Source organism: Brachionichthys hirsutus, unplaced genomic scaffold (genome assembly GCF_040956055.1).
Source record: "Brachionichthys hirsutus isolate HB-005 unplaced genomic scaffold, CSIRO-AGI_Bhir_v1 contig_747, whole genome shotgun sequence".
In the NCBI taxonomy this organism is placed as follows: Eukaryota; Metazoa; Chordata; class Actinopteri; order Lophiiformes; family Brachionichthyidae; genus Brachionichthys; species Brachionichthys hirsutus.
In genome coordinates, this window is record NW_027180339.1 from 251,598 (window position 1) to 322,692 (window position 71,095).

Sequence of the window (71,095 nt, forward strand, 5' to 3'; positions counted from 1 at the left end):
TGTGATTGGGAAACATGTTTTTCACGTTTCTTGATATTCGGTGCAGACCGGATGGGACTGTAACAGTTCGTGTTCGTGTTCGTAATTCCTACTCTGCAGAGAGTCAGTGAAGGCATCCAGGGAGGAGGGGCGGGGTGTGTGTGAGCGTGGAGGGGGTGAGAGAGACGGGAGAGGATATCTGTTCTGTTAGCGGCGGGGTTACCGATTAATAAAAGCTTGTTCTGAGACCCATCTCGTCCTTGTTTCAGCGTCTGACGGACGCTACAAATTTGCGTTTTCCCGTACAGATGTTCTTCTACGCCGTACACGTCTCAGAATGCATAAAAACCGTTCTTTGTACGGCAAAAACGTACTGGTTGACAGGTATGCAGCAGCAGCAACTGTCACGGTCTAGTTGAGGTGCGCACTGATAAATCGCCCCCCCCCTTTCCTTGGACGGTCAAGGCATTGTGTTTCAGGTCATACCAAGAATGACAAACAACGAGGGGGGGTGTTGTTTTTAATTTTTTCTGTATTTGTTTGTTTTTTATTTTCTAGGCAGAGCATGAGAAAAGGGCGCCCGTTGGGGCAATAAATTATAACTATTATTAGTTTATTTTCATTTTTTTTTTTTTATATATAATTTTATTTCGAGGCTTGGAGTGGCGCCCCCTCCAGCTGGTGGCGCCCTAGGCAACCGCCTAGTTCGCCTATGCCTATCCCCTCCGCATTGACTCTACCAGGAACATGAGCGCAGTGAAAGTGGAGCAGAAAGCGGAGCAGCATCCGGATCAAACATCAACAGCGGCTCACGTTTCTGTCGGTCCAGAAGTTTTCAGCGTCCAGAACTCAGAACCTGCTGAGACGCTCAAACAAAGACTCTGACGCAGCTTAAAATAAGATCCATTCTACTTTCGCTTTTGATTCACAACCTGTGACAGTTCTGCCGAGTAACAAGCGACGTCATCGCTCAGACTAAATTCTGATTGGCTCAGACGGACGGGGAAGTCCGCTCCTCTCGGGTTTTGTCCTCACTTCACCCTTGATGGTCGGACTGGAAGCTTTAAAGAATCTTGTGGCTGTTCTGTTGTTTGAGCTGCAGATGGGACAGTTCACGATGAAGACCTCGGTTCTGGTTCTGGTTCTGGTTCTGGGTACAGGTGTACCTGGGGCGGTGGGAGGTGAGTTTCTATCCTGCTGTCTGGGTTGACGGTTCTGTTGTTGGACTTCCTGAAATGTTAGGAGTCTAGAAATGTCCAAACGGTACCGACCCGTCATCTTAAAGTTCTTCCTGTAAAGTCCACTTACTTCAGGTCAAACTGGGACAGGAGGACAAAGGTAGTTCTTCCTTCTTTGTCCTCTTTAATTTGATGGGTTCAGAACCTCCGGCTCAGACGGACATCAGACCTGATGACGGAGGTGTGCTGGTGTCGGTCGGTGGTTCTGCTGAGGTCCAACAACAAACCGGTTTAGAGATGGTTTCCAAGCTGCGTCTTCACGATAGAGTTTGTCCACCAGAGAGTGGACAGCTTTATTCTCCAGCTGACAAATGTCCTGATCCGTTTGGATGGGTTCTGACCCATGTCAGCCTCAGAACCCAGCATGGACTGGACCGCACGGTTTCCACACCGAACTATGAGCAGGGGACGGATTTGTTCAGCATTCTGGACGTGACACAGAAACAGGACGTCCACGTCTTCAGACGACGGCGGAGGTTCTGAGGAGAACAACAATGGAAGTGTCAGAACTCAAAGAGAACAAATCAGAGAACCTTCCTGTTGATACCTGAACAGAACCAACTGTTAGAACCAGGACGAGAAGGAAGAGACGTCAGCTGATGATGGAGGGAATGTTGGAACGTCAGAGGATCAGAATCCGCTCTGAATCCAGACTGTAACGGATATTATAACTGCTGTTATAACTGCTGTTATAACTGGTATTGTAACTGCTGTAATAACTGCTGACTGGTGTTATAACTGGTGTTAGACTGGCGTTCTTTCTTATATAGAACCGTGTCCTTCAAATATTAAATGTATCAATATTAATGAGAAATATTCATCACAAAATCTGTTGTGAGTGAAACAGGCTTTGGGTTCTGCAGGTTCTGCCCATCAGGACCTGACGGTGTTTCGGGACCGGGTCACACCTTTATTTGTTGTGGTGCTGAAACCCAAATCTTTAGGGTCAAAAAACCTTTTTAATTCACAAACTCTCCGACATCTGGCCTTGAAAATGATGCCAGTTATCAGCTGATGGTGGAAAATGACCAGCGGGACTTTGTGAAACCATAGAAGAAGAAGTTCTGCTGGGTTTCAGCTGCAGGAGCCTCAGAGTTCAAACCTGTGATCAGAACCAGAAGTTGTCATCGGTCACAGGTTCAGGTGTGAGTGGAGAGCAGGAAGTGATGTCATCAGGTGGAAACAGGTTCAACCTTCAGATCGTGATTCTGTTTTTTCTTTCAGAGACTCACTCTTTGAAGTATTTCGAGACGGCGTCTTCTGGAGTCTCAAACTTCCCGGAGTTTGTGTGTGTTGGTTTGATCGATGACGTCCAGATGTATCACTATGACAGTAAGACCAAGAGAGCAGAACCCAAACAGGACTGGATGGACAAAGTCACAGCAGAGGATCCAGAGTACTGGACCGAAGAGACGAGGATCGGTGTGGGGAACCAAGAATGGTCCAAATTCTTCATGGAAGCTTTAAGGAAGCGCTTCAACCAATCAGAAGGTTTGTTTGTGTTTATTAAATGTTGTGTTCATGCTGTAGGAAGTAAACACACACACACACACACACACACACACACACACCTCTGCAGGAACCCTTTTGCATCACTGCTGGGTTTCTAAAGCTCCGGGACACAGACTGGTTCTGCTGGTTCTGCTGGGTCCAGTGAGGACCAGGTCGATGACTGGAGTCTGTCTCTCTCTCAGGTGTCCACATTTACCAGCTGATGTACGGCTGTGAGTGGGACGATGAGACTGGAGAGGTCACTGGTTTTGCGCAGTATGGTTATAATGGAGAAGACTTCATCGTCCTGGACCTGAAGACGGAGACATGGATCGCTCCCAGTCCTCAGGCTGTCATCACCAAACACAGATGGGATCATGATAGAGCTAAGATGGAATACGACAAGTATTACTTCACCCAGGAGTGTCCTGAGTGGGGGAGGAAGTATCTGGAGTATGGGAGGAGCTCTCTGCTGAGAACAGGTAGAAGCACATCACCTGGTGGAGTTTCAAACCAACAACCTTCATGTTCCTCTGCTGTTTCTGACCCACACAGAGACACACTCTGTCCTTTACCTCTCTGTCCTCCTTCTCTCTCCTTCAGTCTTCTTCTCCTTTGCTCCTCCCTTCTTTTGTCGCCTCCGGGACACAGTGTTGTTTCAGTGTCTCTGGCGACAACAGTGACTCCTGATGACGTGTCTGTCTCCTCCTCCAGAGCTCCCCTCTCTAACGTGTCTTTGTCTCCTCCTCCAGAGCTCCCCTCTCTAACGTGTCTTTGTCTCCTCCTCCAGAGCTCCCCTCTCTAACGTGTCTTTGTCTCCTCCTCCAGATCTCCCCTCTTTAACGTGTCTTTGTCTCCTCCTCCAGAGCTCCCCTCTATAACGTGTCTTTGTCTCCTCCTCCAGAGCTCCCCTCTATAACGTGTCTTTGTCTTCTCCTCCAGAGCTCCCCTCTCTAACGTGTCTTTGTCTCCCCCTCCAGAGCTCCCCTCAGTGTTTCTCCTCCAGAAGACTCCTTCCTCTCCCGTCAGCTGCTTCGCTACAGGTTTCTACCCAGACAGAGCCGCTCTCTTCTGGAGGAAGGATGGGGAGGAGCTTCATGAGGAGGTGGAGCACGGAGAGATCCTCCCCAACCATGACGGAACCTTCCAGATGAGTGTGGACCTGGACCTTTCATCGGCGGCGGCTGAAGACTGGAGGAGGTACGACTGTGTGTTCCAGCTCTTCGGTGTGAAGGACGACTTGGTCACCAGACTGGACAAGGGAAAGATCTGGACCAACTGGGGTGAGACTGGGATCAGGGGGTGAAGGTGGGGACACATTTCTGTCTCTCTGATGGTCCAGATCATGGGTTTGAAGAGTTGGACAGAAGTTTTGTTTCTTTTATTGTCGTTTGCTGTTTTCTGTGTAACTTTAGAGTTCAGATAATCAATAAACCACCTGGGACCCAGACAACGGTACCAGAACCCTAACCCGGTACCTGCACAGAAGACGGGAGCCTTTGAATCAGTGATAGTTCTGTGTGTGGTGGCGGTCCGATGTCCACTGGGCTTTCATTCATGCAGGACGATGTCAGTAAAGTCAGTTCATGTCCTCAGCGGAGGAGGTTCTGATTGGACCTGGATCTGTTAGCAGGACGATCCAGAACTGCGGAGGAGGTTCTGATCGGACCTGGATCTGCTTGTTAGCAGGATGATCCAGAACCACGGAGGAGGTTCTGTTGGACCTGGATCTGCTTGTTAGCAGGATGATCCAGAACCCAGTGAATGTTGACGTGAAGCTAGGAGGGTGGGACACGGGTCCAACATGAAGTCCTTCAGTACCGTGGGAAGACACGTTGATTCTAACGCTCCTTTATGGAATCAGCGTTCTTCACCACGTTCCTTCGTTTCTCCAGAAGCTGGGATGTAAAACGTTCCCCATATTCCTGATGTGGACCAGGATGTTATCAGAACCTTGTGTTTCTCCATGAGGACAGGTCCACAGAGCTGTGGGACTGTCCAGCCTCAGCAGAGGGACGCAGCGTTCCAGCGCTTCGGAGGTTTCAGTCTGGAGTTGGAGAAAAAGTCTTTTGGATCCATTTCATTTTTCAGAAGTTTCTAGTTTTAAAGTCAAACCTCTGTCAGAACATTAGAACACACTAGAACATTAGAACATTGGACAAGTCTCCCTGAGACTGGAACCAACATCAGGACAGAAAGCAGCACAGACCGTCCTCCTGTGGACAGGTGGACATGAAACCACCTAAAGAGGACGGCAGGACCACCAACCAGGTGGTGTCCGTCTGCAGGACGGTTCTGTTGGGACATGGACGTTGTTCTCTGACTTGTTGTTTTCTGCTCTCCAGAGGAACCCACTAACGTGAACGCCATCATCATCATCGTCATCACTGCAGCGGTTCTTCTCGTCCTCACGGCTGCCGTTGGATTCAAGCTGTACAGACAGAGGACAGGTGAGCGACCCAGACAGAACCAGTCTCTGTCTCCTGGCTTTGATTGGACACTTTGACCTGATGAAGCAAACAGGAGGTGGTTTCAGCTTCAGAGTCCACTCGCATCCGTTCACGTCACCTGCAACCGTGAGCGGTGGACTGATGCGTCTTTGTTATCCAGGTAAACCTCGTCCACCTTCTGAGGACAGCGCTGAGCTCACGAAGAGACTGCAGCCAGAGGTGGACATCCAGCCAGAGGTCGTTATCCAGCCGGCGGGCGTTGGGACAAGGACAGAATGAACGCAGTGAGTGTCTTCGTGTGTGAAACTATGTGTAGAAGAACCTTCTGACACGGGGAGATTATTCTCTGTCAGACTTGTGAGACAAGATAGTCTTTGTCCTTTGGTGTCTTTTCCACAACAAAAGGTGGAGCTGTTTCACCTGAAGGGATCTGAGGTTGTTGGACAAAGACAATGAGTCCACCTGGACATTTAAGGTGGACTGATCGGGTTCGGGTGTGGCTTCGTGGCGTTTCTGCTCAGTTCTGTTGGTTCTGTCTCCGCAGGGTTCTGGGACAAGGAGCGGTGTCCCCACATCATCCTGTTTGAACTGGAGTCCACCGGGTCTTCACCAGAACACGATCCGATCAAAGACATCAGCGACGAGGATCCAGTGATCGATACTTATTGATTAGAGTCTAAACGGTGTCATTTAAATATTTCGGGGATTGTTCTCGTCTCTCTTCTCTGGAGACGTCAAACAGGATCTTTAAGACTGTCTTCATCCGACGTCCTTAGAACGTCCTCCATCATTACACTTTAACTCTTCGGCTGCTGGGTTGTTTGTGCTTTCCCTTTGTCCTATTGGTCCTCCTGGTGTCATGTGATCTGAGACGAGAGACATCTGACGGCCTCTAGAGTCGTCTCTGCTGTCCGTCCTCAGAAATCCTTCCTTTGCTTCCAGTCCTCCTGGAACCTGCGGCGGGACTTGGACACTAACGAGTCCGGAGGTGTCGGAGTAAACGGGCGTGTCTTTGTTCCTCCTGGACTCCGCCCCTCCCCCAGTGCTTCCTGTCTGTTCACGGATCACAATCACTTCCTGTGTTGTTAACGAGACGAAGGCTGAAGTCGTCCTGCTGGTTCCTTTCTTTAGACAGAAAGTTCTGCTTTACAATAAAATCCCACATTTCCCACCTGTTTCTTGTTTGATTAATCCGTCTCCAATCCCATGAATATTCCCAGTCTCATTGCTCCGCCTCCAATCCCATGAATATTCCCAGTCTCATTGCTCCGCCTCCAATCCCATGAATATTCCCAGTCTGATTGCTCCATCTCCAATTCCATGAATATTCCAAGTCTGATTGCTCCGTCTCCAATCCCATGAATATTCCCAGTCCGATTGGTCCGTCTCCAATCCCATGAATATTCCTAGTCTCATTGCTCCGTCTCCAATTCCATGAATATTCCCAGTCTGATTGATCCGTCTCAAATCCCGTGAATATTCCCAGTCTGATTGATCCGTCTCCAATCCCGTGAATATTCCCAGTCTGATTGCTCCGTCTCCAATCCCTTGAATATTCCCAGTCCCATTGCTCCATCTCCAATCCAATGAATATTCCCAGTCTCATTGCTCCGTCTCCAAACCATGAATATTCCCAGTCTCATTGCTCCGTCTCCAATCCCGTGAATATTTCTAGTCTCATTGATCCGTCTCAAATCCCGTGAATATTCCCAGTCCGATTGCTCCGTCTCCAATCCCATGAATATTCCCAGTCCGATTGATCCGTCTCAAATCCCGTGAATATTCCCAGTCTGATTGCTCCGTCTCCAACCCCGTGAATATTCCCAGTCTGATTGATCCGTCTCAAATCCCGTGAATATTCCCAGTCTGATTGATCCGTCTCAAATGCCGTGAATATTCCCAGTCTGATTGCTCCGTCTCCAAACCCATGAATATTCCCAGTCCCATTGCTCCGTCTCCAATCCCGTGAATATTTCTAGTCGCAATGCTCCGTCTCCAATCCCGTTAATATTCCCAGTCTCATTGATCCATCTCCAATCCCGTGAATATTCCCAGTCTGATTGATCCGTCTCAAATCCCGTGAATATTCCCAGTCTGATTGATCCGTCTCCAATCCCGTGAATATTCCCAGTCTGATTGCTCTGTCTCCAATCCCGTGAATATTCCTAGTCTCATTGCTCCGTCTCCAATCCCGTGAATATTCCCAGTCCGATTGATCCGTCTCCAATCCCGTGAATATTCCCAGTCCGATTGCTCCTCCAATCCCGTGAATATTCCCAGTCTGATTGATCCGTCTGCAATCCCGTGAATATTCGCAGTCTCATTGCTCCGTCTCCAATCCCGTGAATATTCCCAGTCCGATTGCTCCTTCTCCAATCCCATGAATATTCCCAGTCCGATTGCTCCTTCTCCAATCCCGTGAATATTCCCAGTCCGATTGCTCCATCTCCAATCCCGTGAATATTCCCAGTCTGATTGCTCCGTCTCCAATCCAATGAATATTCCCAGTCTCATTGATCCGTCAACACCCTGTCCTGTCAATAAACTCAACTCACTTCCTTATGGTTTCCCAACTTCCTGGTGTTGTGGGTGTGACAGTTCTGCTAGCAACCTGCTAGCCGCTGGAGACGTGACTATTTGCACCTGGGTAAAAGCTTAAAGGGAACCTCGACTGTAACTACAAATCGGTCTAAAAGTACATTTACAAAAATATATAAAAATTTCTCCTAAGTTATCAAATCCGTTTTGTTTACAACATAAATTCATACGTGGTGGCCGCCATGTTTTCGCATGCACATTGATGACGTCAATGGGTTAGGGGTATGGTAACGACATTGCTCAGACCCCCCTATGTTCAGACAAGATCCAGCATTGAAGTAGTTTATGAAAATGTGAAAGGTTTATAGGAATCCTTTCCACTTTGTAATTACCTCCTAACAGTGGTCGTAACACAGTCGTAGTAACCTGAGCGGTTCTGTCGCCGACGTCACGGAATGGCGACGTAGTTTTGAAGCCGCTGACGTTGAAAATGTTATATTATCTCATAAAGAAGATGCCTTATGTCATGGTAAATTTACATAAAGTTTGTGTCGTGTCTTGAGCCCTTTCAACTTGATGAGAAAGGCATACTGAATGCATGAAAGAACAAACCATGGTTCATCCGGATCAAAGGGGGAATCCATTAATCTGCTCATTGGTGATCCACTCGAAATTCATTCCACCCGAAAAAAGCTGTCGTTTTATTTTGAAGGAAAAAGCCTGAAACAGGAAGTCTTGTCTCTGGACGTTCATATTTCTTGATCCTCGATGAGCTCTGTATTTTTCCTTTGCTCCCTTTCCTGGAGTTAATCTGTTTTGAACACTGTTTGTTTGGGTTCCCATAGCAACAGATTAAACAAGTAAACTCATCCATAAAATAATGTGATGCATAAAATGGTTAAACAAATGACCTGTAAATCTTTTTTTAATTCTGAGCCATCCTGAGGGGGAGGAGCCTCTCAGTTGCCAGAGGGTTACCATGGAGACATACTTTGGTCAATGTTTGTTCCTGTAACTTTGTATAATTTCTTTCCTGTGTTGTGTTGTGTAGCACTTCCTCTTCTGTCGTATGTCCTTAGACCTTCAGCTTTGTAGCAGCAAGCCAGTCCAGTGTGTCATTGTCCAAGTCAATTAAGCCCTGATCACCATTTGGCCTGCGGTATATGGGGCAGCTGGTCAGCACGTGGTCCACAGTCTGTGATGGATCCCCACATTCACAGTGGGCACTGTCTGCAAGACCCCACTTCTGCATTGTTGCACCAAAGCGTCCAACTCCTGTCCGCAGCCGGTTGAGGGTATTCCCATCCTTGAGGAGTAGGTCCTGGCCAGGAACATCTGTTGGATGCTCAATGCAGCGGTGGAGCCTGGATGGTACTGCCGCCTTCCACTGGTCCCTCCATCTGGCCTTCACCCAGGATTCCTTAGACATGTCAGCTGGTGTTGTGCGAAGCAGTTCCTGGGCCTGTGCGGCAAAAGGGCGACTGGACTTGAGGCGGGTATGATGTGGCGTCTCCATGACAACCTTGTGGAGGAGGTGGGATTCGCTCAGATGTGCCGTCCAAGCGAGAGCTAGTATGGCTGCGTCTCGCCTGATCTCTGCTGGGGTGATTCCAGCAAGGATCGGTTGGTTGGTTGGAGTGGCACGTAGGCATCCGGAGACAGTCCGTAGTGTGCTATTAAGAGCAGCGTCCAGCTTTTGGAAATGGGTGCTACGGCTCGAGACTGGGGCAGAGTATTCAGTAGCAGGAAGGACCAGGGCCTCGGTGGAGGCTCCCCACGTGGTTCCGGCTAAACGCAGCATCAGTGCTGCACGGGCAGTGGTCTTTCCTTTCACACTGTCCAGATGTTGTTTAAACCAGTGGTCCCCAACCACCGGGCCGCGGCCGTGAGGCATTTGTTACCGGGCCGCACAGAAAGAATAAATAATGTATGCAATTTAAGTTGTATCGATTATTAGCGTCTAAAAGTTGTTTTATTTTGAAAAACAACCGGATTTTCGCCAACGTAAAATTCACCTGTGAATTGTCATGCTTTACGTGATACGTTACTAAAAACAGACGTAAACTAGCGAAAATAAAATTACAAAACAAACGTTTTTGCAGAGCTTCTTTGCTAATGGAAAGTCCAACCGAGGAGGAAGAAAATAAAACTTATTTTCACAGACAAACCAGGAGTCAGACTTAAAACACGGTTTATCTACAACAGCTGATTAGCTTTGTTCACGAGCAATGAAGGGTTCAAAACTGCTTCAGCACATAAAGACAAGAACCCAGAAGTAAAAGACCTGAAGCCTGGATTAAAACACAAGAATGTGGTATTTATTAAACAAAAAATGTGAACATGAAGGACAGAAGTAATTATTGGGACCATAATTTATGGTGAGTAGATATTGGTGTAATACTTGTTTATAATAGTTATTGCAAGTGCATAATATAACGTTTATTGTTAAGAATATATTCATTTTTCTTTTTATTTAATTACACCCCCGGTCCGCGAAATAATTGACCGGCAAGAAACCGGTCCGTGTCAGGAAAAAGGTTGGGGACCGCTGGTCTAAAGGACAATGTTCTGTCGAGCTTCACGCCAAGGTGTGTCGGGGAGGACTGGGACTGTAGCTGTGCATCGTCAACGATGATGTTGATTTCACGTGTTGCTTCCCTGTTGTAGAGGTGGAACATTGTTGCAACAGTCTTCTCGACTCTGAGCTTGAGTCGCCAGTCCTTCAGATAAGAGGATAGGATGGCCATATCCTCTGTAAGGCCTTCCTCTACTGCTTCCCAAGAGGGTTTGATAAGCAGGATTGCCATGTCGTCTGCATAGCCAGACGACATACTTATATACAAGGACGGCATACTTCCTTGATGTTGTTAGGGGTAGGTCGTGGATGTAGATAACAATAATGCTTGATTTTATATAGCACTTTTCTCGGCACCCAAAGACGCTTCACATTGTGTATTATTCATTCACACCACACTTGGTGGTGGTGGAGCTACTAGCCACAGCTGCCCTGGGGCAGGCTGACAGGAGCGAGGCTGCCAATTTGGGCCATCGGCCCTCCTGACCACCACCAACATTCACTCGCTCACTACATTCACACAGGCAATGTGGGTGAAGTGTCTTGCCCAAGGACACAACGACAGTGGACATGTGAAGGTCGGGGATTCGAATCGAACCGCCAACCTCTCGATCATAGGACGACCCGCTCAACCACCTGCGCCACCATCGCCCTAGATGTTAAATAACATCGGTGCCAGCACAGAGCCCTGTGGGACACCGTTCCTGAGCTTTCTCACCCTACTGCTTTGGCCGTTGCTGGTCTGGAGCTTAAAGCTGCAGTTGCTCAGCATCTCCATAATGAAGCTCACCAGGTGCTTGTCCGGGATGGTCTTCAGAAGCTTCATATGTAGCCAGCGCAGCCAGACAGTGTCAGGCAGCTGTGAGGTCCAAGACGACGGCGCCAGCCTTTTGTTCTTTGGGGAGCTGGGGGTCGATCACTGGGGTGAGGCAAGCCAGGATGAGGCGTTCCAGCAGTTTGAAGGGTACACACAGAAGGGAGATTGGCCCGTATCCCTTTGAGTCATCGCTTAGCTTGTTGGGATTCGGCAGAGTCCGGCGCTGTGTTTCCTTACCAGCTTTGTAATTACTGAAAACCTTCAGTAAACTTGATTCGTTTTATATTCCTGACTCATCATTGAATAAACACCTCCAACACGAGATATAATAAAAGAACCGAGGAAAAGCAGAAACCCAACAGCTTAAAGAGCATGCAACCTTGCAACTACTCTTTAGCGACATGCGGAGGCATAGGCGAGCTAGGCGATTGCCTAGGGCGCCACCTGCTGGAGGGGGCGCCACTCCAAGCCTCAAAAATATATATATATATATATAAATAAATTAAAAAAAAGAAAAATAATAAACTAATAAACGTATTGTGAGTTGTCACATGTCCCATGTTCGTGAACACACCATGGTTCTCCGACGCCTTGAATGCGTCATCTCCGTGTGCAGCAAGCTGGAACAGTTTCCCTCTCCAGACGACGGTAGAACGCCATTATACCGTGTGTAGCTCTTTGCATGACAACACAGACACAGGTTGGTTCTCTGAAACGGGCGTTTATTGCTCTTCTCTCTTTCTCTCCTTCTGTCATACACCGTACGCCGTGAAAACTACATTAAATGTACACAACAAAGAAATATTAATACATTGCACGACAGTGACGTGCGGTGGGGTTCGTGTCTGGTGAGGCACAGTCAGATTTACAAATAAATGAACCTACAGCTTGTTCATCATTTGATTGGCAACATTTAACGTGTTGATCAGTTAAAGTTTAACTGATGTTTAACTGTTAAACACATGTTCTGAGACGGGTGTGGGTGAGGGGGCGTGTCGCCGTCCAGCTGGGGCTGCAGAGAGAGAGAGAGAAAGAGAAAGAGAAAGAGAAAAAGCTGGGCTTCATTTGACAGCTTATGTTCTCCAGAACGTTACAGAACACTCGTTCACATCCAATGGACTCTGTCAGGCCCAGTCCGCCGCGGTTCTGCTCGAATCGGTCCCGCAATTTGACCATGAATACGCGCGGTCGCTGCTCGTGTTTGGAGGCTTCTCGGTAAATTCTTCATGTCGCAATATCCCATCCGAGTCCAGACATCTTCAGAAGTTGAGAAAAGAAGGCAAGAAAAGCAGAAAACACGGGTTCTTGCTTGACGTCCAGACATCCAGACAGCCAGCGCTTCCGTGTTTACAAGCCTGTCTTGAACGAGCGGATCAGCTGATGAGTGTGCTGAATCACTCACGGGTCTCCTATCGGCTGAAGGCCGTATTACATGTGGCCTCATTCTGCAGTATTTTAATGCCGCTGAGCACAAGAATACGTGACGCACTAATTGTATTATTTAAAATAAAAAAATCATAAAATATACAATATAATATCACTGATGTTATATTATATGATTTTTATATTATTTTTAATAATACAAATACATGATTTTTATATGATTTTATATGACAGGTGAGGCTGTGCCTCACCTGCCTCCACTGACTGCACGTCACTGTTGCACGATACATAACAAACAATATTGAGTGCCACACGCTAGCTGGCGCTAGCTAACAATACTACAAATACCTCGTTGGCCGCTTGTCCTGAAAAGAGTAAAAATACAATTCTCTGGGTGTTCTGCGGTCGATGCTTAGACCCCAGACGGTGAAACCAAAAATACAAACAAAAGGATGTCTTCAATAAAGCACCATCTTCATACGAACGTCAAAACAACCACAGCGCCAGCAGTCTTAGTGTTGCGCTTCACCTAACTCCGTCGTAGCAACACATGTGACGGCAAACATTAGTTCCGGTCGTACACAAGAAACAGACGTGCGGGAAAATAACCACAACCAACATCTTAATGAACATTTTAGGTCAACAAATTAATTAGTGCATTTTAATAGCAGTAACACCGTGGCTTATCTGTCTTTACAGATATTCTCTACTTCTTTCTGTTCAGTGATGTGCGTACATGCCAGAAGAACACAGCATAATAAATCGAGCTTTATTTGTGCCGTGCAGTGCACACACAGTAAATCTGGTGGTAGCTGATGCGGCAAAAAGCTCTGCAGATGCCAGTGGTTACTCTGGCTACCTGAAGAAGCTTTTCACACTATTTTCTGCCTCCACTCAGAGATGGTCCATCTTAAAAACACATGTCCACACAACACTGAAATCCTGGTCAGATACTCGGTGGGAAAGTCGGATAAACAGTGTACAGGCTGTGAGATACCAGGCTGCAAAAGTCAGAGATGCACTTTTGGAAGTGAGAGACCACACCACAGATCCGGTGATAAAAATTGAGGCACAGTCTTTAGCTGAAGAGGTTGCATCATACCGTTTCTCTGTCTGTACTGTGATATGGGATGACATCCTGACAGAAATTCAGCATGTCAACAAGTTATTGCAGTCTGAGACAATGCAGACGGATGTTGCAGTTGATCTCCTGAAGAAAACTGAAGCCTCTCTTACCAGCTACAGAGACACTGGATTTGCTTCTGCACAAGCACCTGCCAAAGAAATGTGTGAGGAGATGAACGTTGAAGCTGTTCTTAAGCAGAAGAGACTAAGAGACAGTTCTCCTACGAGGCTCCTGGTGAGGAACTGACTGAAGATTTCCTTTTTCAATATGGTGGTAGATGTCTGCATTGTGTCACTAAGGGAACGATCACAGACAATGGGTGAAGTCGAGAAAAAGTTCAGTGTGCTTGTCAACTTCCCTCAGCTGCCCAAGGAAGAGCTGGAAAAGCCGTGTGAGAGACTGAGCAGTGCCCTGAGCTGGAATGGGCAGTCCGACCTCGATGGACAGGAACTGGCACTGGAGTTGCAATCATTCCCAGATTTGCCAAAACCCAAAATGACCACCTTGGAACTTTTCAGTTTCATACAGGAGAAGAAACTGAAGGAGATTTATCCCAACATGTGGGTGGCCGTAAGAATTGCTCTCACTACTCCAGTGACAGTTGCTGCTGCAGAGAGGAGCTTCTCCAAACTAAAGCTTATAAAAACTTACCTGAGATCTACGATGTCACAAGAGCGTCTCAATGGACTTGCTTTAATAAGCATAAATCATGAGCTTTCAAGACAGGTATCATTTGATGATACCACCGATGCCTTTGCTGCAAGGAAGTCCAGACGTGTAAAATTTAAAATGTAAGCTATCATGGCAAAATTATTTGCTATGTATCTGTTTTGCATTGTTTTGTGTGGAAGCAGTCAGGACTTTTAATTTCCTCTTAATCTGAACAGTAACCCTGTTTTATTTCTGTTTATTTATTTTATTTTATTTTATTATTATTTAATTATTATTTGTATTGTATAGCGTGTGCTAGTTGTTTTGAAGAATAATTAAACTTTTAAGGTCCGTCATATGGCTGTTGTTATTAATGTTTTATATATATTATGTTTGCCGTTATGGGGGTTGGGGCACAAAATCATAATCTCGCCTAGGGCACCAAAATGGCCATGTTTAAGTTCTAGACTCATTATGGACTTGAATTCAACACATTCACGAGAAATGACCTCCAGAATGTGGGTTCTGCAGAACAGCCTCACAGTAATGACCTCCAGAATGTGGGTTCTGCAGAACAGCCTCACACTTCTCTGCCAGTGCAGCAATGTCTGCTGCTCCATACTCAGAAGTGACGTCAGAGCTCAGTGCCTGGACGTCAAAAACAGACGACGACTCCTTCATCCTCTGGAAAACGTGCGTCGCTCGAAAAAGATAAATATTATGTTCTTTTTCTCAAGGAACCCTCAGTCTGAATGCAAGAAGATGGACCATAAGATGGCTGACCTTCCCACTGGTCCTCTGGATTTGTACAGAAAAAAGGCCTCTTTCAATTGGAAGGATATGCTGGTTTTCATAGAGGGAGAGGAATTGCATTCATTCAAGGTATTAAATATTCCTTTTTAAATATGAATAAATCTGTATCCTGGTTACTTATTTGTAGACAACTGCATGCCGCTTGTACCCGCAACCTTGTGTACACGGGTTGATTTGTTGTCTGAGAGAAGTGCAAGGATGGCTGCATCGTCTGAGTATTTGAGATATGATGTGGTGGATGAGATGCTGAGGCAGTCATTGAGGATGTACAGGAAGGGGCTCAGTACACATCCCTGTGGCACCCCAGTATTAATGGTACAGATGTGGTTGTACCCACCCTTACTGCTTGCAGTCTGTCGGTGAGGAAGTTGTGGATCAGGTGGATCAGATGGGGAGGCGTGTTGAGTTGGTGTAGTTTCCGGATCAGCAGGTGTTTCTGTCGGGTGTTGAAGGCGGAACTAAAGTCCACAAAGAGTATCCTGGCAAAGTTACCTGGGGAGTCCAGGTGCTGTAGGAGAAGGTGTAGCAGGCAATTGGGGGGGGGGGGGTCCAGGTGTGGGGTGACAAATGGAAGGATGATATTCACCAGCAATAAAGGAACCTCTTTGAATCCCTCTAGTTTTTCCCTCTACATATCCAGTGTATTGCTTCTTTCATCCTACAGCAACATGTGTTCAAGACACTCGAAAATGATGCACTGTTTGCACGTCATCCTGGTGAAGACATCCCTCTTGAGAAGATGAGAGAACTAACCTTCCTCAGGTACCGTTTTATCAACATAGAAGAAAGTTTCATTCATTGTTAATTCATCCTCACAGCAATTAATTTACCTTCTTATGAAAATCCACAGGGTGAAACAACTCCTCCGCTATTGCTTCTTGACAAATGAAGAGTTGATTTCCAACCCCTGGAAATCTGTGGTGCTCAATGCTTGTCTGGGCATGTATGACTGGAGCGTTTCCGCAAAGTACTTTCTCAACAAAGGGGTGAGTGGTTGAAAGTACGAGATCCCCACCTGTTTGTGTGTGTGTGTGTTTCTGTCATACTAAACTGTGTCAGATCTTAAATCTAAATTCAACGCGGACAAAACACAACTTGGGTTGACACAAAATATAAGTTTTAAACAATAATTTTAGTTAATGAGATAGAAGGTTTTACAGTACAATAATCCCCCCATATGAAAAGGGATGATCTGTCCATCACTATGACAAACAAAAATGTGCTCAGAGATAATCCCTGGTGCAATCCCTCCTCTAAAGTAACACAAACAAAATCAAAATGTCGTATTTTGTGTTTACTCAAGTTTTTCTAATAAACTTTAAAAGATTCCGCACAGTTTAGGTTGAGATACTCACAAAAGGAGAGGCAATAAATTTTGAGACCACTGTTTGATATGAATCTGCTTTCCTTTCTAATTGAACTGAAGCGGATTTTTCAGACATTATTCACTATTAGCGTGTTAGCATTGCTGTAGCCATCTTTACATTCACTGGTGCGTTCCTGTAAAGGATGCTGACATCATCTTCCCTTTCAGATGTTTGGTGCGACTGTGGCAAACACAGGATCAGAGAGACACAGAAAACATGTTTTGAACTGTGAAGACATGACGGTAAATCATCATAGCTCTAACCTGACTGTAACTTTACAGTGTATCAGTGGTTTTATTTGTGTCCGAGACATTTGATTTTGAACCAATACCGAGTACCGATCCGATACTTCTATCGTACATAAAAAAAATGTTTAAAGAGGAGTGAAGAAACGGATCCAGGATGTCCCTTATTTTTTACTCTATTCGTCTTATTTCAACATTTAACTCTTAAACAGAGCACTTCTGTGGCGTAGCTCGAACATTCAAGTAATAAATAAAATATTTTTTTTCACTTTGGACTTGGACTAGTTACAACAGGAAATGTCAAATACTGTGACTTTTCCTGTTTTGTTGGAAAGACATCTTCCAGCCTTTCTGCCTCGCTCAGGGTTTATTCCGATGAGGCACCTGAGAAACGCGTGTTTTTCCAGATATTGTGATATCGATTCCACGAGCATGTCATTGAAAACAAAACAGGTTTAGAACGCTAGCACTGACTGACGTTATGTATGTTGTCACAGTCGAGCACAAATGCAGACAAGTTCGGAAAAAATAAAATAAAATGAACAGCACTTCAATCGCAAGGTTTTTGTCATCGACTTCAAATACTTCCACACCGCAGACATATTCGTGCGACGAGCTTCAAGCTGCTTCTGTGTTTTTCCCCGGTTGACAGCATTCAACCAATAGTGTCACAGGAAGTGATGTCATGCCCAGAGGGCTCACTCTGTTCCAACGCGTAACTTCAGATCTGAAATAACTATCCATATATATCCGAGTCCCGATCCGGAGGTAACGCCTGATTCCGATCGACTCTGCAAGAACGCGATTGGGCCCAATTGTGGGAGGAAGTGAGGGGGCGCACATAGAGATCAATTACAGACATTTGCAATCGACATATTTGCAGTCATCTGCACAGGACTACATTTAGGGGCAGTACAGTCATCTCCATGAACTCACAATGTCAAACTGTTTATCTGTTTATAGACCTTTGGTTGCTTTGCATTGACTGAGCTGAGCCACGGCAGCAACACTAGAGCCATGAGGACCACAGCAACGTATGACCCCACCACCCAGGTCAGCACACAAAAATGAGTTTGTATGAAATGCACAATGACAATGAGTCTTGGGTTCTGTTCAAAGTTTCTGCCTGTTAATGGAAAGTTTTTCCTTCCATCAGCCGCCAAAGTGCTTGTTCTTGTGGAGGGGTTCTGTCTTTCCCTGCTACACCTGTGTTAGATAACGTTCTGTTATGACCTGATTCTATATAAATAAACATGAATTTAGTTAAAGGTTGTGTCTTTTTTCCTCTCCAAGTTTTATTTTTAATTTTATATATTTGTATTATTATTCCTGCTCATAAAATGCACCTAATTTAAATGACTATGCAAATATTTCTCAATCATTCAAGCTCACTTTGCGAGCAGTGTTTTGGTTTTCAAACTTTCATTTGATCGATCAAAAAACTGAGCGAATCACCAACTTCTCCTTCCTAGGAGTTTGTGATCGACTCCCCGGACTTTGAGGCTGCTAAGTTCTGGGTGGGGAACCTGGGTAAGACTGCAACACATGCTGTGGTGTTCGCTCAGCTCTACACGCCGGACCAGGTGTGTCATGGCCTGCACTCCTTCATCGTCCCGGTAAGTCTCCTCACCGAAGTTAAACTGTCCGTGAAAGAAATGCGTTCATTTCTTACGTCAAATTTAATGATTCAAAAGTTAAATGGAAAATGACGTCTATGAATGATACATTTCTTTTCCTCTAACTTTAAGACAAAGTTAACGCTCTATCTTTAAATATTAAATCACTACTTTGAAGGATACATTATGCATGAGGTAAGAGTTAATATAATTATCCGTGAGTAAAATTGAAGGCCCCCCAAAACAAAAAACACTCTAAAACCGTTTCTTTTTCAATCATCTCCATTTCGCCTGAAACAGTCGAGAAGGAGGGGTGCAGTTTGCCATTGTCCCAATGGATGTCGCTCATCGTTTGATAAGCGTTCTCCAAACGTACCGTTAAATCTCTAATCTCATCATGTAACACGCCGACCGGGTATTAAAGGCAAGCAACGAATGAAAAGATCAGAAGACAGTTTGCACATTGATTAAATGTTGCAACCATTACGTTGCAGGTGAGAGATCCCAAGAACTTACTGGCTCTACCTGGAGTGCTTGTTGGAGACATGGGCAAGAAGCTGGGCCAGAATGGACTGGATAATGGGTATTTTACATCAAAGGAACATTTTAACATTTTCTTTGCCCCTTTAAGTAATGTTAACTCACTCGGTACCAGCCGATGCCGTACCTTCAGTACCGGTGGTTTTCGCTCATTTTGCCGTATATTTCAAGACGCACAGAATATTATATACTATAACTATGCAGAGACCGAATGAAAGATCAAAGTCTCATCTTTCATCAGGAAAAAAAGGCATGTTCCTGCTGTTTTACGTTCTAGAGTTAATGGAAGAGAGGCAGATTTCAGCACAATCAGCAGTTTCCAACAGAAAACTAGCTTTTTGTTTAGAGAAACATTTCTAGCGGATCGATGACTTTATCTCTAATATTTATTGCTGTAGTGAGAGTTGTTTACTTCTAGATAACAATAAAAACAACATTGAAAAAGAGCTTTTGATGCTGTGGTAACACATTTATTTAACAATAAATCAGCTGTACAAGGGCTGCTCCTCGGTGATCCAGACGGGAACCGCTCGTCTGACAAATCCCAGTCAGGCTCACTATATCCGTCCAAACCCGAACCTGAATCTAACCCAAAACCATCAGATTTTGGTGACACACGCCAGGATTGACACCGACACCCGGGTTGAACGGCAGCTGTCGCTCTGCTTCGGTAGCACTAAACTCTTCAGCTCTGTGATTTTACATACCGGTAATCGTTTTGAATAACAGACACAGTTGCTTTCTTCTTCGTACCGTGACTCAAACTCTACCGTTTTAGCTGCTTATAGTTATCAGACCGCTCCTGCGCCGCCATTATCACATTATTATGTGATTATTATCAAATAAATCACTCAAACAAGGTACTGGACATCACTTTTATTGTTTACTGAGAACTCACACCTCTCACATCGTTCAACATTTCTTTTTGATAGATGAGGAGGTTTGTGATTATTTTGAAGTTGTATTTACTTCACTGACATTTTGTGAGTTGGTTCATACAGGGCCTTTCTGGACAGTTTTATTATATTTATACAAAAGAGACTTTAATAAACAACAACACTACTTCCTGTTCAGCAGTATTTACACCAGTGCCACATTTTAAATGTACTCGCACTCCCTTCGGAGCCTCCCACTGTCACCCGACGGAGGAAGCTCGTTTCAGCCGCTTGAACCTTGTTCTTTCGGTCACTACCCAAAGCCCGTGACCACAGGTGAGGGTCAGAAGGGGAGCGATTTCTTCCAGACGTGTTTCAGGAGGGGATTACAGACCGACCCAAACTACAAAGGATTGACTGGATGGTTTATTTTGCTGTTTTGGGGTTGATAAAGACCCAAAATCACCAGAATAGTGTAGAAACATTGTAAAAGTGAGTTTTTCATAATGTCCCCTTTAAGAGTCAGTGATGTGTCAGACTGACTTAGCAAAGCACATGGTCAGAAGGTAAAGCCTTTATCCCTATTTCCATTGCATAGTTCCAGCTCGTCTCTCGACTCTTTGCTTGTTTTGGGGAACTGCTCCATTGCTTTTCCAATAAGCCGGGCAGGTAATGAAAGGTAACGTGAAACTTTACAGACTGCTGACTGGACATTGCCCGGCATACACAGAACATCCGGCGCAGTAGAAATCCACAGCTGCTGCACTCAAGCAGCAAAACAACCACAACTTTTCTTTATTGCAACTTCTATATTGACGAGGCGTTGCCGTCCTGTCTTCTTAAACAGCTGATGGATCACAAGAGATAGAGTCATGTTAAAGACTAGGCCACACTGCTTTATAGGAAAAGTCACATCGGGAACATATTCAACGATCACTTGAAATGGGCATGCTCCTTTATTATAACGTGCACAAAACTGGGCACGCATGATTATAGCTATTTAAAAAAATAAAATATCACACTTTGTGTTGTAACAAACTCCTTCCATGGGTGTTACTAGATTGACTTCATTTTTGGTGAGCCCATTCCCGATAAACTATAAAGATGAAAAGGAAATTCACATTCGGTCAGTTTATATTCGCCAACAAAACAACTGAATGTTTTTACGAGCAGTAAAATATAAAGTAATGAAGGTCACTTTTCTGACCTGGCTCTCATGATTGTTTTGTTTTCAGGTTTGCTTTGTTTCATAATGTGAGAATTCCTCTGGAAAATCTGCTGAACAGGACTGGAGATGTTACTCCTGATGGCTGCTATGCTACCCCATTCAAGGTTAGTGGTAGCTGCTCGATACTCTTTTATGTACTGATCTATGTACCAGAGAGCACACGCTTTCTCTCCTGTGTGCTCTAGGATCCCAACAAGCGTTTCGGGGTTTCTCTAGGAGCCCTGTCGGGCGGCAGGCTGTCAATCACCAGGGTAGCTGTGGTCAACCTGAGCCTGGCCCTGACTATTGCCATCCGCTTCTCGGCCACAAGAAGACAGTTTGGACCCAAATACATGGAAGAGATTCCTGTTTTGGAGTACCAGTTACAGGTACAGCGCGTGCACCTTATCAAATCTGCGCATGTCTAAAGCATAGCTCTTAATTTTCAGTCTGGCTAATGAATGGTTACACAAATTCATCAAGTGTTTTATATGTTGTTTCAAGCAATGGCGTCTGATCCCGTACCTGGCAGCAGCATATGCCCTGGGAAACTTCTCCAAATCCATCTTCTTCAACTTTATCGAATTCCAGATGGGACTTCTGATGAAGGACAAGAGTGACAGACAAGTCTGTAAAATATGAGGTGCACGTGTGTCTGTGTCGAGCATGAATTATAACTGTTGTATATCTGTTTTGTGTTTCCTAGGCTGAGTTGGGCAGAGAGATCCATGCCATTAGCTGCTCCAGTAAAGCACTGGGCTCCTGGACCGCACAGAGGGGGATTCAGGAGTGTAGGGAGGCCTGTGGCGGACATGGATATTTGGCTAGTCAGTCACAAACATATGAATAAACACCACACACACACACACACACACACACACACAGATTCCTGACTGTAAACTAACTAGCCTAAATTGTTGTATTTTCTAGCATGCTTGTCATGAGACTTATAATGCAGGGTTGGTCTCACATTAATCCTCTTATTACACGACATTTCTCTCAAGTGTAGCTTCTCATCTAATCATGTGCTGTAGTCACAGATAGGCCTTTGTGTCTGTTACTCAGACACAGATCCAGAAGACATTTCATGATTTTTGGTGAGTGAAATTAATGCATAAAGCCTCCAATGGGAAAATCCAATCCGGATGAAGTTCGGTGGAAAGATAGACGCCCCCAGCCTACATAACTCTATAAACATTCCTCAATAATCAGCCAAGATATTAAGGAATAGATTTTTAACCTCCATTGACTGCAATGTTAACTATAATTTCAGAGTGATCAAGAATCCAGGATCTCTTCTGGATCATCACCAAAATAAACATTTCCTGAAAATTTCATCAAGATCCGTCAATGGCCTTTTGAGTTATCTTGCTAACAAACAATGTGATTACATAACCGTTGCCTCAGCGGAGGTAATTATACAGCGCATTCACAATGGGCATATGCCACATACATGTATGTATACTGTACATGTGATACGTAATAGTGGTATTATTGTACATAATGTGCACACATAAATCACGGTACCAACATGTTTTCTCTCCAGTGAACCGACTCGGTGAGCTGCGGAACGACAACGATCCAAACTGCACTTATGAGGGAGACAACAATGTCCTGCTGCAGCAGACCAGCAACTATCTGGTTAGCTGGCTCCATGCTAAGCAGCAAGGTCAGCTCTCCATGCACAAAGACAATTTAATGTCCTAACTGCTGAGGGGAACATCATCTTGTTCTATGAGAAGGAATGTTTTCATCGCTATGTGCTTTTTAGGTGCCATTCGGATTCAGTCTCCTCTTCACACCGTAGACTTCCTAAATGATTTCCACAACATCTTGGAAAGCAGGTTTCGAGCAACAACAATGGACGAGTGTATGGACCCAGCAGGTATTCTAGACTTTTGGCTTGATACGATAGGGATATCTGAAAAATCCAACATTGGTCCTGCTTTCATCTCCATTCAGTTTGTTGAATATTCTTGTGTGTGAAGCGGTCGTGTTTAGAATTTGTGGTTCGTTTGGAGCAACGTCCGTATATGAAGCATTGCAGTGACAGACTGCGTTGGCTGTGCTGATGCTGAGCTTCAGGTGTTCATTTGACACCGTGTGTAGCACAACAGTGTCCTGTTTAGTGACACAAATGTGGTGCAGTAAATGTACACTTTGGGTTACACTGTGACACAAAGGAGAACTAGAAAACGACAATCAGAGATTGCAGACCCCGCCTCCAATAGACTATTGGATCTTGTGAGACAGTAAACAGGGCTTCTTGATCAGAGGGGCCAAACCTGCTCTAGCTTGCTGCTCCGGAACGTACTACAAGACTCCTTCTGGACTCTTTTTCCCATCATGCCATTTGTTTCCCTCCCTCTTAAAGTGACAGTTTACAGCACAGGCACAATTCCAGATGTAAAAATAATTCTAGAATCTGGATCCAGATCCGGATCAACGCCATTCTCGGGGAGGACCGAGCCACGGACAGAACCTTGCTTGTGTAAAAATCTTGAGTCGATTGGGTTACTAGTTTTTCGGACAGACAGACAAACAGACAGACAGACAAACAGACAAACGCACCCAATTGCAATACCCTCGCCTCCCCCTCGGCGAGGGTAATAAGGTCTGGAAGCTCAGCGACAGTGACCGATGACGACTGATTACATTCCTGTCAGACACTTTGTGGTCCAACCTTGCGTTACAGTGCGTTTGTACAAGTCATTATTTAAATGTCATCCTAAATCAGTGCCAGTGGCGGCCTACAAGTGGCTGGTATGTTTCCTGCTGGTGGAGTGCCAGAAGAGGCTGGAACAGCGGAAGGCCTCTGGGGAGGATGAGTTTGAGGCTCGTAACAACAGCCAGGTAAGAAGAAGAAGAAGAAGTGACAATAAGACACTGCTTTGTGCTTTACCTTTACGGAGGCTTATTGCATTTACTGAATCTTTTCCTGAAATAATGAGATAAATGTATGAGAAATATATATTTTTAATGTTATTAGAGGTATTTTTCCTGTTTTTAGAGGTCATGTTTTTCCATGGTTTTTAGATGTAAAAGTGAGGACATATCACCAGTGTTTACATAAAGAATACAAGTCTATGAAGCATCACGTCCCCTGTGAAATAGTCATTGAGCATCACCAGTTTCTTTTTAACTTCACCTTTCTCTAAGGCTTTGTTCCTATTCTTAGGAGGGTTATTAAAACACTTTGTTTCTGAAGCTCATGGGAGTCTCATTACTATAATCTACTGGCATCTTTTAGGTTTATACAATCTCTTCACATCAGGTGTAAGACCTTTTCAAATACCACAAAACATTTAGTTTAAGGGGAGAAGACCGTTCGGCCGGGTAACCAGCAAGTTGGTCCGCAAGTCCATCCCACTGTGAGATAACTTCACCGACATAATGGCATTTAAAAATCTAAGACCAACTGTCCCAAATCATTCTTTGTTTTTTTCTGAATTAATGTAGACATTGTTTTATTAAACATTACTTGTCACCCATGATCTGCTCTAATCGGATCTGAACAGTGGTAGTGTTGTCTCACTGCTCTTGTGTGTGTCGTATATGTGTGCTTGTTCAGGTATATTTCTGCCGTTCCCTGGCCATGGCCTACATTGAATCCAACTGCCTCCAGAGGTTTCAAGAGCTAGTTTGTGATCAGGACACGCCAGCTGGTCTCAGACCTGTACTCAGCAAGCTGTGTACTTTGTATGGAATGTGGAGCCTCAGCAGCCACATGGCCAGCCTGTACCAGGGTATGTACAACAATATATACGATACCCCGACCTGTATGACTGCGTCACATTCCATAAACATCAGCCAATAGTAAACCGAACTATTGGGGAGCAAATTTTGAAGCTCCATTTACTGCAATAGTTTAAAATGATCCATAATCAACTAGAAAACGACAATCAGAGACTGCAGACCCCGCCTCCAATAGACTATTGGATCTTGTGAGACAGTAAACAGGGCTTCCGGATCAGAGGGGCCAAACCTGCTCTAGCTTGCTGCTCCGGAACGTACTACAAGACTCCTTCTGGACTCTTTTTCCCATCATGCCATTCGTGTCCCTCCCTCTTAAAGTGGCAGTTTACAGCACAGGCACAATTCCAGATGTAAAAATCATTCTAGAATCTGGATCCAGATCCGGATCAACGCCATTCTCGTGGAGGACCGAGCCATGGACAGAACCTTGCTTGTGTAAAAATTTCAAGTCGATTGGGTTACTAGTTTTTGAGTTATGTGCTCGGACACACAAACATACAAACAAACAAACGGACCCAATTGCAATACCCTCGCCTCCTCTTCGGCGAGGGTAAAGATCTCTTTTGGATCAGCAACAAAATTTGGTAACATTTCAAGCATTTCCTGAAAATGTCATCAAGATCTCTCCGTGACTGTTTGAGCTATCTTCCTAACAGAAGGACAAACAAACCAACACTGGTGATTACATAACCCCGGTCTCGGGAGGGGTATTAAATGAATAAATGAATTGAGCTGCGGCGGCGTTTCTGATCAGAACCTCTATCCTGGATGACAAGGAGCAGCTCTGAGGCTGGAGAGTGCATTTATAGAACGGTGACGGCTTGAGAGGAAATGCAAGATGAGATGTAATATTATTTAACACGCTTTGTTACTGTTCAGGTAATTACTTCAGCGGTGCAAAGCCTGCCGAGTTGATCCAGACGACCATCCTCACACTCTGCTCCCAGGTAGGGACAATGTCCATGTCCCTCTGCGTGCCCCTGTTCATACTATTGTGTAATAGAAGGCCTTGGAAACATTGGATTAAGATTCAGTACTCTTCATATAGAAAAGAGAGGAATGAAGGTGAGCAGGAGTAAGACAGAGTACATGTGTGTACATGAGAAGGTCCCAGGGGGGACAGTGAAGCTACAAGGAATAGACGTAAAGAAGGGAGAGGACTTCAGGTACCTCGGGTCAACAGAGCAGAGTGATGGAGAGAATGTGGAAAGGAGGTGAAGAATCGTGTGCAGGCAGGCTGGAACGGGGGAGGAAAGTATCAGGTGTGCTCTGTGATAGGACGAAGGGACAGGTCTACAAGACGGTGGTGAGGACAGCCATGATGGACGGCTCAGAGACAGTGGTGAGGACAGCCATGATGGACGGCTTAGAGACAGTGGTGAGGACAGACATGATGGACTGCTTAGAGACAGTGGTGAGGACAGACATGATGGACGGCTTAGAGACGGTGGTGAGGACAGCCATGATGGACAGCTTAGAGACGGTGGTGAGGACAGCCATGATGGACGGCTTAGAGACAGTGGTGAGAACAGCCATGATGGACGGCTTAGAGACAGTGGCTCTGAGGAAAAGACAGGAGGCGGAGCTAGAAGAGGAGGAGATGAAGATGCTGAGGTTCTCCTTGGGAGTGACCAGGTTGGACAGAATTAGAAATGAGACAATAAGAGGGACAGTGAAGGTGAGACGTTTTGGAGACAAGGTCAGAGAGACCAGACTTTGATGGTTTGGACATGTCCAGAGGAGAGACAGGGACTATATCGGTAGAAGGATGCAGAGGATGGAACTGCCAGGGAACAGGACTAGAGGACGACCCAGGAGAAGAGACATGGACGTAGTGAGGGAGGACATGAGAGTGGCTGGTGTTGGGGAGGACGATGCAAAGGACAGGGTGAGGTGGAGGACGTTTATTTGCTCTGGAGACCCCTGACAGGAAAAGTTTAACATTCAGAAGTCGACCCTTCATATATTAGAGCCAGACTTTCCTGGTCATGCTGCTGTGTGACTAACAGTAGGCCGATCCATTTCTACAAAACTGTGGCCGGATTCTCAGGACTTTGATCCAAGCCAGAGTCCAGACACACTTATGTCTCAACACTGAAGGCATAAAGACGTCCAAAAGTGGTCCACATGTCCTTCAAACTGAAAATGTAGTCGGCTGCTCAGACGCTGTAATCTTGATGCGTCTTCTCTCTCTTAAGATGGGTGATGAGTTTGTGTCTCGTAGGTGCTGCTGCCTCAGAGCTTATTCTAATTCTAAATCTTCTTATTCCCTTTCTCTCTCTTGCAGTTGAAGGATGATGCAGTCGCCTTAGTGGATGTTCTCGCACCTCCCGATTTCATTCTCAATTCGCCGATTGGCAATGCTGATGGACAGGTAAAAAAAGAATATGAAGGCGTTGCGCCTGCTAACCGCAACTACGTTGTTTTAAGACGTTGAAACAGGATTGAGGAAACCCCTCGAAGTATTCTTTCCAGCGTCCGACAATATCCCGAGTCGAGGTCAGTTGCTCCGCTTTCCGCTTCCGAGGCAGCGGACGATTTGCCAGAATTTCTTCAAGGCCGACCAATAGTCTTCCTCCATGGCCTCATCATGGAGGAAGACTATTCTCTTCTTTAAATCTTTTTTATTGGGTTTGAAGTACATATATATGTGCACATACAGTACATGTACATTTTCAGCTCCCCCTGCATCACTTTCAGCTCTTCCCTATTGCCATCCCTGAATGCCCTCTCCGTTGTTACCCAGGGTTTGTTGTTTGGGTGACGCTTCACAGTCCTTGTTGGGACATTGGAGTCCACACAGACGTTGTTACACTCTGTGAGTCCGTCGATGTCGTCTCCATGTGACTCACTAGGTGCGTTTACACGGACAACATTTCTTTATTCCGATCAGAGTTCAGAGTAAACTTGTGATCCGATGCGCCGTGTTCATGGACCCTAAAAATCCGATCCGATTAGGATTTGCGTGTTCATGCATCACACTTTTGATCGGAACAGAATATTCTGACATGCGCAGTTTGACCAAAAGCACCGGAAATGGTAGAAGAAGAAGCGTAGCGTAGCAACTTCCGCTGTGAACAAATCATCGCTCCGCGCTTTCCTGCCTGAAACGTCAGCGTTATTTCGCTCGTTTTCCCCGTTTGCGCTTTTAGTTTCCTCCTTTAATGTCTCCGGCAACATGTTTGTCTCAGATATTGACCAGTTCTGTCTTCCGCCCGCCGTGCTTTTCGCTCGCTCTGCTTCAACTAGCTTCCGGGAATAGCAGCAGCGCGTGTAGCTGACGTCACAGACATGCGCAGTAAGGACGGCTTGTACCGAAACATCGGAATAAGTGTTTTCATGCGCCCTGACCGGGTCACAAATCGGTATAAAGCACCCCTCTCGATCGGGATAGAATTGTGACCGGATCAGGCTGGATTGGGTTAGACTATTCCGGTTAAGGTGTGTCCATGAAGCATTTTTATTCCGATCAGGATTTTAACCGGGTTAAATGTGTCCATGTAAACGCACCTACAGAGTACATCCCATTCCATGGACTCAAAACAGGGTTCCAGGTGGACCAGGCTGATCTTCCCAGGGGGGGGGGGGGGGGGGGGGGGGTGAAGAGCTGTATGCATCCTTAATGTCAGCATACAGCTTGTCCAAAGTCTTCCCCTCCCAGGTTGGACGGTCCACATACTGGGTGAAGGCTGTCGGGGTTTTGTCCATGTTGACATGTTTGACATCCCCAGAGATGGTGATGAGGGTGTTGGGTTGAGACGCCTGGAGCTCTGCCACTGCTCCGTGGGTGACGTCACACGCTGCTGTTGGCTTGGCAGCGTGGGTTGGCCATCAAGTGTAATGGTTTATTTGATATATGAGCTTATTGTCAATGTTCTTTGACTAATCCTGGTTTTGTTCTTCCTCTTCTGCAGCTTTACAGGAATCTGTGGTCTGTGATTATGCAGGGCAGCCAGGTGCTTGAGCGGCCATCCTGGTGGAAGGAGTTCTGCTCAGACAAGCCCGTGGTTGGATCCCTACGTCCAAAACTCTAGGACCGTGACATAAGCTGGACATGTGCCTGTCGTATCCAGAATACCGATGTAAACTGTGTGTTTTCCGACTCACAAACTGTATAACTTCAAATGGAATATCCATATGTACAATGGCTTCGCAAAGGTATTCATAACTTTTCCACATTTTGTCACAACCACAAACATAACTATATTTTATTAGACTGTTATGTAAATGAGCAACACAAAGTGACGAACAATTCTGAACTAGAAAGAAGACTGTCCTATATTTGGCTCAGTCCCTCTTCCCTTCAACCTGGACCTGATCTGTCCTGTCCCTGCTGAAGTGAAAGACTCCGAGAGCATGACGCTGCCACCTTGATGTTTGACAGTAGGCGAGGTGTGTTCAGAATGTTGCCGTTCATCCACACATATCGTTTTGCATTTAGGCCAAGAAGTTATAACTTCACCTCCTTGACACACCCCTAAAACTTTATTCTTGAACGGTCGTGTGTTCCTTGGCCGAAAGTACAGTGGTAATCCAGCCTGGAAGTTACGAAAGTATGGACTACCTTTTCTGCATCTTTTTGGGTGCAATTGTTTGCATGGAGAGAAAGGGGGACTGAATACTTTTGCCCACTACACTTTTCAGTTTTTATTAGTAAAAATAAATGTGTTTCAATTTAAAATCATGTACACTTTTCTTTATACTTCACAATTGTGCGCGGCTTTGTGTTGGTCTTTCACAGAAAATTCCAATAACATATATATATATTTGGTTGTGGTTGTAACGTGACAAAATGTGAAAAGGTTCAGCGGGTATAAATACTTCTGCAAGCCACTGCACATGTTGTTCTTGCTGTATCTCTGCATTTCAGCACAAGATGTTGAGAAGTGTCCAAAATGGTATCAAGTCAGATTTTGTTTGTATCGCTGAAATTCACAAATGACAATGTGCCTCTGAGAGCTTTACAATCTGTACAAGGATTCAAATGTGAATTTATCTTTCCAGAAAAATCCTGAAAATGACTGAATTCACATGACTTGATAGCAATAGCAAAAGTTCAACTCAATACTGTAGTGCAGGAGTCGGTAACCTAAGATGGCTGGTTACGTGAGGGCCTTTACGTTGGCACGCAGAGAATATTAAGATGACAAAATACTGTATTTAATACCTCACAAGAAATGCAGCACACTATATTTTCTGAAATACTAATTGTGGCAACCCCTCACAGGACAAGCCGAAAGTACAGTAGTAGTAGTACAATAATGTTTTAAGCAATTTTAGGCCTATATCAAAGCTTTCTTTCTTATCTAAAATTTTAGAAAGTGGTTTTAACGCAGCTTTTAGATTTTATGTGTCATAATAATATATTTGAGGAGTTTCAGTCTGGTTTTAGAGCACGGCACAGTACAGAAAGGGCACTTCTCAAAGTATCAAACGACCTTCTTTTAGCTGTTGACGGGGGGGACAGTTCCGTCTTAATTCTTTTAGATTTAAGCACGGCTTTTGATACAGTGGACCATGTGATTTTAATTAATCGTTTAAATACATGAGTTGGGATCACGGACAAGGCACTAAGCTGGTTTGAATCGTATCTTTTTAAAAGAACTTTTGCAGTCACCATAGATAACTTTGTTTCCTCTAAAGCACTCATTAGCTGTGGTGTACCGCAAGGTTCGATTTTAGGCCCAATTTTATTTTCAATTTACATGCTTCCGCTGGGCCAGATCATCCGGCGGCATAACGTCTCCTTTCATTGTTATGCAGACGACACACAGATATACCTTCCCCTGAGACCTGGTGACCCAGCAAGCCTAGCTGCTGTTTTTAACCTTCAATTAAATAACTCCAAATCAGAAATCATTCTATTTAACCCCCCTGACCCCTTCTGTCCTTCAGTACTTGGTCCACTATCACACAACCTCAAACCCACTGCAAAAAACCTGGGAGTTATATTTGATCACAATCTGGACTTCACCTCACACATCAATTCTACTGATCGATCGTGCTTCTTTCACCAACTATTGATTACAAAAGTAAAGCACATGCTACAACGGTCAGACCTGGAGAAAGTAATCCACACACTCATCTTCTCAAGACTTGGTACAGCGGAGGCCACGTGGAGGCTGTCTTCTCCATGTGAAGCACTTTGTGGCTTGTTTATTTTTTTAGACTTTGACATTTTTTATTACATATACACAACAACAGTAACAACAACAACAACAACAACAACAACAAAAAACCATAGAACAGGTGAGGGCAAGGTCGCTACAATAATATGATACACAATATATAAAAATGATAGGAAACATATCAGGTACAATTCAAAACAGTCATTCAACGCGGGTCTTAAAGATATAGCAGTCCCATTTTTCCCAGAGTTTATCCCCCGTCTCCTTCTGTAGGCGGAGAGCGAAGGTCATTTTCTCCATATTACAAACAGAGTTAATAATATTTTGAAATAATTTGATAGTAGGAGGGTTTTTCTGGAGCCAGCATTTAGTTATTGCTTTCTTACTTGCGGCCATAAAAATCTTCAGAAGATACTCATCTGTCTTTCTGAGCCCGTCTGGTAATTTCCCGAGGTATAGAAAAATAAAGGAGGATTTAAATAATATTCCAAAAGTTTCAAAGATTAAATGTTCCACACTTCTCCAGAAGGGCTGGAGGAGTGGGCAGGACCAAAATACATGTACAAAATCGGCAGTGTCTGCTCCACACTCCCTCCAACAGGAATACTGCAACCCGCTCGATTTTGTTTTCTGGTGAGGGGTAATAAAAAAACGAATAATATTCTTCCAACAAAAATCTCTCCAAAAAAAGGAATTTGTGGATGAAGTTTGAGTATGCCATATTTGAAGCCACATTTCATCAGATATAATAATGTTGGCTTCTTTTTCCCATCGCTGTTTTATATATGTCGTTGTATTATTATTCATGAGATTAAATCCTTTATACAACTGACCAACAATGCCTCTAGTACCCTTTGAACTATAAGCATCGATGAATAATTGTGTTACCTTTGATGGTTCTATATTGACAGAAGCTCGTATTTCATTATGGAAAAAGTGGCGGATCTGTAAATATCTGTAAAAATCCTCTTTCTCCATCTCATAAGTCCGGCATAGATCATTAAAACTCATTAGCCTTCCTTCCTTTACGATCGAACAGAAGGCAGTGATGCCTTGCTCGGTCCATTGTTTGAACCTGTGGTCCATTGCTGCTGGGAGGAAGTGTGGATGAAACGCCGGCCAGCTCAGAAGTCCAATCTCTCTGTGGAGCTTAAATCTTTTCACCACCCCTGACCATATTATCAAAGAGAAATTAACACATCGATTCCCAAATTGTTGTACTTCAATGGATTTGCTTGGGCAGCCCAATACAGACTGAACTGGTAGGTTTGTTAAAGACAGTTCCATGTCCTTCCATCTGGCCTCGTAGGCTGGGTTGCACCAACACACCAGGGGCCTCAGTTGAGCTGACAGATAGTAATCCTTTAGACAAGGTAGACTCATGCCCCCCCCCCCCTCTCCACCGGCTGCTGCAGTGTCGAATATCTCACTCTTGGCTTTTTGTCATTCCAAACAAATCTTGAAATGTGTCTGTCCCACTCCCTAAATTGCTTAACTGGGATCTCAATTGGCAGAGCTGTGAATAAATATAACAGTCTAGGGAGAACATTCATTTTAACAGTCCGAATTCTGGAGCCCAGGTCCAGAGGGAGCAAGCCCCACCTGCCCAGATCATCATAAACTTCCATGTTAAAATGTTTATAATTAACATCAAACATCTGTGAGAGATCCTTTGTTAGGAACACCCCTAGGTATTTAATTTGCTGTTGTGACCAATTTAATTTATATCTGCCTCTTAGTTGTCTTGAAGGGACAAAATAAAAAGGTAACAGTTGTGTTTCTGGACATTAAGTCTGTAGCCCGAGTATTTCCCGTACATCTCCAGAGTGTTCATTAATAATGGAATGCTGGATTCAGGGTTTTGAAGTGTTACCATAACGTCATCTGCGTACAGAAACATTTTGTTTCTGACATTCCCTGTGGTTATGCCCTGCAGAGCAGGGTCCTCTCTTATTGCCTGTGCCAGTGGCTCGATAAAAAAATTAAAGCGCAGCCCTGTCTACATCCTCGCTGTAGTTTTATACGGTTTGAGAGACAGCCATTAATCTTTATCCTTGCTGTTGGTGAGGAGTAGAGTGTTCCTATAAACAAATCACAAAATAAAAATCTTTTCATAACTTGAAATAAGAAGTCCCATCCCACTGAATTGAAAGCCTTCTCCGCATCAAGGCTGAGAAGGACTGCGCTTGACTTTCGCCGTATATTGTCGTGTTTGCCTGTTACTCATGAAGCCTGTCTGGTCCTCATCGATTAACGACCATTATTGTGTTCAGTCTGTTGGCTAAAATAGCTGCGTATAATTTATAGTCTACATTCAGCACACTAATTGGTCTATATGCTTTACAGTCCATTTTATCCTTCCCCTCCTTTGGTATTACTGATATAAATGCTTCACTCCATGATGGTGGGCGGAGTCAACAGTTCAGGGTGTGGTTGAAGGAGGCTTTCAGCAGAGGAAGTAACATTTCTCTCATGCCTTTGTACCATTCTGGAGGGAACCCATCACAGCCTGGTGATTTATTGGCACTGAGACCCAAAATTCCACCATCAATCTCCTCTATTGTTATTTCACGAACCAATGTATTGTTTTGATCATTTCCTATAGAGGGTAAATCTAATAAAGCTAAAAATTGCTGAATTGAAGAGTCATCTGGCTTATCTGGTTGTGTGTATAGAGATTGATAATATTTTTCAAATGCCTTATGGATTCCCTCCAGTTTATCATATGACTTGTTTGTTATAGGATCCTTGATTTTGTGGATTGAATTTTCATCTCGTTGCTTCCTAAGTTTCCATGCAAGTAATCTAGATGCTTTAGATCCCACCTCATAATGTCGCTGTTTCATAAATCTTAGCTTTTTTTTCAATTTCCTCACTAAGGATCTTATCAATGTCCTGTTTAATTGGCCTCATTTGCTCCAGTGTCGAAGGATCCTGATTGATACTATGCAGTTGTTCCAGATTTTTTAGTTGCGCCTGCAAGTCTGCTAATTTCTTGTCTCTTAGCCTCTTCAGCCTCACACATTTGGCTATGATTTTCCCCCTAAGATATGCTTTAGCAGCATCCCACAGGATTGCAGGATTAACTGTTCCATTATCGTTGAATTCCAAATAGGTCTTTAGTTCCTCTGCTGTTAGCAAGACGGCATGAGCGGTGGGTGGCGAGTAGACAAACAAAAGAGCAGAGAAAGTCCTCAGATGGTCCACGTCACTCTTTATTTCCTCCAAGGCGTGACCTCACCACATCCCCAGCGCCCAAACAGGTGCATTCGTCGCAGACGCTGGGTCCTCGCTCCTCTGGCCGACCCCACATGCCGGGTGTCTGCCAGTATTTAAGCACCTGTTCTAAATTGGGCAATCCCATTACCACCCAGCCACCCCCATCTAGTTTCCCCCTTGGTTTGACCCGGACCTCAAAGTCCTATGGCTGCAGGGACAGGTACCATCCCGTGATGCGGTTGTTAGCGTCCTTCATCCTATGCAGCCACTGCAGAGCGCGGTGATCCGTCTCCAACTCGAAGTGACGTCCAAGCAGGTAGTACCTGAGAGCATTAATGGCCCATTTTACGGCCAAACATTCCTTTTCAACCGTTGAGTACCTCGTTTCACGGTCCAGCAGCCTCCGACTGAGGAAGACAACCGGTCTCCGCTCCCCCTCCTTCACCTGGATCAGGACGGCCCCCAGCCCACTCCGAGAGGCGTCCGTCTGAAGGATAAAGGGCTGGCTGAAGTCTGGACTGCGCAGGACCGGCCCCGTACAGATAGCCCCCTTCAGGTCGTGGAAGGCCCGCTCGCACTCCTCAGTCCAACGCACCCTACTGGGAGCTGCCTTCCTGGTCAAATCCGTCAACACCACCGCCCTTTCGGAAAAGTTAGGCACAAACTTCCGGTACCACCCAATCAGGCCAATAAACCCTCTCACCCCCTTTTTCGTGGTGGGGACCGGGAATGAACGAATGGCCTCCATCTTGTCCACCTGTGGCTTGATCCTCCCAAAGCCGATGGTAAAGCCAAGGTACCGTACTTCCCGATGGGCCACCGCACACTTCCGGGGGTTGATGGTGAGACCAGCCATCCTGATCCTCTGCAAAACCTCCTGGAGGTGGTGCAGGTGTTGTTCCCAGGAGTTACTGTACACCACCACATCGTCCAGATAGGCCGCCGAGAAATCAGACACGTCTCGCAGAAGGTGGTCCATGAGGCGCTGGAAGGTTGCCGGTGCCCCCTGCAGACCAAATGGCATGACTTTGAATTGGTACATACCAAATGGTGTCTTGAATGCTGACAGCTCCCTTGCTTCCGGGGCCAGCGCCAGTTGCCAATAACCCTTGCTGAGGTCCAAGGTGGTGATGTAAACCGCTCCTCCCACTCTCTCCAGCAAATCGTCGATACGTGGCATTGGATATGGATCAAAGTTGGAAACCGCATTCAGGTACCTGAAATCAATGCAAAACCGCAACGAGCCATCCTTCTTAGGGACCAGTACGATAGGACTACACCACTCGCTACTGGACTCCTCAATGACTCCCAGTTCCAGCATCAGCCGGATTTCTGTCCGTAATACCGGCACCAACCGCTCTGGTATCCGGTAACTCTGCCGACGAACGGGGGCATCCCTCTTCAGCCGTATCGTATGCTGGACCAACGAAGTGAAACCCGGGGTTTCCTTGAAAAGAGCGGGGTCCAGCAATGGCTTAATCGATTCCTGCTGAGAGGGGGAGAGGTGGGAGAGGTCAACCACAGCCACCTCCTCGGCACTGGTCGGGAAATACTTCTCAGTAACCTCTTCATCCCGCACCGCTCTGACTAATAACTGCGGTGCCGGCTCGGCCTGGACATGAAACTCCTTCAGCAGGTTCACATGAAAAACCTGATGTTTCTTTCTTCTCTCTGGCATACGGAGTTCATACGTTACTTTCCCAACCTGTCTAGTAACGTCATACGGTCCGTGCCACTTAGCAAGCAGTTTGTTCTCACTTGTCGGCAACAGTAACAGTACCTTCTGGCCCGGACTGAAGATCCTATTTTTAGCCTTCTGGTCGTACCAGGTTTTTTGACGCTGCTGCACCTCTTTCAGGTTCTCCTCAGCCAGGGCCACCATAGCCTCCAACCGCTCCCTCATCTTAATGACGTAGGCTATGATGTTGTCACCCTCAGTCTCTGTTCGCTCCCAGTAGTCCCTCAGGAGATCCAGGGGTCCCCGCACCTGGCGGCCGTACAGCAGTTCAAAAGGCGAGAATCCGGTAGATGATTGTGGGACCTCCCGGTAGGCAAACAGCAGATACGGCAGCCACTGGTCCCAGTCAGCGCCTGTGCTGGAGACAAACTTGCGCAGCATATGCTTCAGGGTCTGGTTATAGCGCTCTACCAACCCGTCCGTTAGGGGATGATACGGTGTGGTCCTAATCCCCTTAATCCCCAACAACTGATAGACCTGCTTCAACAAGTTGGACATGAAGTTTGTACCACAGTCTGTCAGAACTTCCTTCACGACTCCAACTCTGGAAAATAGCTGCACCAGACAATTCGCTATCTGTTTGGCTTTAATTGACCGCAGGGGGAAGGCTTCCGGATATCTGGTAGCGTAGTCACAAACCACTAAAATGAATCGCTTCCCGCTTGAGCTCCGTTCAAGCGGACCGACAATGTCCATGCCAACCCTCTCAAATGGGGTACCGATTATTGGCAGCGGCAGCAGCTGGGCGGGGGCGACACCTTTCCCTGCGGTTAGTTGACATTTCTCACAAGATTTGCAAAAGGCGGAGATCTGGGCATACATACCCGGCCACACAAACCGACGTCCAATCCGAAGGAGCGTTTTCTGGAAAGCCATGTGCCCCGCCCAGGGAATGGAATGACCCAGTTCCATTACCTGCTGCCGGAATTGGTGGGGTAACGCCAGGGCTTCGCGCTGATCCTTAACTTGATATAACATCCCCTTATTAATCACATATCTAGCTTCCTCCAGACAGTTGGTTTCCCCCTGATCCCCCACTTTATCAAACCAACAGTTGAGAGAGGGGTGCTGTCTTTGCAGCGGACCGAGGTCCGACGGGATATCGCATTCAAGGGGCCTGAGGGGTTCGTCCATCTCCTTGTGCTCCCTCACAGAATGTGCGAACTTCTCCTGCCTTTTCTGGGTTTTGGGCTTCCTAGATTTCCCTGGTTTGGACTCCAGCTCCTCCTCCCAAAAGGGAAGCTCTTCAAACGCCACCTTAGCCGCTTGAGCCCAGGTGAGAACATTAAATGTGGTGCCTCGCCCCCCTGCGGCTGTGTCCGAGACCGAGACACCCTCACCGTTCTGTCGCCCGGTGTTACTCTGGAATATGAGGTCAATTAAGGTTGGAACATCGTTTCCCAGTATAACATCATATGGTAATTTGTCGGCTAGGGCTACCTGCAACAAGTATGTTTGTCCCCCTACGGTCAGATACACCTCAGCTGTTGGGTTCCATTTCGGCTTTGAACGCATTATTATTCAATAGTCCAGTATTCAGTCTCCACAGGGTGTTTTTTTTTGGCCTTCTATCTAGGTTAAACTTCAGAGTTAGGCCAGCCACTTTGTGGCTTGTTGTCTGTGAAGGTGATCCATGAATAATATATAATATATAAATAACATTTACTTCCTTACTGAAGCTAAATGATGAGCTCAGGTAACGACCAGCAGGTCGAGCCTCGACGTCACCAACAGCAGAACCTGTCAGGTAAAGATGGACCCTGTTCGGATCATGGGTTCTGTTGTCTCAGCTGAAGAACTCAAGGGGGGACTTTTATTATTCCGTTTGACTCTACCAGGAACATGAGCGCAGTGAAAGTGGAGCAGAAAGCGGAGCAGCATCCGGATCAAACATCAACAGCGGCTCACGTTTCTGTCGGTCCAGAAGTTTTCAGCGTCCAGAACTCAGAACCTGCTGAGACGCTCAAACAAAGACTCTGACGCAGCTTAAAATAAGATCCATTCTACTTTCGCTTTTGATTCACAACCTGTGACAGTTCTGCCGAGTAACAAGCGACGTCATCGCTCAGACTAAATTCTGATTGGCTCAGACTAAATTCTGATTGGCTCAGACGGACGGGGAAGTCCGCTCCTCTCGTGTTTTGTCCTCACTTCACCCTTGATGGTCGGACTGGAAGCTTTAAAGAATCTTGTGGCTGTTCTGTTGTTTGAGCTGCAGATGGGACAGTTCACGATGAAGACCTCGGTTCTGGTTCTGGTTCTGGTTCTGGTTCTGGGTACAGGTGTACCTGGGGCGGTGGGAGGTGAGTTTCTATCCTGCTGTCTGGGTTGACGGTTCTGTTGTTGGACTTCCTGAAATGTTAGGAGTCTAGAAATGTCCAAACGGTACCGACCCGTCATCTTAAAGTTCTTCCTGTAAAGTCCATTTACTTCAGGTCAAACTGGGACAGGAGGACAAAGGTAGTTCTTCCTTCTTTGTCCTCTTTAATTTGATGGGTTCAGAACCTCCGGCTCAGACGGACATCAGACCTGATGACGGAGGTGTGCTGGTGTCGGTCGGTGGTTCTGCTGAGGTCCAACAACAAACCGGTTTAGAGATGGTTTCCAAGCTGCGTCTTCATGATAGAGTTTGTCCACCAGAGAGTGGACAGCTTTATTCTCCAGCTGACAAATGTCCTGATCCGTTTGGATGGGTTCTGACCCGTGTCAGCCTCAGAACCCAGCATGGACTGGACCGCACGGTTTCCACACCGAACTATGAGCAGGGGACGGATTTGTTCAGCATTCTGGACGTGACACAGAAACAGGACGTCCACGTCTTCAGACGACGGCGGAGGTTCTGAGGAGAACAACAATGGAAGTGTCAGAACTCAAAGAGAACAAATCAGAGAACCTTCCTGTTGATACCTGAACAGAACCAACTGTTAGAACCAGGACGAGAAGGAAGAGACGTCAGCTGATGATGGAGGGAATGTTGGAACGTCAGAGGATCAGAATCCGCTCTGAATCCAGACTGTAACGGATATTATAACTGCTGTTATAACTGGTGTTATAACTGGTATTGTAACTGCTGTAATAACTGCTGACTGGTGTTATAACTGGTGTTAGACTGGCGTTCTTTCTTATATAGAACCGTGTCCTTCAAATATTAAAGCTATCAATATTAATGAGAAATATTCATCACAAAATCTGTTGTGAGTGAAACAGGCTTTGGGTTCTGCAGGTTCTGCCCATCAGGACCTGACGGTGTTTCGGGACCGGGTCACACCTTTATTTGTTGTGGTGCTGAAACCCAAATCTTTAGGGTCAAACCGTTTTAATTCACAAACTCTCCGACATCTGGCCTTGAAAATGATGCCAGTTATCAGCTGATGGTGGAAAATGACCAGCGGGACTTTGTGAAACCATAGAAGAAGAAGTTCTGCTGGGTTTCAGCTGCAGGAGCCTCAGAGTTCAAACCTGTGATCAGAACCAGAAGTTGTCATCGGTCACAGGTTCAGGTGTGAGTGGAGAGCAGGAAGTGATGTCATCAGGTGGAAACAGGTTCAACCTTCAGATCGTGATTCTGTTTTTTCTTTCAGAGACTCACTCTTTGAAGTATTTCGAGACGGCGTCTTCTGGAGTCTCAAACTTCCCGGAGTATGTGTCCGTTGGTTTGATGGATGACGTCCAGATGTATCACTATGACAGTAAGACCAAGAGAGCAGAACCCAAACAGGACTGGATGGACAAAGTCACAGCAGAGGATCCAGAGTACTGGACCCGACAGACGAGGAACGAAGTGGGGAAACAAGAACAGAACAAATTCAACATGGAAACTTTAAGGAAGCGCTTCAACCAATCAGAAGGTTTGTTTGTGTTTATTAAATGTTGTGTTCATGCTGTAGGAAGTAAACACACACACACACACACACACACACACATACACACACACACACACACATACACACCTCTGCAGGAACCCTTTTGCATCACTGCTGGGTTTCTAAAGCTCCGGGACACAGACTGGTTCTGCTGGTTCTGCTGGTTCTGCTGGGTCCAGTGAGGACCAGGTCGATGACTGGAGTCTGTCTCTCTCTCAGGTGTCCACATTTTCCAGCGGATGTACGGCTGTGAGTGGGACGATGAGACTGGAGAGGTCACTGGTTTTCATCAGCATGGTTATAATGGAGAAGACTTCATCGTCCTGGACCTGAAGACGGAGACATGGATCGCTCCCAGTCCTCAGGCTGTCATCACCAAACAGAGATTGGATCATAATAGAGCTTGGATGGAATACAACAAGTATTACTTCACCCAGGTGTGTCCTGAGTGGGGGAGGAAGTATCTGGAGTATGGGAGGAGCTCTCTGCTGAGAACAGGTAGAAGCACATCACCTGGTGGAGTTTCAAACCAACAACCTTCATGTTCCTCTGCTGTTTCTGACCCTCACACAGAGACACACTCTGTCCTTTACCTCTCTGTCCTCCTTCTCTTTCCTTCAGTCTTCTTCTCCTCTGCTCCTCCCTTCTTTTGTCGCCTCCTCTCCTCTGAGGTTTATTTGCGTTGTTTCAGTGTCTCTGGCGACAACAGTGACTCCTGATGACGTGTCTGTCTCCTCCTCCAGATCTCCCCTCTCTAACGTGTCTTTGTCTCCTCCTCCAGCGCTCCCCTCTCTAACGTGTCTTTGTCTCCTCCTTCAGAGCTCGCCTCTCAAACGTGTCTTTGTCCCCTCCTCCAGAGCTCCCCTCTCTAACGTGTCTTTGTCTTCTCCAGAGCTCCTCTCTCTAACGTGTCTTTGTCTCCTCCTCCAGCGCTCCCCTCTCTAACGTGTCTTTGTCTCCTCCTCCAGAGCTCCCCTCTATAACGTGTCTTTGTCTCCTCCTCCAGAGCTCCCCTCTCTAATGTGTCTTTGTCTTCTCCAGAGCTCCTCTCTCTAACGTGTCTTTGTCTCCTCCTCCAGAGCTCCCCTCTCTAACGTGTCTTTGTCTCCTCCTCCAGAGCTCCCCTCTCTAACGTGTCTTTGTCTCCTCCTCCAGAGCTCCCCTCTCTAACGTGTCTTTGTCTCCTCCTCCAGAGCTCCCCTCTCTAACGTGTCTTTGTCTCCTCCTCCAGAGCTCCCCTCTCTAACGTGTCTTTGTCTCCTCCTCCAGAGCTCCCCTCTATAACGTGTCTTTGTCTCCTCCTCCAGAGCTCCCCTCTCTAACGTGTCTTTGTCTCCTCCTCCAGAGCTCCCCTCTATAACGTGTCTTTGTCTTCTCCTCCAGAGCTTCCCACTATAACGTGTCTTTGTCTCCTCCTCCAGAGCTCCCCTCTCTAACGTGTCTTTGTCTCCTCCTCCAGAGCTCCCCTCAGTGTTTCTCCTCCAGAAGACTCCTTCCTCTCCCGTCAGCTGCTTCGCTACAGGTTTCTACCCAGACAGAGCCGCTCTCTTCTGGAGGAAGGATGGGGAGGAGCTTCATGAGGAGGTGGAGCACGGAGAGATCCTCCCCAACCATGACGGAACCTTCCAGATGAGTGTGGACCTGGACCTTTCATCGGCGGCGGCTGAAGACTGGAGGAGGTACGACTGTGTGTTCCAGCTCTTCGGTGTGAAGGACGACTTGGTCACCAGACTGGACAAGGGAAAGATCTGGACCAACTGGGGTGAGACTGGGATCAGGGGGTGAAGGTGGGGACACATTTCTGTCTCTCTGATGGTCCAGATCATGGGTTTGAAGAGTTGGACAGAAGTTTTGTTTCTTTTATTGTCGTTTGCTGTTTTCTGTGTAACTTTAGAGTTCAGATAATCAATAACCCACCCGGGACCCAGACAACGGTACCAGAACCCTAACCCGGTACCTGCAGAGAAGACGGAAGCCTTTGAATCAGTGATAGTTCTGTTGGTGGTGGCCGTCCGATGTCCACTGGGCTTTCATTCATGCAGGACGATGTCAGTAAAGTCAGTTCATGTCCTCAGCGGAGGAGGTTCTGATTGGACCTGGATCTGTTAGCAGGATGATCCAGAACTGCGGAGGAGGTTCTGATAGGACCTGGATCTGTTAGCAGGATGATCCAGAACCCAGTGAATGTTGACGTGAAGCTAGGAGGGTGGGACACGGGTCCAACATGAAGTCCTTCAGTACCGTGGGAAGACACGTTGATTCTAACGCTCCTTTATGGAATCAGCGTTCTTCACCACGTTCCTTCGTTTCTCCAGAAGCTGGGATGTAAAACGTTCCCCATATTCCTGATGTGGACCAGGATGTTATCAGAACCTTGTGTTTCTCCATGAGGACAGGTCCACAGAGCTGTGGGACTGTCCAGCCTCAGCAGAGGGACGCAGCGTTCCAGCGCTTCGGAGGTTTCAGTCTGGAGTTGGAGAAAAAGTCTTTTGGATCCATTTCATTTTTCAGAAGTTTCTAGTTTTAAAGTCAAACCTCTGTCAGAACATTAGAACACACTAGAACATTAGAACATTGGACGAGTCTCCCTGAGACTGGAACCAACATCAGGACAGAAAGCAGCACAGACCGTCCTCCTGTGGACAGGTGGACATGAAACCACCTAAACAGGACGGCAGGACCACCAACCAGGTGGTGTCCGTCTGCAGGACGGTTCTGTTGGGACATGGACGTTGTTCTCTGACTCGTTGTTTTCTGCTCTCCAGAGGAACCCACTAACGCGAACGCCATCATCATCATCGTCATCACTGCAGCGGTTCTTCTCGTCCTCACGGCTGCCGTTGGATTCAAGCTGTACAGACAGAGGACAGGTGAGCGACCCAGACAGAACCAGTCTCTGTCTCCTGGCTTTGATTGGACACTTTGACCTGATGAAGCAAACAGGAGGTGGTTTCAGCTTCAGAGTCCAGAACCACGATGACGGACCAGGGAAGACAGTCGTGCTGTGTTGACCCTTGAGTAACTCCTGGACAGTTTAGTCCATTTCAGAAATTCTAAACTCCCTCCAGGACAACCACCGTCCTCTTTGGTGAGGCGGAGTCACAAAATCTCAACGTCCATAATTTGACTGTGTAATCCATGTTTAACCTGTCCACGACCCTTCAGACAAACATGTCCATTTGTTCTACATAGTGTCCAAGAAAAGGTCACAGAGGGGTGATTTTTGAAAGGGGGGTAATTTGGGCTTAAATTTGAAAACCCATATTTCCCGCCGCCGTTTGTCTGTCCGGCTGTTAGTAAGATAACTCAAAAGGTTCTGGACGGATCTGGATGAAGTTTCCAGGATTTGTCGGGAATGTTTCCAGGAACAGATGATTACATTTAGGTGATGATCCAGAAGAGATCCTGGATTCTGGATCACTTGGAACTATTTGTTAATATTGCAGTCAATGGAGATTCAAAATATTTTCCTCAATATCTCAGTTGATTATTTATCAATGTTTATGGAATTTGACACAGTCATGCAGGGTGGGGGTGGGGTGTCTCTATCTCTCCAACTGGATCAGGTGCAGAATGAGGTCAGGAAAAATATTACATTTTACAGGTGGACATTTTGTCCACTTGAAGGGTCATGAATGGGACTGTTTTTGTAACACAAGCGTTAAACTGTCCCCGGTTCCTCTCGGAGGACGTCCCGTTCTTCGTCTCCTCTGTTTAGCAGCAGCTACTTTTGTTTGATGGAGTGTTGCTGGTGATCCACTCGCATCCTTTCACCTGCAACTGTGAGCGGTGGACTGATGCGTCTTTGTTATCCAGGTAAACCTCGTCCACCTTCTGAGGACAGCGCTGAGCTCACGAAGAGACTGCAGCCAGAGGTGGACATGCAGCTGGAGTTGGACATGCAGCTGGAGGCGGACATGCAGCCAGAGGTCTTCATCCAGCCGGCGCGCGTTGGGACAAGGACAGAATGAACGCAGTGAGTGTCTTCGTGTGTGAAACTATGTGTAGAAGAACCTTCTGACACGGGGAGATTATTCTCTGTCAGACTTGTGAGACAAGATAGTCTTTGTCCTTTGGTGTCTTTTCCACAACAAAAGGTGAAGCTGTTTCACCTGAAGGGATCTGAGGTTGTTGGACAAAGACAATGAGTCCACCTGGACATTTAAGGTGGACTGATCGGGTTCGGGTGTGGCTTCGTGGCGTTTCTGCTCAGTTCTGTTGGTTCTGTCTCCGCAGGGTTCTGGGACAAGGAGCGGTGTCCCCACATCATCCTGTTTGAACTGGAGTCCACCGGGTCTTCACCAGAACACGATCCGATCAAAGACATCAGCGACGAGGATCCAGTGATCGATACTTATTGATTAGAGTCTAAACGGTGTCATTTAAATATTTCGGGGATTGTTCTCGTCTCTCTTCTCTGGAGACGTCAAACAGGATCTTTAAGACTGTCTTCATCCGACGTCCTTAGAACGTCCTCCATCGTTACACTCTAACTCTTCGGCTGCTGGGTTGTTTGTGCTTTCCCTTTGTCCTATTGGTCCTCCTGGGGTCATGTGATCTGAGACGAGAGACATCTGACGGCCTCTAGAGTCGTCTCTGCTGTCCGTCCTCAGAAATCCTTCCTTTGCTTCCAGTCCTCCTGGAACCTGCGGCGGGACTTGGACACTAACGAGTCCGGAGGTGTCGGAGTAAACGGGCGTGTCTTTGTTCCTCCTGGACTCCGCCCCTCCCCCAGTGCTTCCTGTCTGTTCACGGATCACAATCACTTCCTGTGTTGTTAACGAGACGAAGGCTGAAGTCGTCCTGCTGGTTCCTTTCTTTAGACAGAAAGTTCTGCTTTACAATAAAATCCCACATTTCCCACCTGTTTCTTCCCATGAATATTCCCAGTCTCATTGCTCCATCTCCAATCCCATGAATATTCCCAGTCTCATTGCTCCGTCTCCAATCCCATGAATATTCCCAGTCCGATTGGTCCGTCTCCAATCCCATGAATATTTCTAGTCTCATTGCTCCGTCTCCAATCCCGTGAATATTCCCAGTCCGATTGCTCCATCTCCAATCCATGAATATTCCCAGTCTGATTGATCCGTCTCCAATCCCGTGAATATTCCCAGTCTGATTGCTCCGTCTCCAATCCCTTGAATATTCCCAGTCCCATTGCTCCATCTCCAATCCAATGAATATTCCCAGTCTCATTGCCCCGTCTCCAAACCATGAATATTCCCAGTCTCATTGCTCCGTCTCCAATCCCGTGAATATTTCTAGTCTCATTGCTCCGTCTCCAATCCCGTGAATATTCCCAGTCCAATTGCTCTGTCTCCAATCCCATGAATATTCCCAGTCTGATTGATCCGTCTCAAATCCCGTGAATATTCCCAGTCTGATTGCTCCATCTCCAATCCCGTGAATATTCCCAGTCCGATTGCTCCGTCTCCAATCCCGTGAATATTCCCAGTCCGATTGCTCCGTCTCCAATCCCATGAATATTCCCAGTCTGATTGATCCGTCTCAAATCCCGTGAATATTCCCAGTCCGATTGCTCCGTCTCCAATCCCATGAATATTCCCAGTCTGATTGCTCCGTCTCCAATCCCATGATTATTCCTAGTCTCATTGCTCCGTCTCTAATCCCGTGAATATTCCCAGTCCGATTGGTCCGTCTTCAATCCCGTGAATATTCCTAGTCTCATTGCTCCGTCTCCAATCCCATGAATATTCCCTGTCCGATTGGTCCGTCTCCAATCCCATGAATATTCCTAGTCTCATTGCTCCGTCTCCAATCCCATGAATATTCCCTGTCCGATTGGTCCGTCTCCAATCCCATGAATATTCCTAGTCTCATTGCTCCGTCTCCAATCCCGTGAATATTCCCCGTCCAATTGCTCCGTCTCCAATCCCATGAATATTCCCTGTCCGATTGGTCCGTCTCCAATCCCATGAATATTCCTAGTCTCATTGCTCCGTCTCCAATCCCATGAATATTCCCTGTCCGATTGGTCCGTCTCCAATCCCATGAATATTCCTAGTCTCATTGCTCCGTCTCCAATCCCGTGAATATTTCTAGTCTCATTGCTCCGTCTCCAATCCCGTGAATATTCCCAGTCCAATTGCTCCGTCTCCAATCCCATGAATATTCCCAGTCTCATTGATCCGTCTCAAATCCCGTGAATATTCCCAGTCCAATTGCTCCGTCTCCAATCCCATGAATATTCCCAGTCTCATTGATCCGTCTCAAATCCCGTGAATATTCCCAGTCCGATTGCTCCGTCTCCAATCCCGTGAATATTCCCAGTCTCATTGCTCCGTCTCCAATCCCGTGAATATTTCTAGTCTCATTGCTCCGTCTCCAATCCCGTGAATATTCCCAGTCCAATTGCTCCGTCTCCAATCCCATGAATATTCCCAGTCTCATTGATCCGTCTCAAATCCCGTGAATATTCCCAGTCCAATTGCTCCGTCTCCAATCCCATGAATATTCCCAGTCTCATTGATCCGTCTCAAATCCCGTGAATATTCCCAGTCCGATTGCTCCGTCTCCAATCCCGTGAATATTCCCAGTCTGATTGCTCCGTCTCCAATCCCGTGAATATTCCTAGTCTCATTGCTACGTCTCCAATCCCGTGAATATTCCCAGTCCGATTGATCCGTCTCAAATCCCGTGAATATTCCCAGTCCGATTGCTCCGTCTCCAATCCCATGAATATTCCCAGTCTGATTGCTCCGTCTCCAATCCCATGAATATTCCCAGTCTGATTGATCCATCTCAAATCCCGTGAATATTCCTAGTCCGATTGCTCCGTCTCCAATCCCATGAATATTCCCAGTCTGATTGATCCATCTCCAATCCCGTGAATATTCCCAGTCCGATTGCTCCTCCAATCCCGTGAATATTCCCAGTCTGATTGATCCGTCTCCAATCCCGTGAATATTCCCAGTCTGATTGCTCCGTCTCCAATCCCGTGAATATTCCCAGTCCGATTGCTCCTTCTCCAATCGCATGAATATTCCCAGTCCGATTGCTCCTTCTCCAATCCCGTGAATATTCCCAGTCCGATTGATCCATCTCCAATCCCGTGAATATTCCCAGTCCGATTGGTCCGTCTCCAATCCCGTGAATATTCCCAGTCCGATTGCTCCATCTCCAATCCCGTGAATATTCCCAGTCTGATTGCTCCGTCTCCAATCCCATGAATATTCCCAGTCCGATTGCTCCTTCTCCAATCCCGTGAATATTCCCAGTCCGATTGCTCCATCTCCAATCCCGTGAATATTCCCAGTCTGATTGCTCCGTCTCCAATCCCATGAATATTCCCAGTCCCATTGCTCCATCTCCAATCCAATGAATATTCCCAGTCCCATTGCTCCATCTCCATTCCAATGAATATTCCCAGTCTCATTGATCCGTCAACACCCTGTCCTGTCAATAAACTCACTCCAGGGAGTTTTGTCCTTGGGGGTCTTCCTTATGGTTTCCCAACTTCCTGGTGTTGTGGGTGTGACAGTTCTGCTTGCAACCTGCTAGCCGCTGGAGACGTGACTATTTGCACCTGGGTAAAAGCTTAAAGGGAACCTCAACTGTAACTACAAATCGGTCTAAAAGTACATTTACAAAAATATATAAAAATTTCTCCTAAGTTATCAAATCCGTTTTGTTTACAACATAAATTCATACGTGGTCGCCGCCATGTTTTCGCGTGCACATTGATGACGTCAATGGGTTAGGGGTATGGTAACGACATTGCTCAGACCCCCCTATGTTCAGACAAGATCCAGCATTGAAGTAGTTTATGAAAATGTGAAAGGTTTATAGGAATCCTTTCCACTTTGTAATTACCTCCTAACAGTGGTCGCAACACAGTCGTAGTAACCTGAGCGGTTCTGTCGCCGACGTCACGGAATGGCGACGTAGTTTTGAAGCCGCTGACGTTGAAAATGTTATATTATCTCATAAAGAAGATGCATTATGTCATGGTAAATTTACATAAAGTTTGTGTCGTATCTTGAGCCCTTTCAACTTGATGAGAGAGGCATACTGAATGCATGAAAGAACAAACCATGGTTCATCCGGATCAAAGGGGGAATCCATTAATCTGCTCATTGGTGATCCACTCGAAATTCATTCCACCTGAAAAAAGCTGTCGTTTTATTTTGAAGGAAAAAGCCTGAAACAGGAAGTCTTGTCTCTGGACGTTCATATTTCTTGATCCTCGATGATCTCTGTATTTTTCCTTTGCTCCCTTTCCTGGAGTTAATCTGTTTTGAATCTGTTGCTGTTCCCATAGCAACAGATTAAACAAGTAAACTCATCCATAAAATAATGTGATGCATAAAATGGTTAAACAAATGACCTGTAAATCTTTTTTTAATTCTGAGCCATCCTGAGGGGGAGGAGCCTCTCAGTTGCCAGAGGGTTACCATGGAGACATACTTTGGTCAATGTTTGTTCCTGTAACTTTGTATAATTTCTTTCCTGTGTTGTGTTGTGTAGCACTTCCTCTTCTGTCGTATGTCCTTAGACCTTCAGCTCTGTAGCAGCAAGCCAGTCCAGTGTGTCATTGTCCAAGTCAATTAAGCCCTGATCACCATTTGGCCGGCGGTATATGGGGCAGCTGGTCAGCACGTGGTCCACAGTCTGTGATGGATCCCCACATTCACAGTGGGCACTGTCTGCAAGACCCCACTTCTGCATTGTTGCACCAAAGCGTCCAACTCCTGTCCGCAGCCGGTTGAGGGTATTCCCATCCTTGCGGAGTAGGTCCTGGCCAGGAACATCTGTTGGATGCTCAATGCAGCGGTGGAGCCATGATGGTACTGCCGCCTTCCACTGGTCCCTCCATCTGGCCTTCACCCAGGATTCCTTAGACATGTCAGCTGGTGTTGTGCGAAGCAGTTCCTGGGCCTGTGCGGCAAAAGGGCGACTGGACTTGAGGCGGGTATGATGTGGCGTCTCCATGACAACCTTGTGGAGGAGGTGGGATTCGCTCAGATGTGCCTTCCAAGCGAGAGCTAGTATGGCTGCGTCTCGCCTGATCTCTGCTGGGGTGATTCCAGCAAGGACCGGTTGGTTGGTTGGAGTGGCACGTAGGCATCCGGAGACAGTCCGTAGTGTGCTATTAAGGGCAGCGTCCAGCTTTTGGAAATGGGTGCTACGGCTCGAGACTGGGGCAGAGTATTCAGTAGCAGGAAGGACCAGGGCCTCGGTGGAGGCTCCCCACGTGGTTCCGGCTAAACGCAGCATCAGTGCTGCACGGGCAGTGGTCTTTCCTTTCACACTGTCCAGATGTTGTTTAAACCAGTGGTCCCCAACCACCGGGCCGCGGCCCGGTACCGGTCCGTGAGGCATTTGTTACCGGGCCGCACAGAAAGAATAAATAATGTATGCAATTTAAGTTGTATCGATTATTAGCGTCTAAAGGGTGTTTTATTTTGAAAAACAACTGGATTTTCGCCAACGTAAAATTCACCTGTGAATTGTCATGCTTTACGTGATACGTTACTAAAAACAGACGTAAACTAGCGAAAATAAAATTACAAAACAAACGTTTTTGCAGAGCTTCTTTGCTAATGGAAAGTCCAACCCAGAAGTAAAAGACCTGAAGCCTGGATTAAAACACAAGAATGTGGTATTTATTAAACAAAAAATGTGAACATGAAGGACAGAAGTAATTATTGGGACCATAATTTATGGTGAGTAGATATTGGTGTAATACTTGTTTATAATAGTTATTGCAAGTGCATAATATAACGTTTATTGTTAAGAATATATTCATTTTTCTTTTTATTTAATTACACCCCCGGTCCGCGAAATAATTGACCGGCAAGAAACCGGTCCGTGTCAGGAAAGAGGTTGGGGACCGCTGGTTTAAAGGACAATGTTCTGTCGAGCTTCACGCCAAGGTGTGTCGGGGAGGACTGGGACTGTAGCTGTGCATCGTCAACGATGATGTTGGCTTCACGTGTTGCTTCCCTGTTGTAGAGGTGGAACATTGTTGCAACAGTCTTCTCGACTCTGAGCTTGAGTCGCCAGTCCTTCAGATAAGAGGATAGGATGGCCATATCCTCTGTAAGGCCTTCCTCTACTGCTTCCCAAGAGGGTTTGATAAGCAGGATTGCCATGTCGTCTGCATAGCCAGACGACATACTTATATACAAGGACGGCATACTTCGTTGATGTTGTTAGGGGTAGGTCGTGGATGTAGATAACAATAATGCTTGATTTTATATAGCACTTTTCTCGGTACCCAAAGACGCTTCACATTGTGTATTATTCATTCACACCATACTTGGTGGTGGAGCTACTAGCCACAGCTGCCCTGGGGCAGGCTGACAGGAGCGAGGCTGCCAATTTGCGCCATCGGCCCTCCTGACCACCACCAACATTCACTCGCTCACTACATTCACACAGGCAATGTGGGTGAAGTGTCTTGCCCAAGGACACAACGACAGTGGACATGTGAAGGTCGGGAATCGAATCGAACAGCCAACCTCTCGATCATAGGACGACCCGCTCAACCACCTGCGCCACCATCGCCCTAGATGTTAAATAACATCGGTGCCAGCACAGAGCCCTGTGGGACACCGTTCCTGAGCTTTCTCACCCTACTGCTTTGGCCGTTGCTGGTCTGGAGCTTAAAGCTGCAGTTGCTCAGCATCTCCACAATGAAGCTCACCAGGTGCTTGTCCGGGATGGTCTTCAGAAGCTTCATATGTAGCCAGCGCAGCCAGACAGTGTCAGGCAGCTGTGAGGTCCAAGACGACGGCACCAGCCTTTTGTTCTTTGGGGAGCTGGGGGTCGATCACTGGGGTGAGGCAAGCCAGGATGAGGCGTTCCAGCAGTTTGAAGGGTACACACAGAAGGGAGATTGGCCCGTATCCCTTTGAGTCATCGCTTAGCTTGTTGGGATTCGGCAGAGTCCGGCGCTGTGTTTCCTTACCAGCTTTGTAATTACTGAAAACCTTCAGTAAACTTGATTCGTTTTATATTCCTGACTCATCATTGAATAAACACCTCCAACACGAGATATAATAAAAGAACCGAGGAAAAGCAGAAACCCAACAGCTTAAAGAGCATGCAACCTTGCAACTACTCTTTCGCGACATGCGGAGGCAGGGCCGGCTCTAGGCATAGGCGAGCTAGGCGATTGCCTAGGGCGCCACCTGCTGGAGGGGGCGCCACTCCAAGCCTCGAAAATATATATATATATATAAATAAATTAAAAAAAAGGAAAATAATAAACTAATAAACGTATGTTAGAAAGCCCATATTATTAGTTTGGCGTTGCACGGCTCATAGACGCGTTTTCAGCCGATAATTGTTCGTTCTGACGTGAGTTGTCACATGTCCCATGTTCGTGAACACACCATGGTTCTCCGACGCCTTGAATGCGTCATCTCCGTGTGCAGCAAGCTGGAACAGTTTCCCTCTCCAGACGACGGTAGAACGCCATTATACCGTGTGTAGCTCTTTGCATGACGACACAGACACAGGTTGGTTCTCTGAAACGGGCGTTTATTGCTCTTCTCTTTTTCTCTCCTTCTGTCATACACCGTACGCCGTGAAAACTACATTAAATGTACACAACGAAGAAATATTAATACATTGCACGACAGTGACGTGCGGTGGGGTTCGTGTCTGGTGAGGCACAGTCAGATTTACAAATAAATGAACCTACAGCTTGTTCATCATTTGATTGGAAACATTTAACGTGTTGATCAGTTAAAGTTTAACTGATGTTTAACTGTTAAACATATGTTCTGAGACGGGTGTGGGTGAGGGGGCGTGTCGCCGTCCAGCTGGGGCTGCAGAGAGAGAGAGAGAGAGAGAGAGAGAGAGAGAGAGATGGAGGAAAAGCTGGGCTTCATTTGACAGCTTATGTTCTCCAGAACGTTACAGAACACTCGTTCACATCCAATGGACTCTGTCAGGCCCAGTCCGCCGCGGTTCTGCTCGAATCGGTCCCGCAATTTGACCATGAATACGCGCGGTCGCTGCTCGTGTTTGGAGGCTTCTCGGTAAATTCTTCATGTCGCAATATCCCATCCGAGTCCAGACATCTTCAGAAGTTGAGAAAAGAAGGCAAGAAAAGCAGAAAAGACGGGTTCTTGCTTGACGTCCAGACATCCAGACAGCCAGCGCTTCCGTGTTTACAAGCCTGTCTTGAACGAGCGGATCAGCTGATGAGTTCGCTGAATCACTCACGGGTCTCCTATGGGCTGAAGGCAGTATTACATGTGGCCTCATTCTGCAGTATTTTAATGCCGCTGAGCACAAGAATACGTGACGCACTAATTGTATTATTTAAAATAAAAAAATCATAAAATATACAATATAATATCACTGATGTTATATTATATATTATATGATTTTTATATTATTTTTAATAATACAAATACATGATTTTTATATGATTTTATATGATGACAGGTGAGGCTGTGCCTCACCTGCCTCCACTGACTGCACGTCACTGTTGCACGATACGTAACAAACAATATTGAGTGCCACACGCTAGCTGGCGCTAGCTAACAATACTACAAATACCTCGTTGGCCGCTTGTCCTGAAAAGAGTAAAAATACAATTCTCTGGGTGTTCTGCGTCGATGCTTAGACCCCAGACGGTGAAACCAAAAATACAAACAAAAGGATGTCTTCAATAAAGCACCATCTTCATACGAACGTCAAAACAACCACAGCGCCAGCAGTCTTAGTGTTGCGCTTCACCTAACTCCGTCGTAGCAACACATGTGACGGCAAACATTAGTTCCGGTCGTACACAAGAAACAGACGTGCGGGAAAATAACCACAACCAACATCTTAATGAACATTTTAGGTCAACAAATTAATTAGTGCATTTCAATAGCAGTAACACCATGGCTTATCTGTCTTTACAGATATTCTCTACTTCTTTCTGTTCAGTGATGTGCGTACATGCCAGAAGAACACAGCATAATAAATCGAGCTTTATTTGTGCCACGCAGTGCACACACAGTAAATCTGGTGGTAGCTGATGGGCAAAAAGCTCTGCAGATGCCAGTGGTTACTTTGGCTTCCTGCAGAAGCTTTTCACACTATTTTCTGCCTCCACTCAGAGATGGTCCATCTTAAGAACACATGTCTACACAACACTGAAATCCTGGTCAGATACTAGGTGGGAAAGTCGGATCAACAGTGTACAGGCTGTGAGATACCAGGCTGCAAAAGTCAGAGATGCACTTTTGGAAGTGAGAGACCACACCACAGATCCGGTGATAAAAATTGAGGCACAGTCTTTAGCTGAAGAGGTTGCATCATACCGTTTCTCTGTCTGTACTGTGATATGGGATGACATCCTGACAGAAATTCAGCATGTCAACAAGTTATTGCAGTCTGAGACAATGCAGACGGATGTTGCAGTTGATCTCCTGAAGAAAACTGAAGCCTCTCTTACCAGCTACAGAGACACTGGATGGGTAAATCATTCCCAGATTTGCCAAAACCCAAAATGACCAACTTGGAACTTCTCAGTTTCATACAGGAGAAGAAACTGAAGGAGATTTATCCCAACATGTGGGTGGCCGTGAGAATTGCTCTCACTACTCCAGTGACAGTTGCTGCTGCAGAGAGGAGCTTCTCCAAACTAAAGCTTATAAAAACTTACCTGAGATCCACGATGTCACAAGAGCGTCTCAATGGACTTGCTTTAATAAGCATAAATCATGAGCTTTCAAGACAGGTATCATTTGATGATACCACCGATGCCTTTGCTGCAAGGAAGTCCAGACGTGTAAAATTTAAAATGTAAGCTATCATGGCAAAATTATTTGCTATGTATCTGTTTTGCATTGTTTGTGTGGAAGCTGTCAGGACTTTTAATTTCCTCTTAATCTGAACAGTAACCCTGTTTTATTTCTGTTTATTTATTTTATTTTATTTTATTATTATTTAATTATTATTTGTATTGTATAGCGTGTGCTAGTTGTTTTGAAGAATAATTAAACTTTTAAGGTCCGTCATATGGCTGTTGTTATTAATGTTTTATATATATTATGTTTGCCGTTATGGGGGGGGGGGGGGGCACAAAATCATAATCTTGCCTAGGGCACCAAAATGGCCATGTTTAAGTTCTAGACTCATTATGGACTTGAATTCAACACATTCACTAGAAATGACCTCCAGAATGTGGGTTCTGCAGAACAGCCTCACAGTAATGACCTCCAGAATGTGGGTTCTGCAGAACAGCCACACCCTTTAATGACCTCCAGAATGTGGCTTCTGCAGAACAGCCTCACACAGTAATGACCTCCAAAATGTGGCTTCTGCAGAACAGCCTCACAGTAATGACCTCCAGAATGTGGCTTCTGCAGAACAGCCTCACACTTTAATGACCTCCAGAATGTGGGTTCTGCAGAACAGCCTCACAGTAATGACCTCCAGAATGTGGCTTCTGCAGAACAGCCTCACAGTAATGACCTCCAGAATGTGGCTTCTGCAGAACAGCCTCACAGTAATGACCTCCAGAATGTGGGTTCTGCAGAACAGCCTCACAGTAATGACCACCAGAATGTGGGTTCTGCAGAACAGCCTCACAGTAATGACCACCAGAATGTGGCTTCTGCAGAACAGCCTCACACTTTAATGACCTCCAGAATGTGGGTTCTGCAGAACAGCCTCACACTTCTCTGCCAGTGCAGCAATGTCTGCTGCTCCATACTCAGAAGTGACGTCAGAGCTCAGTGCCTGGACGTCAAAAACAGACGACGACTCCTTCATCCTCTGGAAAACGTGCGTCGCTCGAAAAAGATAATTATTATGTTCTTTTTCTCATGGAACCCTCAGTCTGAATGCAAGAAGATGGACCATAAGATGGCTGACCTCCCCACTGGTCCTCTGGATTTGTACAGAAAAAAGGCCTCTTTCAATTGGAAGGATATGCTGATTTTCATAGAGGGAGAGGAATTGCATTCATTCAAGGTATTAAATATTCCTTTTTAAATATGAATAAATCTGTATCCTGGTTACTTATTTGTAGACAGCTGCATGCCGCTTGTACCCGCAACCTTGTGTACACGGGTTGACTTGTTGTCTGAGAGAAGTGCAAGGATGGCTGCATCGTCTGAGTATTTGAGATATGATGTGGTGGATGAGATGCTGAGGCAGTCATTGAGGATGTACAGGAAGGGGCTCAGTACACATCCCTGTGGCACCCCAGTATTAATGGTACAGATGTGGTTGTACCCACCCTTACTGCTTGCAGTCTGTCGGTGAGGAAGTTGTGGATCAGGTGGATCAGATGGGGAGGCGTGTTGAGTTGGTGTAGTTTCCGGATCAGCAGGTGTTTCTGTCGGGTGTTGAAGGTGGAACTAAAGTCCACAAAGAGTATCCTGGCAAAGTTACCTGGGGAGTCCAGGTGCTGTAGGAGAAGGTGTAGCAGGCAATTGGGGGGGGGGGGGGGGGTCCAGGTGTGGGGTGAAAAATGGAAGGATGATATTCACCAGCACTTAATTACTATGGGTGTTAGGGCTATGGGGCGGTAGTGATTGAATTCTGTGGGTCTGTTTTTTTTGTAGCGGGATCACTCATAGCCGGACAGACACAGAGTCTGTCTGGGTAAAGATCATTTATCCCAGAGCTAAACCTCTGGTCATTGGCGTAGTATACAGACCCCCAGACCAAAAATCATTCTATGATTTGTTGGAGAAGCATGTGATCGGCTTGGGAAGCTCGGAGGTCATTCTGATAGGAGATTGTAACACCAATGTCCTTCGGAAAGACACCCCGACTTTCAAATCCTTCAGCAGCTTCTGTAATCTGCATAACTTTACCCAGCTGATTCAGCAATTTACAAGGGTAAGCACCACTTCTAGAACCATCATAGACCTAATCCTGACATCGGACAAATCTAGAATCAAAAACAGTGGTGTCATCGAGTGCAATCTAAGTGATCACAACATGATCTTCTGCACTCGAAAAATTCATAGACCTGCAGCCCATTGTAACACCACAATAAACTGCAGAACCATGAAGCATTACTCCTCAGAAGCTCTAACAACAGTGCTGAAGGAAACTGATTGGTCTGAAACTTTAAACTCCGCCTCTGTCGAGGGGACCTGGTCTTCCTTTAAATCTGCATTTCTGTCTGTAATCGATAAGATAGCACCCATAACAGCTGTTCGGGTCAGAGCCCGTACAGAACCTTGGATGAAGGGGGAAATATTGAATGCCATCAAGCCCAGAAACAAATGTTACTCTGAGTACAGAAAAACCAACAACGAGGAACTACTTGAAAAAAGCAGAAAACTACGGAATGAGGTTAACAAAATGATAAAAAATGCCAAAAAGAATTTCTTAAATGAGAACATTGAGGCAAACAAAAGCAACCCACAAAAACTGTGGGAGGCCCTAAAACAATTAGGCTGCAGCAACAGACTCCAAACAAAAACCAGTAATATCTGCATTAACTCAAGTGGTTCGCTCCAGACCGACAGGTTGGTGGTAGCTAATTGTTTTAACAGCTTTTTCACCACTATTGCCACCCTGTTGGTCAGCAAACTCCCCCCACATTCAGGTCTGTATGGTTCTGACCACATCCAAACTCACTATGAGAAGCTAGGTGCTAAAAAGGACACTTTCTCTTTCACACCTGTAAATACCGTTGATGTGCTAAAACAACTAATTGCCCTTCGACCTAACAAGGCCACAGGCCTTGACAACATACCCGCCCGGTTCCTCAGAGACGCAGCTGTCTCTATCGCCCGCGTGGTAACCCATCTGATAAATTTATCCATCAATCAGTGCCACGTCCCACAGGAATTCAAGACGGCGCGGGTTATCCCTCTGTATAAAAAAGGAAACAAATTAGAACCTGGCAACTACCACCCTGTTTCCATCCTTTGTTCCATCTCAAAGGTTATGGAGAGAATAATCCAGGAGCAAATCAACCGCTACCTCGCTGAGCATAACCTGCTCTTTGAATTCCAATCAGGCTTCAGAACATCCCACTCCACTGACACGTGCCTCATATATCTGACCGACTACATTAAGCGTGAAGTAGACTCGGGCAAATACTGCGGCATGGTCATGCTGGACCTCCAGAAGGCCTTTGACACCGTTAACCATTCAATCCTATTGAATAAACTAGGGGCGATTGATTTTGATAGCACATCAACAAACTGGATGAAATCGTACCTAGAGGGACGAGAACAAATGGTAGACATAAACGGAACCTTGTCCTCGTCCCTCCCGGTGAGCTGTGGGGTTCCTCAGGGCAGCATTCTAGGACCGTTACTGTTCCTCCTATACATTAACGACATGAGTGCTGCCTGTAACTGTAAATTGTTCCTGTTTGCTGATGACTCAGCACTCCTGATTTCAGGAGAGGACAAAGTGCAGGTTGAGGAGGCTCTCGGCTCTGAGGTCACCAGAATCCGTACTTGGCTTACCGATAACAAACTGTCACTACATCTTGGTAAAACCGAATCGATTCTTTTTGGGTCTAAACACTCGCTACGTGAGATAAATGTTAATGATTTCAAGGTCACAGTCGATAATACAGTAATCTCCAGCAAAGAAGAGATTACCTATTTGGGCTGTGTTCTTGACAAATACCTGTCTGGCGATAGTATGGCAACTAAGGTGATCAAAGAAGTCAATCAAAGAACAAGATTTTTGGGCAGAATGTCTGCTTTTGTCAACAAAAGTGCTCTCCGGACGCTTGCTGGAGCCCTCGTTCAGCCCCTCTTTGACTATGCTAGCACCTCCTGGTATTCAAACATCAAAATGTCCCTGAAAACCAGGCTCCAAACCTCCCAAAACAAACTGATTCGGCTACTCCTCAATCTGGGGCCCATGACCCACCTTCTTCCTGGACATTTTGCTAGCCTAAAATGGCTCAGGGTAGAAGACAGGGTTAAACAACTCAAAATGGGATTGGCATTTAAAATGGTCAATGCAGCTCTGCCCTCAGTCCCCTCAATCCCTGCATACCTGACGGAACACCTCCACAGATTTAGTGACACCCACAGCCACAACACTAGAGGGAGCTCAAACAACAACCTGATTACCCCCTCCTATAGGACTAACATGGGTAAATCATCTTTTTACAATACGGCCACCCAAGGGTGGAACGGATTGACTCCCGCCCTCAAAACATGCACCTCTTTGGCCTCCTTCAAAAAGGCCCTAAAAATACACCTTTTAGGGGGACAGAAACGGAGATAGTCATCACGACTCTCTCCGGATCAAACCCCCCCTCCTTTTTTTTGTCCACCTACGTTGCACATATTAATTGCCTTAGTAATTTATTGTAATTTATGTAAGTTATTTATTGTGATTCATTGTCATCTTGCATCAGTGGTGTAATTTAATTTAGATTAATTGTTAGTTTGCACTGGCGGTGTAAAATCATTTTATTTTTGTTTTTCTAATGTTACGTTGCATCAGTTGTGTAATTTAACATTGGTTTTATTTTTATTTGTATTGTTAAATTTGTATTGTTAATTGTGGATGATTTATGTACGAAGGACTTTCAACGGAAACAAGACCGCAAGGGCTTTTTTGAAATGCTCCTCTTAGACAGGATGTTTAACTGTACTTGTACTGTAATACATACTACTATTTGACGGTACTTGTACTGTAATACATGCTACTGTGTGACTGTACTCGTACTCTAACATTCTATCTAATAAATATATTCATCATCATCATCATCATCAGCCATACGCTGAGTACCAGCCGTTCTAGAGTTATTGACCATTGAACAGAGGCAGAACAAAAAACCCAGAGAAAACCATCTTCTTGTGCAGAGAAACATTTCTAGACTTTGGCTCTAATATTTTTTGTTTTAGTGACACATGCTTAGAATTGAGTTCAGGATCCTCTGGCACGATTTAAATGTGTAATGTAATGCATATTGTCTCCTTCTCTTGCCCGTTCACTAACTCTAACCTTATCCTCATTTGAAATGCTTGTACTGCCAGGGCTTTCTAGTACCGGTACACTGAATCACACGTGTCAAGTTGAGGTAGAAAGCAAAGCATCATGTGTTATTGGTTGTCAGTTTTCACAGCCGTGGCAAATGTCTGCATAGAGGAAATATGATGGGAACTTGTCTTTGGCAGAGGTAATCAATCGATCACTGACCTGATTCAGAATTATACTTACTTTATAAAGAAACTTTCAGCAGGACCTGGAAAGAAAAGTACCGTATCCCTTTGCATAATCTCAGCAATAAAGGAACCTCTTTGAATCCCTCTAGTTTTTCCCTCTACATATCCAGTGTATTGTTTCTTTCATCCTACAGCAACATGTGTTCAAGACACTCGAAAATGATGCACTGTTTGCACGTCATCCTGGTGAAGACATCCCTCTTGAGAAGATGAGAGAACTAACCTTCCTCAGGTACCGTTTTATCAACATAGAAGAAAGTTTCATTCATTGTTAATTCATCCTCACAGCAATTAATTTACCTTCTTATGAAAATCCACAGGGTGAAACAACTCCTCCGCTATTGCTTCTTGACAAATGAAGAGTCGATTTCCAACCCCTGGAAATCTGTGGTGCTCAATGCTTGTCTGGGCATGTATGACTGGAGCGTTTCCGCAAAGTACTTTCTCAACAAAGGGGTGAGTGGTTGAAAGTACGAGATCCTCACCTGTTTGTGTGTGTGTGTGTGTGTGTGTGTGTGTGTGTCTGTCATACTAAACTGTGTCAGATCTTAAATCTAAATTCAACGCCGACAAAACACAACTTGAGTTGACACAAAATATAAGTTTTAAACAATAATTTTAGTTAATGAGATAGAAGGTTTTACAGTACAATAATCCCCCCATATGAAAAGGGCAGTGACGTGCAGTCATACAAAACCATATAAAAAACATGTATTTGTATTAAAAATAATATAAAAATCATGTAATATATAATATAACATCAGTGATACTACATTATATATTTTATGATTTTTTAATTTTTAATAATACAATTAGTGCGTCACGTATTCTTGTGCTCAGCGGCATTAAAATACTGCAGAATGAGGCCATGTGTAATATGGCCTCCAGCCCATAGGAGACCCGTGAGTGATTCAGCGCACTTATCAGCTGATCCGCTCGTTCGAAATGGGCTTGTAAACACGGAAGCGCTGGCTGTCTGGATGTCTGGACGTCAAGCAAGCACCCGTGCTTCCTGCTTTTCTTGCCTTCTTTTCTCAACTTCTGACAATGTCTGGACTCGGATGGGATATTGCGACATGAAGAATTTACCGAGAAGCCTCCAAACACGAGCAGAACCGCAGCGCGCACGCCCCGGCTGGAGACACACACACACGTCTCAGAGTCAGAACATATGTTTAACAGTTATACTGTTGTGGACGGGTGCGAGGGGTGCGAGGGGACCCCAGGGAACAGAGGACGGAGATGTCGCGATCGTGGACTTTACATTTTACTGATATGTCCATCAGGAAGCACAATATCCTGGAGCCGCACACAGGATTGCGGGGCGGCTGGAGCCCAATGAAAATATCTATATGACAAAAAACACAGCCGAGAAAGAAAAACCAAAAAGCCAGCTCCAATAAAAACCAGTCACAAAAAAAAGAAAATGCTACGCAGGACCCGGGCGCACGGATCAGCTGCGGTCGGCAAGGACGAGGTGAGACCCGGGGAGCGGGGACGGGGAGCGGGGACGGGGAGCGGCAGAAAGACGTGCTGCACGTAGAAACGAGAACCGAAGAGTAGTCCGACGGGGAACAGCGGGCGGACCAGGGCTTATGAGGGCTGGTGGCGATTTGGCTCAATCTGCCTCAGGTGCGCCCGGGGTGACCGCAGCCAATCCCCACGCCGCAGGTCCAGGAGCGAGAGGCAGAAACAGGTGTGCGTAATAAGGCAAATTAACGAGTGCAGCAACATGACCCTCACATAAACATCAGTTAAACTTTAACTGATCAACACAGGCAATCACACACATTCAACGCTGCACGCACACTGATACCCAGAGTTGAATAATTTCATTAAATCTCTTGTAAATACAGAGATTATGTGTGGTCTCCCCTTTTTGTCATAAACTGATGAGCCAGGTTTTTGACAATATGTAAAAAATTCTGATACGAATTTTTAAACAAAACACGTTAAATGTTGCCAATCAAATGATGAACAAGCCGTAGGTTCATTTATTTGTAAATCTGACTGTGCCTCACCAGACATGAACCCCACCGCACGTCACTGGAAAAGGGATGATCTGTCCATCACTATGACAAACAAAAATGTGCTCAGAGATAATCCCTGGTGCAATCCCTCCTCTAAAGTAACACAAACAAAATCAAAATGTCGTATTTTATGTTTACTCAAGTTTTTCTAATAAACTTTAAAAGATTCCGCACAGTTTAGGTTGAGATACTCACAAAAGGAGAGGCAATACATTTTGAGACCACTGTTTGATATGAATCTGCTTTCCTTTCTAATTGAACTGAGGCGGATTTTTCAGACATTATTCACTATTAGCGTGTTAGCATTGCTGTAGCCATCTTTACATTCACTGGTGCGTTCCTGTAAAAGATGCTGACATCATCTTCCCTTTCAGATGTTTGGTGCGACTGTGGCAAACACAGGATCAGAGAGACACAGAAAACATGTTTTGAACTGTGAAGACATGACGGTAAATCATCGTAGCTCTATCCTGACTGTAACTTTACAGTGTATCAGTGGTTTTATTTGTGTCCGAGACATTTGATTTTGAACCAATACCGAGTACCGATCCGATACTTCTATCGTATATAAAAAAAATGTTTAAAGAGGAGTGAAGAAACGGATCCAGGATGTCCCTTATTTTTTACTCTATTCGTCTTATTTCAACATTTAACTCTTAAACAGAGCACTTCTGTGGCGTAGCTCGAACATTCAAGTAATGAATAAAATATTTTTTTTCACTTTGGACTTGGACTAGTTACAACAAGAAATGTCAAATACTGTGACTTTTCCTGTTTTGTTGGAAAGACATCTTCCAGCCTTTCTGCCTCGCTCAGGGTTTATTCCGATGAGGCACCTGAGAAACGCGTGTTTTTCCAGATATTGTGATATCGATTCCACGAGCATGTCATTGAAAACAAAACAGGTTTAGAACGCTAGCACTGACTGACGTTATGTATGTTGTCACAGTCGAGCACAAATGCAGACAAGTTCGGAAAAAATAAAATAAAATGAACAGCACTTCAATCGCAAAGGTTTTTGTCATCGACTTCAAATACTTCCACACCGCAGACATATTCGCGTGACTAGCTTCAAGCTGCTTCTGCGTTTTTCCCCGGTTGACAGCATTCAACCAATAGTGTCACAGGAAGTGATGTCATGCCGAGAGGGCTCACTCTGTTCCAACGCGTAACTTCAGATCTGAAATAACTATCCATATATATCCGAGTCCCGATCCGGAGGTAACGCCTGATTCCGATCGACTCTGCAAGCACGCGATTGGGCCCAATTGTGGGAGGAAGTGAGGGGGCGCACATAGAGATCAATTACAGACATTTGCAATCGACATATTTGCAGTCATCTGCACAGGACTACATTTAGGGGCAGTACAGTCATCTCCATGAACTCACAATGTCAAACTGTTTATCTGTTTATAGACCTTTGGTTGCTTTGCATTGACTGAGCTGAGCCACGGCAGCAACACTAGAGCCATGAGGACCACAGCAACGTATGACCCCACCACCCAGGTCAGCGCACAAAAATGAGTTTGTATGAAATGCACAATGACAATGAGTCTTGGGTTCTGTTCAAAGTTTCTGCCTGTTAATGGAAAGTTTTTCCTTCCATCAGTCGCCAAAGTGCTTGTTCTTGTGGAGGGGTTCTGTCTTTTCCTGCTACACCTGTGTTAGATAACGTTCTGTTATGACCTGATTCTATATAAATAAACATGAATTTAGTTAAAGGTTGTGTCTTTTTTCCTCTCCAAGTTTTATTTTTAATTTTATAAATTTGTATTATTATTCCTGCTCATAAAATGCACCTAATTTAAATGACTATACAAATATTTCTCAATCATTCAAGCTCACTTTGCGAGCAGTGTTTTGGTTTTCAAACTTTCATTTGATCGATCAAAAAACTGAGCGAATCACCAACTTCTCCTTCCTAGGAGTTTGTGATCGACTCCCCGGACTTTGAGGCTGCTAAGTTCTGGGTGGGGAACCTGGGTGAGACTGCAACACATGCTGTGGTGTTCGCTCAGCTCTACACGCCGGACCAGGTGTGTCATGGCCTGCACTCCTTCATCGTCCCGGTAAGTCTCCTCACCGAAGTTAAACTGTCCGTGAAAGAAATGAGTTCATTTCTTACGTCAAATTTAATGATTCAAAATTTATATGGAAAATGACGTCTATGAATGATACATTTCTTTTCCTTTAACTTTAAGACAAAGTTAATGCTCTATCTTTAAATATTAAATTTGAAGGATACATTATGCATGAGGTAAGAGTTAATATAATTATCCGTGAGTAAAATTGAAGACCCCCCAAAACAAAAAACACTCTAAAACAGTAGACTGGATGTCCAGGACCGTTTCTTTTTCAATCATCTCCATTTCGCCTGAAACAGTCGAGAAGGAGGGGTGCAGTTTGCCATTGTCCCAATGGATGTCGCTCATCGTTTGATAAGCGTTCTCCAAACGTACCGTTAAATCTCTAATCTCATCATGTAACACGCCGACCGGGTATTAAAGGCAAGCAACGAATGAAAAGATCAGAAGACAGTTTGCACATTAATTAAATGTTGCAACCATTACGTTGCAGGTGAGAGATCCCAAGAACTTACTGGCTCTACCTGGAGTGCTTGTTGGAGACATGGGCAAGAAGCTGGGCCAGAATGGACTGGATAATGGGTATTTTACATCAAAGGAACATTTTAACATTTTCTTTGCCCCTTTAAGTAATGTTAACTCACTCGGTACCAGCCGATGCCGTACCTTCAGTACCGGTGGTTTTTGCTCATTTTGCCGTATATTTCAAGACGCACAGAATATTATATACTATAACTATGCAGAGACCGAATGAAAGATCAAAGTCTCATCTTTCATCAGGAAAAAAAGGCATGTTCCTGCTGTTTTACGTTCTAGAGTTAATGGAAGAGAGGCAGATTTCAGCACAATCAGCAGTTTCCAACAGAAAACTAGCTTTTTGTTTAGAGAAACATTTCTAGCGGATCGATGACTTTATCTCTAATATTTATTGCTGTAGTGACACATCTCAAAAGTTGTTTACTTCTAGATAACAATAAAAACAACCTTGAAAAAGAGTTTTTGATGCTGTGGTAACACATTTATTTAACAATAAATCAGCTGTGCAAGGGCTGCTCCTCGGTGATCCAGACGGGAACCGCTCGTCTGACAAATCCCAGTCAGGCTCACTATATCCGTCCAAACCCGAACCTGAATACGAACCCAAAACCATCAGATTTTGGTGACACACGCCAGGATTGACACCGACACCCGGGTTGAACGGCAGCTGTCGCTCTGCTTCGGTAGCACTAAACTCTTCAGCTCTGTGATTTTACATACCGGTAATCGTGTTGAATAACAGACACAGTTGCTTTCTTCTTCGTACCGTGACTCAAACTCTACCGTTTTAGCTGCTTATAGTTATCAGACCGCTCCTGCGCCGCCATTATTACATTATTATGTGATTATTATCAAATAAATCACTCAAACAAGGTACTGGACATCACTTTTATTGTTTACTGAGAACTCACACCTCTCACATCGTTCAACATTTCTTTTTGATAGATGAGGAGGTTTGTGATTATTTCGAAGTTGTATTTACGTCACTGACATTTTGTGAGTTGGTTCATACAGGGCCTTTCTGGACAGTTTTATTATATTTATACAAAAGAGACTTTAATAAACAACAACAACACTACTTCCTGTTCAGCAGTATTTACACCAGTGCCACATTTTAAATGTGCTCGCACTCCCTTCGGAGCCTCCCACTGTCACCCGATGGAGGAAGCTCATTTCAGCAGCTTGTACCCGCGACCTTGTTCTTTCGGTCACTACCCAAAGCCCGTGACCACAGGTGAGGGTCAGAAGGGGAGCGATTTCTTCCAGACGTGTTTCAGGAGGGGATTACAGACCGACCCAAACTACAAAGGATTGGCTGGATGGTTTATTTTGCTGTTTTGGGGTTGATAAAGACCCAAAATCACCAGAATAGTGTAGAAACATTGTAAAAGTGAGTTTTTCATAATGTCCCCTTTAAGAGTCAGTGATGTGTCAGACTGACTTAGCAAAGCACATGGTCAGAAGGTAAAGCCTTTATCCCTATTTCCATTGCATAGTTCCAGCTCGTCTCTCGACTCTTTGCTTGTTTTGGGGAACTGCTCCATTGCTTTTCCAATAAACCGGGCAGGTAATGAAAGGTAACGTGAAACTTTACAGACTGCTGACTGGACATTGCCCGGCATACACAGAACATCCGGCGCAGTAGAAATCCACAGCTGCTGCACTCAAACAGCAAAACAACCACAACTTTTCTTTATTGCAACTTCTATATTGACGAGGCGTTGCCGTCCTGTCTTCTTAAACAGCTGATGGATCACAAGAGATAGAGTCCTGTTAAAGACCAGGCCACAATGCTTTATAGGAAAAGTCATATCGGGAACATATTCAACGATCACTTGAAATGGGCATGCTCCTTTATTATAACGTGCACAAAACTGGGCACGCATGATTATAGCTATTTAAAAAATAAAATATCACACTTTGTGTTGTAACAAACTCCTTCCATGGGTGTTACTAGATTGACTTCATTTTTGGTGAGCCCATTCCCGATCAACTATAAAGATGAAAAGGAAATTCACATTCGGTCAGTTTATATTCGCCAACAAAACAACTGAATGTTTTTACGAGCATAAAATATAAAGTAATGAAGGTCACTTTTCTGACCTGGCTCTCATGATTGTTTTTTTTTCAGGTTTGCTTTGTTTCATAATGTGAGAATTCCTCGGGAAAATCTGCTGAACAGGACTGGAGATGTTACTCTTGATGGCTGCTATGTTACCCCATTCAAGGTTAGTGGTAGCTGCTCGATACTCTTTTGTGTACTGATCTATGTACCAGAGAGCACACGCTTTCTCTCCTGTGCGCTCTAGGATCCCAACAAGCGTTTCGGGGTTTCTCTAGGAGCCCTGTCGGGCGGCAGGCTGTCAATCACCAGGATGGCTGTGGTCAACCTGAGCCTGGCCCTGACTATTGCCATCCGCTTCTCGGCCACAAGAAGACAGTTTGGACCCAAATACATGGAAGAGATTCCTGTTTTGGAGTACCAGTTACAGGTACAGCTCGTGCACCTTATCAAATCTGCGCATGTCTAAAGCATAGCTCTTAATTTTCAGTCTGGCTAATGAATGTTTACACAAATTCATCAAGTGTTTTATATGTTGTTTCAAGCAATGGCGTCTGATCCCGTACCTGGCAGCAGCATATGCCCTGGGAAACTTCTCCAAATCCATCTTCTTCAACTTTGTCGAATTCCAGATTGGACTTCTGATGAAGGACAAGAGTGACAGACAAGTCTGTAAAATATGAGGTGCACGTGTGTCTGTATCGAGCATGAATCATAACTGTTGTATATCTGTTTTGTGTTTCCTAGGCTGAGTTGGGCAGAGAGATCCATGCCATTAGCTGCTCCAGTAAAGCACTGGGCTCCTGGACCGCACAGAGGGGGATTCAGGAGTGTAGGGAGGCCTGTGGCGGACATGGATATTTGGCTAGTCAGTCACAAACATATGAATAAACACCACACGCACACACACACACACACACACACACACACACACACACACACACACAGATTCCTGACTGTAAACTAACTAGCCTAAATTGTTGTATTTTCTAGCATGCTTGTCATGAGACTTATAATGCAGGGTTGGTCTCACATTAACGCTCTTATTACACTACATTTCTCTCAAGTGTAGCTTCTCATCTTATCATGTGCTGTAGTCACAGATAGGCCTTTGTGGCTGTTACTCAGACACAGATCCAGAAGACGTTTCATGATTTTTGGTGAGTGAAATTAATGCATAAAGGCTCCAATGGGAAAATCCAATCCGGATGAAATTTGGTGGAAAGATAGACGCCCCCACCCTACATAACTCCATAAACATTCGGCAATAAAGATATTAAGGAACAGATTTTTAACCTCCATTGACTGCAATGTTAACTATAATTTCAGAGTGATCAAGAATCCAGGATCTCTTCTGGATCATCACCAAAATAAACATTTCCTGAAAATTTCATCAAGATCCGTCAATGGCCTTTTGCGTTATCTTGCTAACAAACAATGTGATTACATAACCGTTGCCTCAGCGGAGGTAATTATACAGCGCATTCACAATGGGCATATGCCACATACATGTATGTATACTGTACATGTGATACGTAATAGTGGTATTATTGTACATAATGTGCACACATAAAACACGGTACCAACATGTTTTTTCTCCAGTGAACCGACTCGGTGAGCTGCGGAACGACAACGATCCAAACTGCACTTATGAGGGAGACAACAATGTCCTGCTGCAGCAGACCAGCAACTATCTGGTCAGCTGGCTCCATGCTAAGCAGCAAGGTCAGCTCTCCATGCACAAAGACAATTTAATGTCCTAACTGCTGAGGGGAACATCATCTTGTTCTATGAGAAGGAATGTTTTCATCGCTATGTGCATTTTAGGTGCCATTCGGATTCAGTCTCCTCTTCACACCGTAGACTTCCTAAATGATTTCCAGAACATCTTGGAAAGCAGGTTTCGAGCAACAACAATGGACGAGTGTATGGACCCAGCAGGTATTCTAGAATTTTGGCTTGATACGATAGGGATATCTGAAAAATCCAACATTGGTCCTGCTTTCATCTCCATTCAGTTTATTGAATATTCTTGTGTGTGAAGCGGTCGTGTTTAGAATTTGTGGTTCGTTTGGAGCAACGTCCGTATATGAAGCATTGCAGTGGCAGACTGCGTTGGCTGTGCTGATGCTGAGCTTCAGGTGTTCATTTGACACCGTGCGTAGCACAACAGTGTACTGTTTAGTGACACAAATGTGGTGCAGTAAATGTACACTTTGGGTTACACTGTGACAAAAAGGAGAACTAGAAAACGACAATCAGAGATTGCAGACCCCGCCTCCAATAGACTATTGGATCTTGTGAGACAGTAAACAGGGCTTCCGGATCAGAGGGGCCAAACCTGCTCTAGCTTGCTGCTCCGGAACGTACTACAAGACTCCTTCTGGACTCTTTTTCCCATCATGCCATTTGTTTCCCTCCCTCTTAAAGTGACAGTTTACAGCACAGGCACAATTCCAGATGTAAAAATAATTCTAGAATCTGGATCCAGATCCGGATCAACGCCATTCTCGGGGAGGACCGAGCCACGGACAGAACCTTGCTTGTGTAAAAATCTTGAGTCGATTGGGTTACTAGTTTTTGAGTTATGCGGTCGGACAGACAGACAAACAGACAAACGCACCCAATTGCAATACCCTCGCCTCCCCTTCGGCGAGGGTAATAAGGTCTGGAAGCTCAGCGACAGTGACCGATGACGACTGATTACATTCCTGTCAGACACTTTGTGGTCCAACCTTGCGTTACAGTGCGTTTGTACAAGTCATTATTTAAATGTCATCCTAAATCAGTGGCAGTGGCGGCCTACAAGTGGCTGGTCTGTTTCCTGCTGGTGGAGTGCCAGAAGAGGCTGGAACAGCGGAAGGCCTCTGGGGAGGATGAGTTTGAGGCTCGTAACAACAGCCAGGTAAGAAGAAGAAGAAGAAGTGACAATAAGACACTGCTTTGTGCTTTACCTTTACGGAGGCTTATTGCATTCACTGAATCTTTTCCTGAAATAATGAGATAAATGTATGAGAAATATATATTTTTAATGTTATTAGAGGTATTTTTCCTGTTTTTAGAGGTCATGTTTTTCCATGGTTTTTAGATGTAAAAGTGAGGACATATCACCAGTGTTTACATAAAGAATACAAGTCTATGAAGCAACACGTCCCCTGTGAAATAGTCATTGAGCATCACCAGTTTCTTTTTAACTTCACCTTTCTCTAAGGCTTTGTTCCTATTCTAAGGAGGGTTATTAAAACACTTTTTTTCTGAAGCTCATGGGAATCTCATTACTATAATCTACTGGCATCTTTTAGGTTTATACAATCTCTTCACATCAGGTGTAAACCTTTTCAAATACCACAAAACATTTAGTTTAAGGGAAGAAGACCGTTCGGCCGGGTAACCAGCAAGTTGGTCCGCAAGTCCATCCCACTGTGAGATAACTTTGCCGACATAATGGCATTTAAAAATCTAAGACCAACTGTCCCAAATCATTCTTTGTTTTTTTCTGAATTAATGTAGACATTGTTTTATTAAACATTACTTGTCACCCATGATCTGCTCTCATCGGATCTGAACAGTGGTAGTGTTGTCTCACTGCTCTTGTGTGTGTCGTATATGTGTGCTTGTTCAGGTATATTTCTGCCGTTCCCTGGCCATGGCCTACATTGAATCCAACTGCCTCCAGAGGTTTCAAGAGCTAGTTTGTGATCAGGACACGCCAGCTGGTCTCAGACCTGTACTCAGCAAGCTGTGTACTTTGTATGGAATGTGGAGCCTCAGCAGCCACATGGCCAACCTGTACCAGGGTATGTACAACAATATATACGATACCCCGACCTGCATGACTGCGTCACATTCCATAAACATCAGCCAATAATAAACCGAACTATCGAGGAGCAAATTCTGAAGCTCCATTTACTGCAATAGTTTAAAGTGATCCATAATCAACTAGAAAACGACAATCAGAGACTGCAGACTCCGCCTCCAATAGACTATTGGATCTTGTGAGACAGTAAACAGGGCTTCCGGATCAGAGGGGCCAAACCTGCTCTAGCTTGCTGCTCCGGAACGTACTACAAGACTCCTTCTGGACTCTTTTTCCCATCATGCCATTCGTGTCCCTCCCTCTTAAAGTGGCAGTTTACAGCACAGGCACAATTCCAGATGTAAAAATCATTCTAGAATCTGGATCCAGATCCGGATCAACGCCATTCTCGGGGAGGACCGAGCCACGGACAGAACCTTGCTTGTGTAAAAATCTTGAGTCGATTGGGTTACTAGTTTTTGAGTTATGCGCTCGGACAGACAGACAAACAGACAAACGCACCCAATTGCAATACCCTCGCCTCCCCCTCGGCGAGGGTAATAAGGTCTGGAAGCTCAGCGACAGTGACCGATGACGACTGATTACATTCCTGTCAGACACTTTGTGGTCCAACCTTGCGTTACAGTGCGTTTGTACAAGTCATTATTTAAATGTCATCCTAAATCAGTGCCAGTGGCGGCCTACAAGTGGCTGGTCTGTTTCCTGCTGGTGGAGTGCCAGAAGAGGCTGGAACAGCGGAAGGCCTCTGGGGAGGATGAGTTTGAGGCTCGTAACAACAGCCAGGTAAGAAGAAGAAGAAGAAGTGACAATAAGACACTGCTTTGTGCTTTACCTTTACGGAGGCTTATTGCATTCACTGAATCTTTTCCTGAAATAATGAGATAAATGTATGAGAAATATATATTTTTAATGTTATTAGAGGTATTTTTCCTGTTTTTAGAGGTCATGTTTTTCCATGGTTTTTAGATGTAAAAGTGAGGACATATCACCAGTGTTTACATAAAGAATACAAGTCTATGAAGCAACACGTCCCCTGTGAAATAGTCATTGAGCATCACCAGTTTCTTTTTAACTTCACCTTTCTCTAAGGCTTTGTTCCTATTCTAAGGAGGGTTATTAAAACACTTTTTAGAACCTTGCTTGTGTAAAAATTTCAAGTCGATTGGGTTACTAGTTTTTGAGTTATGCGCTCGGACAGACAAACATACAAACAAACAAACGGACCCAATTGCAATACCCTCGCCTCCCCTTCGGCGAGGGTAAAGATCTCTTTTGGATCAGCAACAAAATTTGGTAAAATTTCAAGCATTTCCTGAAAATGTCATCAAGATCTCTCCGTGACTGTTTGAGCTATCTTCCTAACAGACAGACAAACAAACCAACACTGGTGATTACATAACCCCGGTCTCGGGAGGGGTATTAAATGAATAAATGAATTGAGCTGCGGCGGCGTTTCTGATCAGAACCTCTATCCTGGATGACAAGGAGCAGCTCTGAGGCTGGAGAGTGCATTTATAGAACGGTGACGGCTTGAGAGGAAATGCAAGATGAGATGTAATATTATTTAACACGCTTTGTTACTGTTCAGGTAATTACTTCAGCAGTGCAAAGCCTGCCGAGTTGATCCAGACGACCATCCTCACACTCTGCTCCCAGGTAGGGACAATGTCCATGTCCCTCTGCGTGCCCCTGTTCATACTATTGTGGAATAGAAGGCCTTGGAAACATTGGATTAAGATTCAGTACTCTTCATATAGAAAAGAGAGGAATGAAGGTGAGCAGGAGTAAGACAGAGTACATGTGTGTAC

At 45.3% G+C, this 71,095-nt stretch overlaps 4 protein-coding genes across 4 annotated transcripts in view; all 4 read left to right on the top strand.

Moving 5' to 3' along the window:
• The first annotated feature begins 1,064 nt into the window (after nt 1-1,064).
• Nucleotides 1,065-6,452, top strand: LOC137913697 (major histocompatibility complex class I-related gene protein-like). Its single transcript, XM_068757332.1, has 7 exons — nt 1,065-1,160; nt 2,442-2,708; nt 2,912-3,190; nt 3,689-3,991; nt 5,054-5,158; nt 5,319-5,442; nt 5,703-6,452. Exons 1-6 carry the CDS (start codon nt 1,082-1,084, stop codon nt 5,435-5,437), a joined length of 1,152 nt encoding a protein of 383 aa, XP_068613433.1. The 5' UTR covers nt 1,065-1,081; the 3' UTR covers nt 5,438-5,442; nt 5,703-6,452.
• Nucleotides 6,453-8,399: 1,947 nt separating this feature from the next.
• On the top strand, nt 8,400-28,701 carry LOC137913683 (peroxisomal acyl-coenzyme A oxidase 3-like). The gene is made up of 19 exons (XM_068757318.1): nt 8,400-8,414; nt 15,011-15,130; nt 15,726-15,823; nt 15,912-16,047; nt 16,596-16,670; nt 17,637-17,726; nt 18,146-18,289; nt 18,784-18,872; nt 20,940-21,036; nt 21,118-21,300; nt 21,416-21,538; nt 21,618-21,738; nt 22,458-22,580; nt 22,683-22,796; nt 23,649-23,764; nt 24,483-24,657; nt 25,547-25,614; nt 26,955-27,041; nt 28,582-28,701. Exons 2-19 carry the CDS (start codon nt 15,011-15,013, stop codon nt 28,699-28,701), a joined length of 2,079 nt encoding a protein of 692 aa, XP_068613419.1. The 5' UTR covers nt 8,400-8,414.
• A 9,329-nt stretch (nt 28,702-38,030) lies between these two features.
• Nucleotides 38,031-44,473, top strand: LOC137913694 (major histocompatibility complex class I-related gene protein-like; the record flags this gene model as incomplete). Its single annotated transcript, XM_068757329.1, has 7 exons — nt 38,031-38,055; nt 39,334-39,600; nt 39,835-40,113; nt 41,075-41,377; nt 42,381-42,485; nt 43,432-43,591; nt 43,852-44,473. Coding segments are annotated over 6 exons (1,134 nt in total), but the record flags the coding sequence as incomplete, so codon positions are not given.
• Nucleotides 44,474-54,444: 9,971 nt separating this feature from the next.
• Nucleotides 54,445-71,095, top strand: part of LOC137913686 (peroxisomal acyl-coenzyme A oxidase 3-like) — a 19,515-nt gene continuing 2,864 nt past the window's right edge. Inside the window, exons 1-16 of the mRNA XM_068757321.1 lie at nt 54,445-54,564; nt 58,892-58,989; nt 59,078-59,213; nt 61,162-61,236; nt 62,204-62,293; nt 62,713-62,856; nt 63,365-63,453; nt 65,540-65,636; nt 65,718-65,900; nt 66,016-66,138; nt 66,218-66,338; nt 67,073-67,195; nt 67,298-67,411; nt 68,260-68,375; nt 69,093-69,267; nt 70,876-70,943. Of these exons, the coding sequence (XP_068613422.1) occupies nt 54,445-54,564; nt 58,892-58,989; nt 59,078-59,213; nt 61,162-61,236; nt 62,204-62,293; nt 62,713-62,856; nt 63,365-63,453; nt 65,540-65,636; nt 65,718-65,900; nt 66,016-66,138; nt 66,218-66,338; nt 67,073-67,195; nt 67,298-67,411; nt 68,260-68,375; nt 69,093-69,267; nt 70,876-70,943 (1,872 nt within the window). The remainder of the gene's footprint in view (nt 54,565-58,891; nt 58,990-59,077; nt 59,214-61,161; nt 61,237-62,203; nt 62,294-62,712; nt 62,857-63,364; nt 63,454-65,539; nt 65,637-65,717; nt 65,901-66,015; nt 66,139-66,217; nt 66,339-67,072; nt 67,196-67,297; nt 67,412-68,259; nt 68,376-69,092; nt 69,268-70,875; nt 70,944-71,095) is intronic.

What these genes read in the sequence shown, in the direction of transcription:
- LOC137913697 (XM_068757332.1), top strand. Translation starts at nt 1,082, where the DNA reads ATGGGACAGTTCACGATGAAGACCTCGGTTCTGGTTCTGGTTCTGGTT. An exon ending in TGTACCTGGGGCGGTGGGAG is followed by an intron (nt 1,161 to 2,441) that starts GTGAGTTTCTAT and finishes TTTTTCTTTCAG; the next exon opens with AGACTCACTCTTTGAAGTAT. An exon ending in GCGCTTCAACCAATCAGAAG is followed by an intron (nt 2,709 to 2,911) that starts GTTTGTTTGTGT and finishes TCTCTCTCTCAG; the next exon opens with GTGTCCACATTTACCAGCTG.
- LOC137913683 (XM_068757318.1), top strand. Translation starts at nt 15,011, where the DNA reads ATGGACCATAAGATGGCTGACCTTCCCACTGGTCCTCTGGATTTGTAC. An exon ending in AGAGAACTAACCTTCCTCAG is followed by an intron (nt 15,824 to 15,911) that starts GTACCGTTTTAT and finishes GAAAATCCACAG; the next exon opens with GGTGAAACAACTCCTCCGCT. An exon ending in CGAGTGTATGGACCCAGCAG is followed by an intron (nt 22,797 to 23,648) that starts GTATTCTAGACT and finishes ATCCTAAATCAG; the next exon opens with TGCCAGTGGCGGCCTACAAG.